Raw genomic sequence first — 60,948 nt, 5'->3', positions numbered from 1 at the left:
AGCCAATCAGCAATACCAACTGAGTCACGTGACTAAATTGCCCACTACCTGCGCGAGCTGCTGCATTACGACGGGGCTCTATGCAGAAACCATGACACTCCCCTGACTAAAAAAAGTTGTTTAAAAACGAAAACGGCTGGATGTCATGAGCCAAATCAACATGGCTGTGAGTGTGAGTCTTTCACATATCTAGCTTTGGCATGGATTGATTGTTTAGATCGCTAGCATGGCTAACCAATGTAAATATATTGTATAGTGCTGTCAGGCGATTAAAAAAATGTATCTAATTAATTACAGGATTTGTAATTAATTAATCTAATTAATCGCATTTTAATCGCATAACCATTTTATGCCTGATATTTTATATTCTATAATCATATTTCATATTGCATGTGTCCGGATGGCAGAATTCAGTACTGCATCTACAAAACCTTCTGTTTAATCATCTTCCATCTATTAATTTGCTTAGATTTTTCAGGTCTGGTCAATTTGAGCATGGTGTTATTCACAGTCAAAGATAAAAAAAAAAATTAATTGATATTCTCATTTGGTTCATTACAATTTACTCAAGCCTAGTAACAGACAGTATTTCTGACACTGAGAATACATTCCCTGAGATCCATAGATGTCCCTAGAATCAGATACCAAGAACATGCAAATGGACCATATTAAAAAAAAAGTCTGTAAATGTGTATTCTACGTTCTTATGGAATGAATAAGATAAAAAAAAAATTAAATATATATATTTTTAATTTTTTTTTGTAATTAATTTTGAGTTAATTTTCATAACGTGATAATTTGCTGTGTAATTAATTAATCTAATTAACGCGATAAACTGACAGCCCTAATATTGTAGTCTGCCCCGTTGTTCTGACCAGGATTACGTTCCTGTTGCCCACTTGATGCACGCGCACAGAGTCTGACGTATACAGCGAACAGGTCTTTCCCCTTCATATATTGAATAAATACTATATTATTGTTCCCCCTATATTATTTTCTCTTAAAATAAATAAATTTGGTGTAAGGAATTAAAATGTCCTTACACAGAAAAGACATAGAAGTATAGTCCATTTACTTTTCTGATAACTACATAACTACGTAAATGTCTAGACTAGACTAGCTTATTTCTTGCTTACTTGTGATGCTCTGAATACACCCAATTCAAAGTTATAGCCACAGTTTCTAATTTGGTCACGGACGCGTGGATTCTGTGATAAAGGCACTTGGGGCTGTGACGTACAGGTGTGGTGGAGACGGCTCTGCGTAGGAGTGTGATCTTTGATACCTTTGTCTATTTGTAACAGCAGTGGGAGATTCACCGCGGGGCAGCATGGTTCTGGGCTGTTCCGTTCTCTTCTGGTTTCCTACTAAGAGTTACATTCATCGGTTTTGAGGAGGCAAAATGGTGCGAAAGCCACGTCTCCTCATTCACTCAGTTGATCCAACACAGGAACCAGCTCCTTTAGGAATGGTTCACAAACTGATACAATAGATCTTAAATAGATCTTCAGCTAGGTCTTAGGATCGTAGATCTAATCTTAGTCTTAGAATGTTAAATTGAATCATCATGGTCTTAGGATCTTAGATTTAATCATCATGCTTAAATAGATCTTCATCTAGGTCTTAGATTTGATTTTCAGCTTCAGAAAACTAAATACTAAACTGGCCCAAATGGTAAAACACCATTCATAAATAATAATAATTTCCTAAATAAATTCCCCTGGAACTTCAGTTTCAGATCCTCACACTAAGTATCCTAAAGCCAATTGTTGTTGATTGATCCCTTTTGTAATACAGTTTAGTATCACAAATGACTAAGTGTTTGAGATGTACACAAGCCCAAGTCTGCAGCCTTTTCACATCAACGTTATGGTTTCTAAGGATTCTACATCTCTAAGCTCCTACCTACGCCCTTTCTCCTAAGATCAAATATGATTAAAATACCGGGGGCGGTGGATCGTGTTTGAATACCAGTTTTCCAGCTCCGCTAGGCCTCGTGAAGCTGGTTCATTATAGGACTACAGGGAGGTGACACGAACACTCCTCTAGATCATACAGGGAGGTGACACGAACACTCCTCCTGATCATACAGGGAGGTGACACGAACACTCCTCTAGATCATACAGGGAGGTGACACGAACACTCCTCTAGATCATACAGGGAGGTGACACGAACACTCCTCTAGATCATACAGGGAGGTGACACGAACACTCCTCCAGATCATACAGGGAGGTGACACGAACACTCCTCCTGATCATACAGGGAGGTGACACGAACACTCCTCTAGATCATACAGGGAGGTGACACGAACACTCCTCTAGATCATACAGGGAGGTGACACGAACACTCTAGATCATACGGGGAGGTGACACGAACACTCTAGATCATACGGGGAGGTGACATGAACACTCTAGATCATACAGGGAGGTGACACGAACACTCCTCTAGATCATACAGGGAGGTGACACGAACACTCTAGATCATACGGGGAGGTGACACGAACACTCCTCTAGATCATACAGGGAGGTGACACGAACACTCCTCTAGATCAGTGGTTCCCAAAGTCGGGGTCGCGACCCAAAGGTGGGCCGCGAGCAGCCACGGGTGGGCCGCGAGATGATTTAAAAAAAATAAAAAAAAATAAAAAAAAATATTTTTTTTATTTTTTATTTTTTATTTTTTTATTATAATTCTTTTGTCAGGCCACTGACTGAACTTAGAAGCAGGCCAGGACAGTGTTTCTAGTTGTATTCTAAAATACTATTCTATTGTATTCTAAAATGTGACTATATGGTTTTATATTAACTTAATAAATAAACAAAAACGAAAAATCTACTTATTTCAACGAACATTTCAAACTAAATAACAGATTATGCACATAAAACGCTGAAAAAACCGAAGCAACAATAGTATTTTAATGAGGCTACTATTATTATCATTATTATTTTGCAACAAGTTAGCCCTCTCATAAATAGCACATATAAATGAATAACTAACTTGAACTAACTTAAGGATTGAAGTGATATTTGGCTTAAAAAATCGGTCGCCTGGCAAAAAAAAAAGAAAAAAAAAAGCCTGACGATGTGCATTGGGCCGCGGCTCTCTGACGCCTTATTTTCTGGGCCCTGGCCTGAAAAGTTTGGGAACCCCTGCTCTAGATCATACAGGGAGGTGACACGAACACTCCTCCTGATCATACAGGGAGGTGACACGAACACTCTAGATCATACGGGGAGGTGACACGAACACTCCTCTAGATCATACACGGAGGTGAACATGAAGACTTCCATAAAAACCCATATCCAAGTTCCATTTTACAAATTATTTAAGAGAGAATTATGGTTCCTACTTGGTGATAATTACACTTCTGGTTCTCATTCAGACAAGTCCGTCCTGTCCATAGAATGACATGCGACTGGTCCCGTCAGATCTGTGAGTGAGTGAATGAGGAGATTTCCTGTCGTGTGATCAGGGCCACAAACCAGCCAATGGGAGATGGGGGGGCATCACACATGTTTTGTTACAATACTAAAGTAAAGTATTTAATACTCCAAAAAAACTACTTGTTTGTATATTTATTGCACCTTTCACTTTTTACTTAATTAGAAATAAAATAAAAATGCTTTTACTCCACTATATTTAATGTGGAGTAAAAGCATTTTTATTAACTTTTTTTAAAGACGAACATCGGACACCTCGTTACTCGCTACAAAATAACATCCGATTATAATAGTTTCATCATGATATTGGATTATCCTGACCGTATAAACCAAAGCCCCTAGTCATGAAAACAGTCAATCCCCCCTACACATGTTGTAGAAGATCATTAATTAATAAATTTTGCGTGTGAAAAACCGGCGCTCTCGTCAAGACAAGTTGAGGCAGATCTCCCACAAGACCAAACAGATGGCATTAGCAGTAAATGTCATGAGACTTTAAAATGTGATATAAAAATTGCTTTCATTACCAAGAGACAATGTCATTACCACAAGGAATCCAATAATCTTTAGGAAGGAGTCCTCAGTTTATATGGTCCTAATGCTCGTCATACCGTCCTAGTTTAGAACGTTGAGGCCGTGTCCCATCCTCGTCATACCGTCCTAGTTTAAGGGTTTAGGGTGAAACCAGAAAACTAACCAAGGGGATCGACTAGCTATTATTTGACACCTGAACAAAACAAGCAATGATCAATTATAACTTAAAAGTAGTTTCTTGCGTTGAGTGCCACAGCTGAACCATCTCTGAAATGTTGCTTTGAATCAGAGGGCGATCACACATGACTGACTTACATTAAAACAAGAGATACGCTGCCTTCATGTAAAAACTGATCCACTCCAGTCAGGAGCGTTTTCAGTTTTCTTTGCTTCCTGGAACTAAACGTTGACATGGTCCTGAATGTGTTGAAAAGGATCCATGACCCCCCATGACCCCAGGGCCCAAGAGAAACCCATTCCCCATGCGTCAGAGGCTCTATAGTGATCCAGGCTTTGGGTGGTGAGAGCGTCACTGTCATGTGCTCTCCGTTCATTAGAAGATCCTACATGAACCACGTGCGTTTATTCTCAAAGTGCATCGTTGTTGCCGTAATTGGCATAAGAAAAAAAGAAAAAGCTGCCACCAACTGCAACACGTCACCCTGTGTGGGATTATTCCTCCGGTCCATCACTGCAGCAGGTCAGTAGAATTATTGATGTTATGCAAAAAAAAAATTAATTCTTGAATGATTTTAAAATGCGGTGTCCGTGTGCTTCAAGCGCTACCGTCGCTGTCTTAGCTCTGTGGATGAATGCATCTCGAGTCCGTGTTCTCATGCTGCCCATCATTTTAGGTGTTTCATGACTGCCATGTTCTTTAGGGACACTTCCCGGTGTGATGCGTTTATTGTGTCGTCCTTAAAGACCAAGGTTTTAGTTTTAAAGTGCATCTGAGGCAGAGGGGGGGTTTGTCCATTTTTATCCAGAGTCCATCGGCTCATTTCATTGTTATCAGAACATCCAGAGATCACAGCCGGTATCCATCCATAGTTGTTGTGTTGTGAAGCCTGTGCTAGCCAACAGGACCATTAGTGGCTACATGACACAGCACACATTCTTAACAGTTAAGCAGGTAGCCAGTAAGCCGTTTCATAGACAGCTTGCCAAAGAGCATTCAGCTAAATGAGCTGCTTAGCTAGTTCTATGCTGTAGCATTTGCTGTAGAGTAGATCCAGGGAGAGGACACCAGCACTGCTTGCTGGCTGAGCAGTTAGCCAGGTAGCCAGCAAGCCCAATTCCCAGCTATCTTACCAGCTGATGCCAAATTGTGGTGTTCATCCGTGTCTGTGGGTTCATTAAAAGGTTGTGCTAGCTAGTTAGCCAATAGCCACCAGCAGGCTACATGACACATCATTTGTTGGTGAAAGTTGGCCAGCTAGACAGTCAGTGCCAATTTTGGTGTGTGTTTGCCAGTTAGCCCGGTAACCACTTAGCCGTTAGCTGCTAACAGGCTACATGACGCAGCACTTGTTCTTGAAGATGTGAGTGTGTTTGTCGCGGAGCCGCTGTTTGGGTCGGTACTTCTCCAGGTAGGTCAGCTGTTTACTGTTGATTGCCCCGCGACGCTTCCTGACGAGAGAGAGATAGAAAATGGGGGATTAAAGATTAGATAAAGACAGAAGGCACATCATTAGAATTGTCAAGACAAGAAACAAGGAGAAAATAGAGACAGATGGAAGAGGAGAAGAGAGAGGGACGAGCGAACAGGAAAATAACAGCAAAGTGAAGGAGAGCAGAGTAGCACCTCCTAGTGAGCACTGAACATTCAGTTTCATTTATTTGGAGACACTAAATTATGGCATCATAATGACATCACAGGTGTGAGTCATGGATAACAATGACATCACAGGTGTGAGTCATGGATAACAAGCTATACTTACTGTCTGATGAACTGAACGGCATCTTCATACTTCATCCCACTCTCTATCAAAGCCAAGGCCACCAGGACAGGAGCCCTGGAGGGACAAATAGAACCATCAGTACCCTGCCTGGTCCAGAGACACAGTGTCATACAAGATTCCTGTTGCTGTAAAGTGAGGACCAGCCTGCAGTAATGTTTTCATCCACTCAGTCAGACATGTTTCTCCAGTTGGACTTCAGGTAATTTCAGTTTGCCGTCTCCTTGTTCCCTTTCTAGGAATTCCTCAAATGAATGTTCATGCTCCTCTCTTTGTTTACATATTTGTAAAATCTAAAATGTTCTAGTGCTGCAGTGCTGATGCATGTTTTGCTTTCCATACTTTCTGTAAGGGGTTGTGGTCTGATTGACTGATAAGCGTCTTAATCTTTTCTGACATACCATATTTCTCCATTCCGACTTAATTTGTCATGTTAGTTATCTCCCTCTTCTACCATAAAGGCCTACATTGCATTTACTGATTAGTTCAGCTCAGCTGAAAGGTGCAACAGCAACAGCAGCCCTGGTGCTAATGGCCGCCCTGATCTAACCTGACCCCACAGTGTAAACAGACAGACAACATCCACTTTTAGCGGAAGTAGCTCCGCTTGCATAGTGTAGACATTTCTTCTGTATCAAAAGTCTATGAACGCTATGCAATGTAGGTGACATGTTGTTGGTACACTTTGGAAATGTACAAAACACCAACCATTGTTTTTATCCGATAACGCTAAGGTAGCTGTATTCCAACACAACAAACGTCCTGGCTCACACACACATCTTGTGAATCCAGCTGCATCGCAAGGTAAACATACACGGAGACTTCTGTTCGAGTGAGATTACTTTTAGTGGACGCACTGTACCTTACTTGGTAACCAAATAGAAATAAGAATAAATCACACAGGTACAGTGGCTCATAATGAACAATTCTAAAGAACTAATTTAGCCAAAGTATCTACACACAGTAATAATAATAATATTAATAATAAATATAAAAATTTTTTAAATTTTAAAAGCTCCAGATGCCAATAATACCGAACAAATTCCGAACCATGCTTTCAGATGTTCGTGGTCAGCCCTAATGAGGACCTAAATAAATCACTCCTGAGTGAGTGAGTGAGTGAGTGAGTGTGTTCAAGGTTCACATACACTCACTCAAGCAGAACAATAGCAGCCATCAGAGTCCATAGTTAGGCATGTGATATCTCTCTCTCTTTCTCTCCCTCTCTCTTTCACTCCCTCTCCCTCTCTTTCTCTCCCTCTCTCTATTTCTCTCCCTCTCCCTCTCTCTGTCACACACTCAGCGTTTAGGTGATGGTTGTTGCCTAATAGGGTCATGACTAGAAGACCAGCCAAGCATTGGGCTGTAAAGCCTGCGATTTGGGTTCTTAGAGAGAAAGAGCGACAAAGATAGAAAGAAAGAGACAGAGAGAGAGAGAGAAACCAAGGGAAAGAAAAAAGAAGAGAGCGAGAGAGAGGAAGGAGAGAAGAGAGAGGGAAAGAGAGGGGAAACTTCAGGACTTCTCGGAAAGATCAGTCCCCACTTATTCTGAGAACGCCTCAAAACAAATCACTTGCTAGCTACGCTTCACACACACACACCGCCCCTCATAGTTAGATTAGCAGTGAGTTGAGCTGTAAAAACGAAGAGACCGTTCCCATCTGGTCCTGCCTCTCTCTGTGTGTGTGTGTGTGTGTGTGTGCGTGTGTGCGTGTGTGTGTGTGTGTGTGTGTGAAAACATTGGCAGTCTTTCAGCAGCTGTGAAGACTCTCAGGGGAGACGGCCACCGTGCGTCAGCAAGCCCCCTCTCTACGTCACGCACACACACATAACCCCGCCTCAACACACACAGAGCCACACGCACACACACACACATAACCCCGCCTCAACACACAGAGCCACGCACACACACACACAACCCCGCCTCAACACACAGAGCCACATGCACACACACACATAACCCCACCTCAACACACAAGAGCCACACGCACGCACATAACCCCCCCTCATGCACATAGTCACATATACACATGCATGCACTCAAATATCCCCCCCTCAATGCACAGTCACATGCACACACGCACATAACCCCCCCCTCAATGCACATAGTCACATGCACGCACACACATATCCCCCCCTCAATGCACATAGTCACATGCACGCACACACATAACCCCCCCTCAATGCACATAGTCACATATACACATGCACGCACATATCCCCCCTCAATGCACAGTCACATATACTGTACACATGCACGCACACACATAACCCCCCCTCAATGCACAGTCACATATACACATGCACGCACACATAACCCCCCCTCAATGCACATAGTCACATGCACGCACACACATAACCCCCCCTCAATGCACATAGTCACATGCACGCACACACATAACCCCCCCTCAATGCACATAGAGCCACATACACACACACAATCCAAAACACAAAAATGCTGCCATGCTTCAAAACACACGCAGCCACAGTATACTGTACATGAACATAAACACACACACACAACTGAATAAACTGCACCATGACACATGAAAACACAAACACACCTCTAGACACAGACAAACACACACATATGAAACATGCATGTCTATACACATACACTGAATACAACCACCTCTCCATTTAGGCCTAATACACACAACCACTACACTTAAAAGAAAACACACACACCAGGCTCCTTAAGTGTTCTGGACTTATATTCTGGTGATCTAGTGGTGAACTAGATTCCAACAAGGCTAGCTGACTGACTGACTACACAAGCTAACCTACACAAGACCAGGATCAAATCTGGTACAGCGTCTTTCATGGTCTGGACTGGAACCCGATGCTGGGTCACAGAAGGTTTAGTTCAACAAATGATTCTGGAGTGTGTAGTCAAAAGTGATTGACTATGTTATCATCAAAGCTGTCACAAGTTCCTGCAACGTAAGTAAGGCTTCATATAGATGAGAGGTTTAGTCATCAAAGGTAAGAGGATCTCTTAACCCTTAACCACAGTACTAGTAAAGTAAAGTGGGTTTCCGTTATCCGGTTTCCTTCTCCTTCCTTTCTAAAATCACTTGAACTTGCTGTATCCAACCAACTCACTGATCATCTATTACAGAATGACCTCAGTCAGGCTTCAGGACGGAGACGGCCCTCATAGCAGTCACAGAGCCTCTCCTCTGTCCTGATTCTCCTGGACCTGTCGGCAGCCTTCGACACAGTCAACCATCAGATCCTCCTTGCATCCCTCGCAGGAATGGGAGTTGTAGGCTCTGCGCTGGCATGGCTGTAATCCTACCTCTGCGACCGTTCCTATCAAGTATCATGGAGAGGGACCCTGTCACCCCCCACCCCCCCGTCCCTTAAGACGGGTGTCCCCCAGGACCCCTCCTCTTCTCTCTCTACACCAAATCTCTGGGTAATATTATCACGTCTCATGCCTTCTTGTATAACTGCTATGCCTATGACACTCAACTCAACTCTTCCTCTCCTCCCTCAGATATCCAAGTCTCTGAGCGGATTTCTGCCTGCCTGTCTGACATCTCCGCCTGGATGACGACCAACCATCTCAAACTGAACCTAAGCAAAACAGAGTTGCTTCACCTGCCGGCCAAATCCTCAACTACTGCAATGCAGTGCTAGCTGGTCTACCGACCACTGCCACCAAGCCACTTCAACTCGTTCAGAACATTTGTTCAGAGTCAGAGGTCTCTTAACTACACACCCTCAAGACCCCTCCACTCTATATCTTCTGGCCGCCTCAGACCCACTCCTATCCGAGCTCCGGAAGGGTCATCAAAGAGAACCCGCCTATTCTTGGTCCTTGCACCACAATGGTGGAACGAACTTCCCACCACAGTTAGGACAGCAGAAACCTGACCAATCTTTTACTGTTGACTAAAAACACACTTCTTCAATCATTATCTGAAATGAAGAGAAAAAAACCCAAAGAAACAAACCTTCATGTTACTATAATGCACCTTTCCACTAAATAATCATCCGTGCCTATACTACTACCTACTATACTAAATGATGTCTTTACTACTATGCACTCAACATTGTAGCACCCAAGTTTCAACACTGGTTGATGAACATTGTTACTCAGCTGAAAGAGTTGTACCCTTCCTGCTGACTTGTTGTACAGAACTTATAAGTCGCTTTGGATAAAAAGCGTCGGCTAAATGACCAAATGTAAATGTACCAATTTTTTTACCCGGAAAATCTGTTTAAATCAAACATTTAAATCTCTCCGGACATAATGTCCTGTGAAAATAGTTCTCTTGATTTTATTTGGTTATCAAGTAGCCTAACGTATGTCTACTTAAAGTGCTTGTTTTTGCCAATGAAACAGAAATCTAGCTCAAACAAAATCTTGCTCTGAAATCCTGTGAGTGTGTGCGTTTACCTTGCAATGCAGCTGGATTCGTGAGATGTGTATGTACTGTATGTGTGAGCTCGGAAAACAAACAAGGATTCTATGGATTAAAGTAACGTTACCACAAAACAGCTACCATGGCATTATCTTTTTTTAAACTTTTATTTATAGCATTTTCAGCTTTTTCTGGCCATGCAGGACCGATAGAGGGAGAACAGGAGGAGAGGTAGGGAAGACATGCTGCAAATGGTCGCCGGGACTGGGAAACGAACCCGGGACGACCGCTTCGCGACTCAGCGCACTATGTGGTGTGCTACTGGAGCGCCAGCTACCATGGCGTTATCTAAAAGATAAAAACAGTGGTTTGCATTTCCAAATTGTGCCAACAACATGTTGCTTACTTCGTGTAACGTTGACCATTGATATGGACGGACACGCTGAACTTGTGGCTAGCTTGTGCTACATGGACCCAAACACTGGAGACAACCTGGCTTTGGAGAGAGCTGCTGCAGTGTAGACAGAGTGGAGGTAATGTAACATTAATTATTACAAATGGCAACTGTGACTTTTTTGATTGACAATAAGTATTAAGAACCGGGTATAATGTTACTGCAATAACCTCAATAAACACAGATATTTAACTCGAATTGGTCTCATTTGTCCAGGACATTGAAATCTTCCCAGACATGTGGATCGGATCCGATATTGGGAAATATAGGAATGCGGCATTTGCGTGCTGTAGCAGCCGTATCTCCGGCAACCGGTTTCTCTCTTGTGAGGTGATCCCAAGCAAGTGTCACGTAGGGGGGATAGTCCAGCCCGCGCTCATCTCTCTGAACCCTCAGTCCGGGTGAGGAACCCTTGACGTCACGATTTGGGAAGGAGAGCAGTCTAATATTTCTCTCACATCGGCATCATTGGATACTTTACCTGGATGCTTCCTTTCCACGATGATAACACGAGAGTGAGGCACTAAACGAAATGTCTCTTTCCGTTTAGGTGCCGACGCTGGCATGCCGCCAACAGGAATCCCACAGATGCCGGCTCTTAGCGCGGCACGCTGGAGGGATACCGCTGTGATGGCAGCAGAGGATGAAACCGGATGCCACCAGTGTCTCAGCACCTTGGAACCTCATGGAGAGACTGGTGATCTTCCTCCACACTACTGGAGAGACTGATGATCTTCCTCCACACTACTGGAGAGACTGGTGATCTTCCTCCACACTACTGGAGAGACTGGTGATCTTCCTCCACACTACTGGAGAGACTGGTGATCACCCAACCCACCCAACCACACCCCACCCAACCAACCTCCTCCAATGTACAGTTTCTACGCCAAATGTATATACACTCCTTTTCTGGACACTTTTGTATCACAAACAGTACTGTATTTGCAAATCTGATATGTCATAAATGTATAGATGTAGCGGTACTGTCTATCTGTATGTCATGTATGTCATTATGTTATGATGAATTGAAAATGGGGGACCCTGATGTAAACAAGACGAAAGTCTTTCTCTGGTCTGCATCCCCTTAACAATTGTATGTATTGAGCTGTACTGTACTGTACCCATTCTGCAATCTGTTAATAAACTTTTCAATCAATCAATCAATTCTTCCACACTACTGGAGAGACTGGTGATCTTCCTCCACACTACTGGAGAGACTGGTGATCTTCTTCCACACTACTGGAGAGACTGGTGATCTTCCTATAACAAACTATCATTACACCTGGGTAAAACAGAGTCCGATCAAATAACAAACTCAGCAAGACAAACGGCTTCTCTGGTACAGTGGGTGACAATATTGTCACAAGGAAAGATGAAATTACATACCTGGGGTTCATCCTAGAGGCAAATCTTTCCTGTGACAAAATGGCATCCAATGTAATCAAAAAAGTCAACCAACAAACAAGATGCTTGTACCGGATCGCCTCTCTGGTAAATAAGAATACCCTGAAGCAGGAGCACTCATTCAAGGGTACTACGATTATGCTTGCACCTCATGGTACCAAAGCACCTCAAAGGCCCTAAAAACCAAATTACAAACATCTCGAAACAAACTGGTCAGACTACTGCTTGACCTTACTCCTAAAACCAACCTCACCCCTGCCCATTTCGACAACCTAGGATGGCTTAGAGTAGACGACAGAGTAAAGCACCTTGCAATGGGCCTGGTCTACAAGATACACTACACCACTAGGTACCCATGTACATGTCGAGGCAGGGTTCGAAATTAACGGGGGCTTGGGGCAAAAAATATTATATATATATATATATATGATCTACAGTACGAGCATTTCCCTCGTTTTATTTGCCCCTAATAAATATGTGTGTGCGAACCGTAAAAATAATTTACTTGCAGTGTGCGAGACGAGTGAAGATTACAAACAGCTCCGCTGGACTGAAATTCCGTTTTTGGGTGGAACGTTTGTTGCAAGGAGGGAGGGAGGCGGGGACCGCTGCGTGTTACACACAACACGGAGAAATGTCCAAGCGTCTGGCTGCTTCGGTGCGTCGTTAACGTCGGAAGAAATTCCGCACTAAGCCCTAAATTCAGAGCAGAGCAGTATCCTAATGACTTTTATGCTTCAGTCGATAAGGTGTTTTGCAAATTCTGTCAACATGCCCCGTGAACTGGACCCGCAAAAACACGTGCGAATATCACTTCAAAAACCATGTCAGGATGGAACAAGGACCGTGCTTCCCAAAACACACCAACTCTCTAACGATGATCTCTGGTGATCACAATAGATACAGCTAGAGGGCGAGGCTAATCACTGACACGACTGTGATTTAAATAGCTATGTAACGTTACAGTACATAGGACTATAGATGGAAATTATAGCTTCTTGCTAAATCTGGTGCACCCATCTACAGTATTTGCAAATTATTGTCAGTAGGCCTACACTGTCCTTTATAAATGAAATAAACTAAAAGGTGCATAAATTATGCATTACTATATTCCATCACAATAGAATATATATAGCTAGGCTACTGACATTGTGATCACTTGAAATGTGTATTTTTATTTTGTCACAATATTATTTGAAAAATAGTGTAAAATTGAACTGTATTTCTTGCCAGTCAAAATCTATCTCCAGGTCTGGTATATCCCTCCTCCAGACTGAGTCTAGATGGAGGGTTTCATATGAGGATGTTAGTAATTGATGATAAAAATCTGAAACAAAACCTCTCTATGTCTCTCTTTCATAGAAGAATTTGTGGTATCTGTGGTGTACAATTGGTATCCTTAATGGAACACCGTGAGCCTTCAAACATGCCAATAACTGTGCGTAAAAATAATATGTGGACTTGGTGAGATACATTTTTTTGCGTATTTCATCATAACTACAAAAACCCTGTTTGTTGAAAACATCTCCTAATGAGTGTATGCCTTGCTTTTCCCATCTAGGGAATTTTTTTATTTTTTATTTTATTTAACACACATATAAACAAACATGACAACACACGATAAGATACACAAGCATTAATATACAGTGTATATCCAACGAAATTACCATTTATACCAATGTCTTATACAGGATATACCCCTAATACCTGTTATCTAAAAACCTACACACATATGCTCCAGCTCGAACCCCCCCCTCCCGGACCCCTCTTTGGATAGTACCTCCATTATCCCTCGCTCCTAACCAGACACTACCATTATAAGCTAGCTTTTATTCTCTCCACCACTTCTAACCACATTGACATTTTGGATTCATTGAGACCCAGAATTCTTGCTGTAGATATTTCTTGATAAATCACATCGAGATATGTAAGAAACCAAACTTTCCGGCACATTTTTTCCGGTTGAAACCAGCGTGATGCGATCAGCTTTTTAGCTACTGTGATACCCGATAAAACCAATCTCTTTAGCTGTGGATTTACTGCAAACTCAAAAACATCATTCAATAGTAATACAGAGGGGTGTACAGGTATATTCCAAGATACGAGTTTTGATAATTGTTGGGTCACATCTTTCCAGAATGTCTTAACTGGTGGGCAGTCCCAATACATGTGCATAAATGTCCCTTCGTCCCCGTTTGTACATTGGGAGCATTTGGAGTCTTGTTTAAGACCCATTCTGTTCAGTCTTATAGGAGTCAAGTATGTCCTGTGAATATAGTTAAGATTGATTTGTTGATGGTCCGGGTTCCTTGATGTAAGTCGGACATTTGCCCAGGCTCCTTGCCAATCAAAGTCACTTTCCAGGTCTGGTATATCCCTCCTCCAGACAGAGTCTAGTTGGAGGGTTTCATACGAGGACGTTAGTAATTGATGATAAAAATCTGAAACAAAACCTCTCGATGTCTCTCTTTCATAGAAGAATTTGTGGTATCTGTGGTGTTCAATTGGTATGTCTAATGGAACACCGTGAGACTTCAAACATAGCCGTAACTGTATGTAAAAAAGCCATGTGGACATGGTGAGATTAAATTTTTTTTGCATATTTCTCCATAACTACAAAAACCCTGTTTGTTAAAAACATCCCCTAATGAGTGTATGCCTTGCTCTTCCCATATAGGGAATCGTATAGGTCGTTTTTCAATTAAGAGTGCATTGTTATTGAATAAGGGAGTATGATTGTGCCATTTTTGTGGGTTAGGATATTTTTTTTGTGTTTCACGCCATATCCGGATCGCATGGGTAATTATGGGGCCAAATTTCCGTTCACAGTGCTTGATTGGTAGTTTAGTGTATGCTATGTCCTTCAGTCTATGTGGGGCTACTATGTTTTCTTCAAATTTTCTCCAGGATACTAATGCTTGGGGGTCAAACCATGTTGTCAATGGTCTTAATGTGTACGCCTTAAAATAGTGGAAAAAATCTGGAAATGCCATGCCACCGTCTGCTTTATTTCTCTGTGCGGTGGATCTTTTTATACGTGGTGGTTTGTTATTCCAAATAAATTTGTATGTGGAGGAGTGTAATCTTTTCCAGTAACCCTCTGGAGGGGGTAACGGTAGCATTGAACTGAAGAAGTTGATTCTAGGTAGTACATCCATCTTAACTATTGATATCCGTGCCTGTACTGAGTTTTTAAGTTTTGCCCACCTATCAAGGTCGTCTTTGATTTTGTTTTGGATTTTTGTGTAATTGTGCTTCACCGTTTTGTCTTATGGTGGGGAATATTTCCACTCCCAAGCATCTAAAATGTTTTACCATAGGTATCTCTCCTGGGAGGGTTATATCTTTTTTTGCAGGGGTGTTAAGTGGAAGGAAAGCCGACTTCGGCCAATTTATCTTAAATCCCGATAAATCACCAAAGTTCTCAATCAACTTGAGCAGATGAGGCAATGTGGTGTTGGGGTTTTGCATGAACAATATTACGTCGTCCGCATATAAACTAATTTTATGTTGTGTGCCCTTGATTACGATTGGTTCTATGGATTGGGATTGTCTTATATATTGTGCTAAAGGCTCTAATGATAGATCGAATAGTCCGGGACTAAGAGGGCAACCCTGTCTGGCTGAGCGTGATACCGGAAAGATTTTGGAGATGATTGTACCTGTTGTAATCATGGCCGATGGGTCTTTGTATAGTACTTTAATCATATCAATGAATCCTTTTCCTAACCCCATCCTTTCTAATACTGCCCATAGATACGACCATTCCAGCCTGTCAAAGGCTTTCATAGCATCCAGGGACAGCATCGCCTTAGGTATGGTGTCGTCCTTGTCGGCATCTAGTACGTGCAGTATTCGTCTTATGTTATCAGTGATCAGGCGGCCTCTTATGAAGCCAGTTTGGTCCGGATGAACTAAAGACGTCATATGCTTTTTTAATCTGATGGCTAATACCTTAGAGTACAGTTTGATATCGGTTCCGAGGAGGCTTAAGGGTCTGTAACTACCGCACTCGGTGGGGTCTTTGTCTTTTTTGAGAAGGACTGTTATGAGTGCAATATTGTCGTTTTTATGGAAGTTCCCCTCCTTGACTGAGTATAAGATCATATTTAGTAATAAGAGTCCAATTATGTCCCAACAAGAAAGGTACATTTCTGGTGGGATACAGTCTCTTCCAGGAGCCTTACCACTTTGAATTTCGGATATGGCCTTCTTGAGTTCCTCTAGTGTGATCGGTGTTTCTAACTGTTTAGCGTCATCCTCTGAAAGTTTAGGGAGAATAATTTGATTAAGATATGTGTCCATTTTGTTTTGATCGAAGGTCGTTTCTGATTTATATAAGTCGGAGTAGAATTCTTTGAATGTATCGTTTATTTTTTCAGGGTCTGTTTCAAGTACTTGTTGTGCTCTAATGGTAGTTATATCTGCAAACTTTGCATTAATTCTTAATCGCATGGCTAATAGGTGACTAGGTTTAGAACCTTGGGAGTACTGCTGTTGTCTTGTGCTGCGTATTTGTATTTCCGATTGTTGTCTGTATATGGCATTGATCTCTATTTTAAGTACGTTAACTTGATTTTCTAGTCGAGTTGAGTTGTTGTATTTTAGAGAATTAAATAACGTTGAGTAAAGCGTTTCCAGTTCAGACAGTTTTGTGCATTGATTCTTGCGCATTTTGGAGGAAAAGCTATCAGTGAAATCCTTGATCATTCCCTTTACCGACATCCATATTATTCTGGGGTCTTGCACCAAGTTTGCATTCTCCCGTAGGAATACTGTAAGAGCTTCTTTGAGTTGTGTAATGAATTCCTTGTTATTAAGCAGCATCGATTTAAATCGCCATCTTGGGGCTCGGGATGATAGTATACCAAATGTTCCTTTTAGGAGTAAATAACAGTGATCTGATAGTGCATTGGGTATCATTTCCATGGGTACCCTCCATCTAGACTCAGTCTGGAGGAGGGATATACCAGACCTGGAGATAGATTTTGACTGGCAAGAAGCCTGGGCAAATGTTCGACTTGCATCAAGGAACCCGGACCATCAACAAATCAATCTTAACTATATTACAGGACATACTTAACTCCTATAAGACTGAACAAAATGGGTCTTAAACAAGACCCCAAATGCTCCTTATGTACAAATGGGGACGAGGGAACATTTATGCACATGTACTGGGACTGCCCACCAGTTAAGATATTCTGGAAAGAAGTGACCCAACAATTATCAAATCTCTTAACTCTGAATATACCTGTACACCCCTCTGTATTACTGCTGAATGATGTCTTTGAGTGTGCAGTACATCCACAGCTAAAGAGATTGGTTTTATCTGGTATCACAGTGGCTAAAAAGCTGATGGCATCACAATGGTTTCAACCGGAAAAAATTTGCCGGAAGGTCTGGATTCTTACATATCTCGATGTGATTTATCAAGAAATATCTACAGCAAGAATTTTGGGTCTCAATGAATCCAAAATGACAATGTGGTTAGACGTGGTGGAGAGAATAAAAGCTAGCATATAAAGGTAGTGTCTGGTAGGAACAAGTTATAATGGATGGATTATCCGGTGGGGGGTCCGGGAGGGGGGGGTACGAGCTAGAGCATGTGTGTAGGGTACTAGATAACAGGTATTAGGGGTATATCCTGTATAAGACATTTAACTAAATGGTGATTTCATTGGATATGCACTGTTAATTAATGCTTGTTGTATATCTTATCGTGTGTTGTCATGTTTGTTTATATGTTTGTTTAAAAAATAATAAAAAAATAAAATACAAAAGAAATTGAACTGTATTTCTGAGTTGCAGCACTTAAAAACATTAAATGGACTGTTATATCTTATTAAATTGTGAAAATTTATTCATTCCCACTTACTAGACACTATTTCTGATGGTAAAATTGGCGTAAAAGGCTAAATACAGAATTCTGAAATATTAAAATGGAAAAAACGGAATTTGGGAAAAGAAATTATGGAATTTGGAAAATAATAAAATGGATTTAATATGGCTCTAGTGTGTGTGTGTCTCGCTCTCTCTCCCTCTCTACATCTCTCTCCTGAACCTATTTAATTAAAAAGGAAGACATTGATGGACAGTAGCTATAGTATAAATTATAGCTCAGTTGTAGCAACAGAATAATTGTATTAACTATTAATTAACCATTATTCAATAGCGTTTCAATTATAATGAATTAAATAATTGTATAAAGAATTTTCAATGTTCTGTCATCTAGTAATAATATATTCCATTGCCTTAATTCCTATCTGTATCAAAGTCAAAATGTTGGTATCATAACAACACTACAACATACAAAAGCAGCTTGACAACAGATATCCTTTGCGTCTAGTAGGCATGGGCCAATTTGTGATTTTGGTGGTATGTGCTATTTGCACAGATGTTTAGCCCTTGAATGAATGAATGAATGAAAACTTAATTAACAGATAGCAGAATGGGTACAATACAGTACGGCTCAATACACACAATTGTTAAGGGGATGCAGACCAGAGAAAGACTTTCGTCTTGTTTACATCAGGGTCCCCCATTTTCAATTCATAGTGTGCACACGCACAGTATAATATGCATGTGATAAATAGTTTGTTAATAAATTCTGTGTTACTTGAACAATTTTCACTGTGCTCCTAAATTTCTTTGTGTGCTCCTAAATTTTATTTTATTTATTAACATTTTATTTAGGAGCACATGTGCTCCTTGGGAAAAAGGTTAGCGTAGAGCCCTATATATGGAGACATTAACATTACGTTATCAAACATAGGGACGAAGACTGTAAAAAACAATGTTTTATAATCTTTGTTAATTTATCATAAAAATTCTGTGCCCCCGAAATACAAAAAAAGCCCCCGAAAATCAATTAAGGGGGGCAAAAAAAGCCATGACATTTTTTTTTTTATTTCTAACCCTGTGTCGAGGTACTTCCCAAAGGTCAGTGAATTCCACGACCACAACACCAGAGGGAGTTCCACAAATCATGTGCAACCCAGATTCGGTTCAAACAAGGGACTAAACACGTTTCGCAATTATGCCACATCAATGTGGAACGCCCTACCCACAGCGGTAAAAAAATTCTGAATCCCTACCCACCTTCAAAACCACTCTCAAAGAGCACGTATGGGTGGCTGCAATTCGAAACTGGCCCCCGTAAATGTCCGAACCCACCCCCTCCTAATGTACAGTTTCCTCCCCCTCGTATGTATATATTTTCTGTTAGGATCTGTTTAACAGTACTGTATATTTGCATATCTTGTATGTCACAAATGTAACAGTACTGTATATATGTATGTCATGTATGTCATAAATGTCATGATATATATCTGTATGTTGTGTATGTCATAAATGTCATTATGAATTGAAAATGGGGGACCCTGATGTAATCTGCATCCCCTTAACAAGTGTGTGTATTGAGTTGTACTGTACCCATTCTGCAATCTGTTAATAAAGTTTTCAATCAATCAATCAATTCCTCCACACTACTGGAGAGACTGGTGATCTTCCTCCACAGTCCACACTACTTTAAAATGGATTTTCTCTGTTTTTCTCTGCTCCGAGACTTGAGGTTTAACTAGATTCAAATAAGCATATATTCTTCATATATTTTCATATTGAAAAATAGAGACTTGTGCCTCATAATGCTGGGCCCGGTCACATATGCTGCAGGTGAGGGCGTGGTCCTGGTCAGTGATAGGTGCATTAAGTCAAATGCATTCCGCATGCACCCATGTGCGCAAGGAGCAGTCCAATGGGCCAAGCAAGACATGTGCAGCCAGCATACCTCAGCATTGTAAAATGTTTGCCAAAGAATAAATAGTTGTTAAAATGTTGGCTGTACCTTATTTCATGACACCCTAGGATTTATTATTCAGCTAACTCTAGCTAACCACAGCTAACCCTAGCTAACTTCAGTTTACCTCAGCTAATCCTATAGATAACCTTTGCTAACCCTTGCTAACCATAGCTAACCGTATAGCTAATTTTAGCTAACCCTGGCTAACCTCAGCAGTGTAACAATGCTTTGCAACCTGGCACACTAACGAGCTAGCTTACACTTGACATTCCTCCGGCTGTGTTTAGCTTAGCTCCACTCTTGGTTTCTGTGAGGAATGCCATCAGGCCGTGTTGAGGATCCTTGGCAGTGCAGTTTCTGTACCAGACTGTGATTGAGCTGGTAAGGACACTCTCAACCATATACTTCTATAGAAGTTGCTGAGAATTTTAGTTGGCATGCCAAATTCCTCAGCTTTCTTAGGAAGTACAGTCGCTGCTGGGATTTATTAATGATCTGTTGGGTGTCGTGAGCCCAGGTGAGGTCCTCGCTGATGTGGGTTCCCGAGGAATTTGTAGGTTTTCACCCTGTCCACCTCTGTCTCACCTATGTACAGAGGTGTGTACTGTACACTCCTCCTCCGTGGGTCAATAATCATCTCCTTGGTCTTGTCTGCGTTCAAGGAGAGATTATTGTCCTGACACCAGGCCACCAGTTCCGCCACCTCTCTTCTGTACACCGCCTCAGCTCCCCCAGTGATCAGTCCAATGACTGTAGTATCATCTGCAAACTTGATGATACTGGTGTTGCTCTGGGAGGCCACACAGTCGTGTGTGAAGAGGATGTACAGCAGGGGACTCATGGTGGTGGTCATGAAGCAGGTGGGCACAACAGCTTGTGCTAGTGACAAGTTGTATATGTCAGCAAGTACGTCAGCCAGCTCTGATGAACAGACCCTGAGGGCACGGCCGGAGATGTTGTCTCGGCCGGCTGCCTTCCGTGGGTTTGTTCTCCTCAGAACCGTACGTACCTCTGCCGTTGTCACAGTGAGTGGTGGGTCCTGCGTGCGCTCCGTGGTCAGAATCCCTCTCTGTTGGTTGGTGTTGGGGACCTCGAAGCGGGCGTAGAACTCATTCAGCTCATCTGGCAGTGAGGGTTGGCTGTTTGTGACCCCCTTGCTTCCCAGCTTGTAGTCTGTGATATTTCCGACCAGAGAAGTCGTGAGGACAATTTCAAACATGGGAATTAGAAGCATCCCAGATTAACCTGAAGGCAGATAACTACCCTGATCCTCAGCGTTCGGAATGGAAGGTTTGCTTCATTCATGGTTAAAAGGAAAACCGACTGATCCAAGGTCAGGGAATAATCACTCATTCATAATAATCTTCGTAAGCCACACCGCACAGCCAGGCTTTTCCCTCTAATTTACAGTACAATAATCACAGTGTGGATGTAATGAATCTAAGTGGCAGAATGTATTAAAAGGCTAAGGTGAAGAGGTACGTTTTTAACTTACTTTTGAAAATATTTAGTGTCCCTAATGTCCATAGGTAAATTGTTCCATAGCTTTGGTGCATAATTAGCAACGGCTGCATCCCCAATTTTCTTTTGGCTGTTGCTGGGAACCTTCAATAAACCAGCAGTAGATGATCATAATGTTCTTAGGGGCACATAGTTGACAAGAGTACTAGGTCTAGGTAGTCCACACTAAGAAGTGCATACTAACCGTCCCAGGCCAGCCACACAGTGCACAGCCACACAGCAGCCTGGCTCTTCTAGGAAGCGCTTCCTCAGCAGCCTCAGCCAATCGTCAACCACCTTGGTAGGGGGCGGGGCTCCGTCATCAAACGCCCAATCCTGAGCAGGGGGAGAAGAGAGGGTTTTGATGATAAGTGTATTATGCCAAAAGCAGACAACAGTCGAGTATCTCAATAATTCTAGTGTTCTGTTGTCATTGTTGTTTAGTTGTCATGGCAACAGTTAGTTGAAGTAGCCTTTATACGGTAGTCTAATGCGCTTATACTGTGTGATGTACCGTAGAGACTGGAGCCAATCATAGTGGAGCTGTCCTCTGGACCAGTTAGACTAACCCCGGAGCCACTCATAGTGGAGCTGTCCTCTGGACCAGTTAGACTAACCCCGGAGCCACTCATAGTGAAGCAGTCCTCTGGACCAGTTAGACTAACCCCGGAGCCACTCATAGTGAAGCAGTCCTCTGGACCAGTTAGACTAACCCCTGAGCCACTCATAGTGAAGCAGTCCTCTGGACCAGTTAGACTAACCCCGGAGCTGTCCTCTGGACCAGTTAGACTAACCCCGGAGCCACTCATAGTGGAGCTGTCCTCTGGACCAGTTAGACTAACCCCGGAGCCACTCATAGTGGAGCTGTCCTCTGGACCAGTTAGACTAACCCCGGAGCCACTCATAGTGGAGCTGTCCTCTGGACCAGTTAGACTAACCCCGGAGCCACTCATAGTGGAGCTGTCCTCTGGACCAGTTAGACTAACCCCGGAGCCACTCATAGTGAAGCAGTCCTCTGGACCAGTTAGACTAACCCCGGAGCCACTCATAGTGAAGCAGTCCTCTGGACCAGTTAGACTAACCCCGGAGCTGTCCTCTGGACCAGTTAGACTAACCCCGGAGCCACTCATAGTGGAGCTGTCCTCTGGACCAGTTAGACTAACCCCGGAGCCACTCATAGTGGAGCTGTCCTCTGGACCAGTTAGACTAACCCCGGAGCCACTCATAGTGGAGCTGTCCTCTGGACCAGTTAGACTAACCCCGGAGCCACTCATAGTGGAGCTGTCCTCTGGACCAGTTAGACTAACCCCGGAGCCACTCATAGTGAAGCAGTCCTCTGGACCAGTTAGACTAACCCCGGAGCCACTCATAGTGGAGCAGTCCTCTGGACCAGTTAGACTAACCCCGGAGCCACTCATAGTGGAGCTGTCCTCTGGACCAGTTAGACTAACCCCGGAGCCACTCATAGTGGAGCTGTCCTCTGGACCAGTTCAACTAACCCCGGAGCCACTCATAGTGAAGCAGTCCTCTGGACCAGTTAGACTAACCCCGGAGCCACTCATAGTGGAGCAGTCCTCTGGACCAGTTAGACTAACCCCGGAGCCACTCATAGTGGAGCTGTCCTCTGGACCAGTTAGACTAACCCCGGAGCCACTCATAGTGGAGCTGTCCTCTGGACCAGTTAAAACAGAGCCAGGGTTCAGCTCCAGCTCCAGCAGTGAGGAAGTGGAAGGCCCGAGTCCTCCAAACGTTACCCTATTAAAAAAAACCGACCTGGATAGTTGATGATAATACCTATTTAACGTCATTAGCTGAAATATTCTAAAATCATCAGGTCTGCTATAAGCCTGTGTGTGTTTGCTATAGGCTACTCTTTTTTTGACATGGAATAGCTATTTAGCTTTAACAATCCTGATTCCTCAGCCTGTTTTATTCAAAAGAAAGATATTGATTTACATATGTATATGTAAATAATATAGAGAGAGAGATAGAGATAGATAGATAAAGACAGTGTGTAAGCCAGGGTTAGAAATTAACATTTTTTTTCAAGGGCTTTTTTTGCCCCCCTTAATTGCTTTTCGGGGGCTTTTTTTGTATTTCGGGGGCACAATATTTTTATAATGAAAATTAACATAAAGATTATAAAACATTGTTGACACTTTTTTTTACAGTCTTCATCCCTATGTTTGATAACGTAATGTTAATGTCTCCATATATAGGGCTCTACGCTAACCTTTTTCCCAAGGAGCACATGTGCTCCTAAATAAAATGTTAATAAATAAAATCTAAATACAAATTTAGGAGCACACAGAAATTTAGGAGCACAGTGACAATTGTTCAAGTAACACACACACACACGATGTGTGACATCATGGCTTGGTTTCATGTTTTGAGGTACGTACCTTCAATTATCTGTAAATAATACATACATACTCTATCTAAATAGATTAAATATTATTGTCCCTGAGGGCAAGTTGTGTTGTTTTCTTGATACATCTACAAATAGCAGACGAATAACCGGTTGCCTCTGGATCAATGAATGTCTAATATTGAATAATATTATTAGATATTTTATTTTTAACATCCCTAATTCCAACAGTCAAGAGGCTTGTTTCAAATTGATGAAAAACCCCACACACGCAACGTTTCTGAGTATAGGCTCTGGCCAGATCGATCAATGAAATACGTTGCGCGCTCAGCGCTGTGGAATGAAGGAAATGCGCATCGGGATCGGATTTGGATGTTATTCTTTGTAGTTGTGTTACAAATGGAACGGTCTTTCCCCGCCGAACACAAGTTACTTAACGTTACACGGGTCGCGCTATGCAGATTCTTAGCTTGCTAACGTTAAGATAGCAGTGTAATGCTTGATGAGAGCAGAGCGCTCTCTCTGTGTTCGCACCTCTCAAGTGCCTGGAAGCATCTCCCTGTAACACGCAGCGGGCCCCGCCTCCCTCCTCCTTGGAACAAACATTCCACCCAAAAACTGAATTTCAGTCCAGTTTCAATCTGAACTATTAACAGCGGAGCTGTTTTGTAATCTTCACAATCACTCGTCTGTCTCGCACTGCAAGTAAATGATTTTTCCGGTGTGCACACACACATATTATTAGGGGCAAATACGCACTGTAGAGCATATATATAATTATATATATAATTAGTAAACTGTCGGGGGCTTTTTTTGCCCCGCTTAACTGATTATCAAGGGCATTTGGTCAATTTTCGAGGGCATTTTGCCCCAAGCCCCCGTTAATTTCGAACCCTGGTGTAAGCATACTGTTCGTTACCATGGTGATGAGGGGTGACGTGGGTAATCACAACCACGTCTGTTTTTCTGTAGGCAGACTGCTCACTGCCTGAACTGTGTGTGTGTCTCTGTGTGTCTGTGTTTGTATGTGACTGTGTGTGTGTGTGTGTGAGAGAGAGTCCCTGTGTATGTGTGTCTGTGTGTCGGTCTGTGTTTGTATGTCTCTGTCTGTCTGCGTGTGTCTCACCACGACGGTGATGCCGTCAGTCTCCAACGGTGTTTTGTCGTAGGTCACCTCACATACCCTGACCACCGTCGTCACACCGTACTTCTTCAGGTCCTGCACACACACACACACACACACAAAATGATCACAGGTGACTTCATACTGTGGTCTTTTCAACACTTATTACCAGCCCAGTTCTAAGACCTGGTCACCTTATATTACCAGCCCAGTTCTAAGGGGTGCTGTCAGAGGGGCTTCAGGTTGAGCAGTTCATGATGGGTTATTATACAACGGCATGCAAATTTCTCGATTCTGATTGGCTGAAACAGTCCATTTACACGTATGTATAGGGACCATTCCACGCTCCTAGTCCCAGGACCCGCCCACAACCGAATCACATCACTCCGCGTCTCCGCCGTGCGGATTCTTCTGAGAAAACAAGATGGCGGACAATAATCTTTAACAAATGGATATGTTGATAGCGTCATAACGACTAAATATAAAGCGATTCTGTCACGGTGAATGTCTTAGTCCTTTAAACAATGTTGGATGATGTAATTGATGGGTCATGAGTCATTTTAGAACAAAAGAAAAATCGCGGATTGATTGATTGATTATTTGCAATTTTATTTTAAATGTCTTCCTTCCCCCTGACTGCAGCGCTCACTCTCACACACTGTCCGACGCTGGCGTACCCACCCACCCCCACACAAACACACACACATACACACACACATACACACACTCCTGTCTGCAACAGCGGGGGAGAGACTGAGAGAGAAGCAGCTGAGTGCTGCGCTGTTTTAAGTGAGCATGGTCTATTGAATTGATTGATTGATTGGTTGATTGCTAATTTTATTACTGTACGCCTGGTTTCCAACTGGTTAAGTTTAGGCCCTCTAACGTAGGTTTAAAAAAATAAATAAAATAATAAGGCGAAGAAAACTTTTTTTTCCCTATAGGGCAAAAAAAACGTTTTAATTTGTTTTACCTACTTTCTATAGAAGCATCTAAGAATGAAGTTCTATAGAAAGTAGGTCTGCATACCCTTAACAATTGTGTGTATTGAGCCGTACTGTATTGTACCCATTCTGCATCTGGTAATAAAATGTGCAATCAATCATTCCAATAACACACAGTTGGATGTGTTAGTTTGTTGGATCCGTTGGATGCACTTCCGAGCTACTTCCACATGAGGCAACTTCTCTCAATCATTCCTATCACACACAGTTGGATGTGTTAGTTGGTTGGATGCACTTCCGAGCTGCTTCCACATGAGGCAACTTCTCTCAATCATTCCAATAACACACAGTTGGATGTGTTAGTTGGTTGGATGCACTTCCGAGCTGCTTCCACATGGAGGCAAATTGTCTTTTTTGTTGTTGTGAGAAGTGAACTACTTTTTCTGGCGGATGTTTTTTTCAATAAATCTTCGATTAATGTGTGTTTATTGTATAGCAATAAGGTTGGATGAATGTGGCAGTTGTATAAAAGCATTACACCACTTGCAGTCGTGATTTGTGAACAATAAACCATGCCTAGGGGGGTCTAACGACCACCCCCTAGGCATGGTTTATTGTTCACAAACCACTCCTGCGCCTGATGTAATGCTTAAATATGTCTCAATTAATGGTGCCATGCATGTAATCAGTAAAATCACAAACAGGCAACCAGTGTAGAGGCTAAAATATAGGTGATATGATCCTGTCTCCTTGATGTGGTGAAAACTCTATTAGACCTGTGGCCCACATTCATTTACCTTCAACTCTGATCAATCAATCAATTATCTTTAATGACCACCCAGCCAGGCTGGTGGAATTTGATTTCAGTGCAGCATGTTGTTACAGCATTGTTCCAACATAGAACATATAACATCACTTACAATACGTACATACTACATGCAGTTAAATACATAAATACATAATTACAAGACCACAATATCAAAGTTCAGAGTTTATGTCCATAGCTAGCAACAGAGGTAGGGGGGGTTGCGAGAGGGGGGGGGGGTGCTACAGGGAGTTCAGTGTCCGTATGGCAGTGGGGAAGAGCTGTTTTTAAAGCGGGATGTTTTGGTGGTCAGGGATCTGTAGCGCCTCCCGGAGGGCAGCAGCAGCTGGAAGATGTGGTGTGCTGGGTGAGTGGGGTCAGAGATAATTTTTCTAGCTCTTCTTATTGTGCTTTGGCGGTGGAGTGATTCGAGAGATGGGAGGGGGGTGCGGATTATTTTGGAGGATTTATTGATTATTCTTTGGAGTTTGTTTTTGGAGTGAGTGTCCAGACTGCTGTACCAAACTGTTATGGAGAAGGTGAGGATGCTTTGAATGATGGCCTGATACAAGAAGACAGAGCTAGTAAAGCAGTTCTATACTTTATACTGTATATGTGTTATTTATTAAGTTTGAGAAGTCTCTAGTAACTTTATGTTTATAGATGTATTATGTATTACGTTTGAGAATTCTCTAGTATCTTTATGTTTATAGATGTATTACCGTATGTATTAAGTTTGAGATGTCTCTAGTATCTTTGTTTATAGATGCATTATTTATTATGTTATTAAGTCTAGTATCTTTATGTTTATAGATACATGTATTATTTATTAAGTTTGAGAAGTCTCTACTATCTTTACCACCCAGTTTAGCAACCGGAAATAAAACCACAAAAGCCAATCTCACTTCCACATCCTGAAACTTTCTCCTGTCCTATTCTATTGTGTTATATTATATTGTCCTGTTCTATTTAGTTCTGTTCTATCCTATTGTGCTCTATTCTGTTCTGTATTCTAGGTTGTGTTGTTCTGGTTCTGTTCTGTATTTTAGGTTGTTTTGTTCTGTTCTATATTCTAGGTTGTTTTGTTCTGTTCTATATTCTAGGTTGTTTTGTTCTGTTCTATATTCTAGGTTGTTTTGATCTGTTCTGTATTCTAGGTTGTTTTGTTCTGTTCTAGGGATGCTCGATATTGGCTTTTTTACCGATACCGATATACCGATATTGTCAAACTCTTAATTTCCGATACCGATATCAACCGATATCAACCGATACCGATATATGCAGCGTTTCCCCCCCCAAAAAACAGAATAATTTCAGGTAATTAACATTACATATCTCTTGTTGTGGAATTAACACAACATTATGCATACTTTTGACAATAAATAAAATCTGAATTTGTTCTTACTTGCTTGCCTGGGTAAATAAAGGTTATAGAAATGTAATTTTATTTTATTTTTTATTTTATTTTTTAAACCGATACCGATATTTTCCGATATCACATTTTAATGCCGATATCGGCCGATAATATTGGTAGGCCGATAATATCGGACATCCCTATTCTGTGCTATTCTAGGGAGTTTGTCTATTCTATGTTGTTCTGTTCCATTCTATATTCTAGGTTGTTTCGTTCCATATTCTAGGCTGTTTTGTTCGGTTCTATATTCTAGGTTGCTTTGTTCTGTTCTGTATCCTACTGTAGGTTGTTTTGTTCTGTCCCATCCTATATTCTAGGTTGTTTTGTTCTGTCCCATCCTATATTCTAGGTTGTGTTGTTCTATATTCTAGGTCAGGGGTCAGCAACCTTTTTGACATGGAGTGCCTGTTTGAAATATAGTTGTAACTAGTGTGCCTCAACAATATTCCATGCATCGTAATTTTTTTTCTTCTCATAATCAGGTATTTTTAATGATAATTTTTACATTATTACATCATTATTGTTATTGTTATTATTAACAATATTATTATGATGGTTGTATCAACCCTAAATCTGAGTTGGGGGGGGGGGGGGAATGCAATGCAGACAAACAGCTGCATACAGTGCGACCATTTCACTCACATTTGCCCATTCATTTTTGGACACATCACACACCATCGGTGTGTGTACTGTACGTGTGCTGTCATAGCTCCACCTACAGGCCTAATGGAGAACACCAGGATGTGAATGGAGGGTGAATGTGAGGTATATCGTGTAAATAAGTTTTGATTGATTGCAAGACTACACTGTAAAAAAGAATATAATAATAAGTTACCAGAACTTAAAAATATTTTGTTCAGTTACTGTGCATTAATGTTTTCAGTTTTCAATCCATAATAAGTTAACAGAAAAATAAGTACACAAACACATTATTTCAACCTAATAAAACTATGTTTATTGTCATTGTTTTAAGAACACAAGTTGACTTGGTAATACTCACATTTTGAGTAAAAAAAATGGCTTTTAACATGTGCAATGTTCAATGAAATAGAAAAATAAATAATAAAATTTGTTGATTAATCCCACTGGTCACAATGGTGACCATAATAATGTTTTTGTTATAAGGCTCTGCAAATGTTACTGAATGATGTAGCAATGTATTTCCAGCTAAATTGAAATAATAAACAAATAAAGGGTCTCAATTAAATATGTGGTAGTAAAAAGAACCTGTGGGAGGATTTCAATAAGATAAATGCGACAACAGTGCAAAATATTTCACTATAATATTTCAAAGCAAAAAAAAAAAAAAAAAAAAAAATTATAATTTTCATTTTGTTTTTGTTTTTTTTGTTTTTTAATGCTGCCCCCTGTGCCTATGCAAATGCCCCCACGTGCCTATGCAGGCACGCGTGCCTAGGGTTGCCTACCCCTGTTCTAGGTTGTTCTGTTCTATAATCTAGGTTATTTTGTTCCTTTCTACTGTATATTCTATGTTGTTCTATTCTGTATTCTAGGTTGTTTTGTTATATATTCTAGGTTGTTCCGTTCTATAATCTAGGTTATTTTGTTCCTTTCTATATGCTATGTTGTTTTGTTCTGTTCTGTATTCTAGGTTGTTTTGTTCTGTTCTCTATTCTAGGTTGTTCCCTTCTGTAATCTAGGTTGTTTTGTTTTGTATTGTAGGTTGTTTGGTTCTGTTCTGTATTCTAGGTTGTTTTGTTCCGTTCTATATTCTAGGTCGTTCTGTTCTGTATTCTAGGTTGTTTGGTTCTGTTCTGTATTCTAGGTTGTTTTGTTATGTTCTGTATTCTAGGTTGTTATGTTCTGTTCTATATTCTAGGTTGTTTTGTTCTATATTCTAGGTTGTTTTGTTATGTTCTGTATTCTAGGTCGTTCTGTTCTTGTGAAGCCACACAGTTCTGACGTTTGAAGAGAACAGCCATTGTTCAACCAGACACAGACACACTCAACTTGTGCTCACTCTCACTCTCACAAACACGCACACAGAGACAGAGAGACACTTGACTCCTTTGCTCCGTCTTTCACACATAGAGCCAGCCACACACAAACACAGAAATACACACACAGTCCTACATGTGACTGGTCGCCATGACAACAGAGGCTGGGGATGATTATGTCAACAAACTGGGGCTAGAATATATCAAACAGCTTGGAGTTATGGACTCTGTGTGTGTGTGTGTGTGTGTGTGTGTGTGTGTGTGTGTGTGTGTGTGTGTGTGTGTATTTTTGCATATGTACAATATGTATGCATGTACAGTTAGCTCCATAAATATTTGGACAGCTTTCATTTGAGGGTATTTACATCCAAACCAGGTGAACAGGAATTAGAACAGTTTCTCTACATGTGCTCCCCCATTTTTAAGGGACCACTAACCCTCCATAAATAAAATGGTCACTTTAAATACTTGGTTGCAAATCCTTTCCAGTCGACGACAGCCTGAAGTGTTTTGGGTGGGTGGTACTGTCCCTAGAGATGCTCTGTCAGGCTTCTATAGGAGCCGGTCCTTTTCCCTTCCAGTTTTGACTTCAGCAAATTAATGCATGCTCAATTTGATTAAGGTCAGGTGATTGACTTGGCCATTGCATAACATTACACTTCTTTGCCTTAAAGAAAACGCATTGTCCAATGAGTTCTGAAGCATTTGGCTGAATATGAGCAGATAATATTGCCTGAAACACTTCAGAATTCATCCTGCAGCTTTTGTCAGCAGTCACATCATCAATAAATACAAGGGAACCAGTTCCATTGGCAGCCATACATGCCCAATGCCATAACACTACCACCACCATGCTTCACTGATGAGGTGGTATGCTTTGGATCATGAACAGCTCCTTTCATTCTCCATACTCTTCTCTTCCCATCATTCTGGTAAGTTGATCTTTGTCTCATGTCATGTCCATAGGATGTTGTTCCAGAACTGTACAGGCTTTTTTTAGATGTTTTTTTTTTTTTTTTGCTAACTCTAATCTGGTCTTCCTGGTTTTAAGTCTCACCAATGGTTTACATCTTGTGGTGAACCTTCTGTATTCACTCTGGTGAAGTCTTCTCTTGATCGTCGACTTTGACACAGATACAACTACCTCCCGGAGAGTGTTCTTGATCTGGCCCAACTGTTGTGAAGGGTTTTTTCTTCATTATTCTGTCATCCACCACAGTTGTTTTCTGTAGTCTTTCAGATATTTTGGTGTTGTGAGCTCAACTATGCTTTCTTTCTTTTTAAGAATGTACCGTTGATTTGGCCACACCTAATGCAGGAACCTGTTTTCTCTGATTTGTAAATACCCTCAAATTAAAGCTGAATTAAAGTCTGCACTTTCAAAGCACATCTTGATCGTTTCATTTAAAATCCATTGTGGTGGTGTACAGAGCTAAAATGATGTAAATTGTCCAAATATGTATGGACCTGGCTGTATGTATGTTTGTGTTTATGTATGTACTAGGGTTTCTGTTATTGTTTTTTTTGGAAAATCTGTTTAAGCCGCTCTCTCTAGTCATAATGCTGAACAGGTAGCCTGCTTGATCCCCACCTCCAGTGTGTTCAAAGAGCTCTCTCTCTCCCTCCCACTCTCTCTCTCTCTCCCTCTTTCCCTCTCTCTGTTCACAGCGGTGCTGTGGCTCACTGCAGTCGCTGTCCATGGTGCTGAACTGGACAGCGAAAAGGCAGTATTTCTATTCTATTTCAGTATTTTGTCTATCGTTTTCCAAAACATTGATCATTGGCATTTCCCAAATCTATGCGAGTGATCTGCATCCAATACTCTCCAGCATGATAGATTTACTCTGGACTTTGGGCGTGATTAAAAAAAATTAAAATTAAAAGATTTTTCCCAAGAGAATTCCCTCCATATCCGTGAATTGATGGATGTTTGATTATTCCACAAGTCATCATCTGAAGTTTCTATGTTAAACTCTGATTCCCATTTTTCTGTTAATATTTTGTTGAATACTTATTTGTCATCAATTGAGTACCTCAGACAAAGAACCATGTACGGTAACTCCATTTGACGTTTTTCAGAGGAACAATGGGCCTCATTCACGAAGCGATATAAGAACAGATTTCCTCTTATTTTGTTCTTTACTAGCATTTTTCTTATTTTGTGCTTACCTGGGATTCAGCAATGTTTTCTTATTTTTGCTTTTCTTTTAGGCATGAAAAAAAAAGCCTACCATTGGTCAAATGCCCCCAAATACGACTTTAAAAACCGAGAACTTATTGCGTGCGTTCTGCTTCTGAAATGGATTCTTATATATTGCTGTTGAACAGTTAGATCATCCATTCAACAGGAAGCGATTTGTGACTGATCTCAAAATGAGATTAGATTCAAATGTATTGTTATTATACAGCACAAGTACAATACACCATCCAACCAGAGTGGATAAATAAATGCTCCAGAAATAAATATGGGTGGCGAAAGGCTTATGTCAAGCAGCCCCAGTGCACGAGCACACACACATGTACTGTATATGTGCAAAATTAATCATTCCAGCAAAGTAGGCTTCTATTATTCTAATGACTTGTTTTATTGGGTATCATAGTAGTCCTATGATAATGTAGAACATGACGGTATTAGCATGACATCATGTATTAATGCCAATACTGAATGACTGCGCAATTGGCTTTTGACAAGTGTAAACTATGGATTAGTCGGTCGCAGTCAACGTCGGACCCTTTAGCTCAACTGGTTAGATCCTATGGTCAATGGTCACAGGTTCAAATCTCTCGGTTACAAGTAAGTCTACGTTTTTTTTTTTTTATTCATTTATTTATTTCTGGAGCATTTATCTATCCACTCTGGTTGGATGGTGTGTATTGTACGGTTAACCGTCTGTAGTGTGATAGTAAAGGGTTAACCTTCTGTAGTGTGGCAGTGAAAGGGTCAACCCTTTGTCGTGTGGCAGTGAAAGGGTTAACCGTCTGTAGTGTGATAGTAAAGGGTTAACCTTCTGTAGTGTGGCAGTGAAAGGGTCAACCCTTTGTCGTGTGGCAGTGAAAGGGTTAACCGTCTGTAGTGTGATAGTAAAGGGTTAACCTTCTGTAGTGTGGCAGTGAAAGGGTCAACCCTTTGTCGTGTGGCAGTGAAAGGGTCAACCCTTTGTCGTGTGGCAGTGAAAGGGTTAAAAGAAATCTGTTATTTTATTTATTTATTTTTTTACCGATACCCGATCCAGCTATTTTTGTCATATCGGGGCCGATATCTGATATCAATATCGGATCGGTGCATCCCTAGTCTGTATGCAAATTAATTGAATGGGAATGCGCATTTCAGTTTAAGAATGAGTGGGATTCATCATTCAATACACCTGGGTAAGAACAGATTTGGACGTTAAGAACGGGTTGATGAATGCGGCGGTGGCTTTTCTTATTTTTCTCTTAACACATTGACTGCCGTTCACATAGATCTACGTTTCTGTCGCCCGACGGTTGAGTGCCGGAAAACGTAGATCTACGTTTCTGTCATGGTATTTCTTTTATTATCTATTGCCATTCATAATTCAGCGGGGCACCTTGTGCATACTGTTCTGAGTGTGTCTGAGCTGGCAGACGGTATTATACCGCCCTCTAACGCCTTCGGCCAGTAATGCACCCCGTTAGAAACAGATTGGTTTCTTTTCTCTACCGAGCTGCGGCATGGGCGCGGGTCCTAAACACTCCGGCAAAACACACGCTTGTAGGGATGCTTTGGACTACTGACCCCGCCCGCCCGTTGAAGAGCAATGTCCAACAACGTCGGAGGCACGATCGCTGTGGATAACTGGAATGGCGATGAGATTATTGGATTTTCTTTTTTTTTCATTACTTCAGAGACCAGGTAAGGACACCATATATGAAAGCTTGCGTTGATCTGATATTTATTTCTACTGCGATAGAAGCTATCTGTGTTATAGCTGTTTGGCTGTTTTCCGTTGGGTTGCAGGAGGGGAGGGGGGGGGGGGGGGGGGGGCGCCGGTCTAAATCACATTGCATGCGTGCACGACAAAGGATAATAGTGATGATCTAGCGTTGATTTCAGGAAGATCCGATAATCAGGCGAAAAATGACAACGTGTTTATTGAATTACACAAAAACGCTGTTTGTGTCTTTTCCTTGGAATTGCTCAGAAGCGGCCGGACTATGTTCATATTCAAAACGGTATAAAACGGAAATGTACGGATGAAAAAAGAATCTGTTTTTGCACGTTGACCAGAAGCAGCTCAGTGAGACTCGACGGCGTTATTAGAACCATAGCTATACTATAAAATATTGGTTTAGGTCTACAAAGTACAACTACGTTTACATGGGGTTAATGGACGGCACGGAATCGGTCACTTCCCGGAAGGGGCGTGGCACTCAATGTGTTAACAGACGTTAAGACAAAATATAAGAAAAATATATAAGAGTATTGGTGAATAGGGTGGCTACGTGGCGTAGTGAGCAAGGCGCTCGCCACGAATGCGGAGACGCTGGGCTCGCCTGTTCGAGCCCAGCGCTCCACATTGCTTTCAGTTTAGCTGGTCGTTCATACTAATACACATTGGCCGTATTAGGGGGTGGGAAACTGATGGGTGGGGATCGGGCGTTGTGGACAGCGACTCCTACAGGTCGGTTGGTGGGCTTGCGCAGTAGAATCAGGAAGTGTCGGGGGCAGCGTGAGCCTCCCACGCGTTACTCCTCGCCACTGAGAGATCGAGCTGCGCAGGTGAAAAGATGCGACTGCTGTTACCTCAAGTACCGGAGGGGACTTGTGCTATGTATGACTTAGTCCACATTGCAGCCGGCTTGTGGGAGGCAAGAAACAGCGTTTGTGACAGGGGAGGGTTGAATTGGATGATACGAAATTGGGATGGGAGAAAATATAGAAAATGGGAGAAAATATAGAAAATGGGAGAAAAAGTGAATAAAAAAAAAAAAAAGTATTGGTGAATGAGGCCCATTGTTTTCCAACTTTGTCTAAATTTGGAAACCTCCCACAAGAGGGTTGCGTCAAAAGGCTTAGCTAGCTGTGTTATTCTCCAAATTAGCAATTCCCTTTTGTGAGATGGTTATTTCTTGTCATCAGAATGTGTGAGTGAGTGTGTGTGTTTTCTCACCTCGATGAAGCTGTTGAGTGTAGAGTTGGTGGGATTATGGGTAATCAGGAAGCGCATGTTCTTGTAACTGAGCTCCACAGGGGCCGGCCTGTTCACCCGCGCCATGGTTACCGCCAGTGTTGTCATGGTTACCACCTATATCACGAACAATTCTAAAAAAGGTCCCACCCCCTTCCCCTGCAGGCAGGGTCACTGATTGGCTGTTCAGGAGGTATGAGAGGATCCAGTCCCATGAACGTCAGTGTTTGTTTTCTGTCTGTCTGGTTGGGAATTATGGTTCTCCTTGTCTGGGCTCGGCGACATAAAAATAAAACAGACCAAAGAAAAGTAAAGTATGCTAAAAAGAGACCCAGTGGGAGGAGAGGGCGTCTGATAGGAGAAAGCTTTAGGTGGGTGTTAATCCCTTCCTCTGTCTGTCTCTCTCTGAGGTAGAGATCAAGGCCTGTGGTGGTGGTGGTGGTAGTTGGTGGTGGTGGAAGTCCAGGTAGCAGATGGAGGCCCTCTCAGCAATGGTACCCAGGGATCAGTGCCTCTCTCCGGGCAGAGCGCGGAACACCCTCCCCTGGTCTGGTTCTCTACGCCGCTGGATGTTGTGCCTGACAGTAGTCCCCTGCTCTCTGAACAAACGCCATCAAATACACACACCTAGAGAGAGTTGGAGAGAGAGAGATCAGCCGGTATGAGGGGGTGAGGTAAGGTTGCTGGGCGATATGGAAGGAATGAATATCAGAATCATGTTGAGGGCTGATCCCTCTTAGTCCATCAGTCTGTCGGTTTCATTTTAGTCAACCAAGAATTTGTTAGGCCATGTCCACACCTATATGGATATATTTTTTAAAACATAGTATTTTCTCTGTTTTGGCATCCTGTCTGTAACTGAGGGGTACAATTCCCTGACTGTATTGATAAGTATGGTATCATTAAACCACTACCGCTTTATGTACTTTAACTACTGGCCATACAGTACACAATATATGAATATGATGAACACTTCCCACAATGAAATCGGTTCCAGTCAAAGGTATTAATCAAGTATTTAATGGAGCAAAAGGTACATATGATACTTATATTACATTTGATTGCACTTGTAAGGCAAATTAGTATTCGTAGGCAAATCAACACTGAATGTCCATTCTCTGGTTACGCAGGAGGCAAGTATACAACCTGGCTCTTAGGGAATTATATCTATGGTACACTTAATGATATAGCGGGATATACTGGAAGGGGTCCTCCCGGTTGTAAGCCGGCAGGGGGGGTAGGAGAGCTGTCGGTAGTAGAACGTCTGGTCAACGATATCTAGGGAGACTTCGAGTACAGAAGACAGTGCGATAGACTCTTGATCCGCAGACGAATACAGCTTGGTTCTCTTGTAGGCTGTAGCTCCACAGTGAAGAAAGCTAGGCGGCCTCAGGCTCTCTGAGCGCCGACTCGACCTTGACTCCTCTCGGGGGTAAATCCAACACTCACAGGCGTCGGCGATTATCCGCTCCACAAATCACAGTACCAAAGCAAATATATATTCCAGCCGCACAGGGCTATGCAGACGTCGGGTAGGTAATCCAGTGTACATGTCCATTCGGTCCTCGCCTAGATCTCCTCGGATGAAAGCGCCATGTGGTCGGCCCAGCCTGGATAAGAATCTAGCTAACACGAGGAAGCGTTGGAGATGCTGGTCACTTTAGAACTCTAACCGCACGATGCACCATACACCATAGACTATTATTAACTTAATAGAAATACGTCGCACTCGACGGTACAGTGCCAAACTCTGACAATTCAGTTATTAATTCGCACGCGGTCTCAATGCTATTCTGGGGCCAAACAGGCCATACTTCACCGCACGTCGTATCGTGGGTGAGGCTTCACGTTGGTTACTAAGTTTCTGACTAAGTGCCTCTGTATTCACTTACGCCATATTTATATGCACGGTGAACAAATAGTGCCACTCTCATTTCTGTCGCCGTATCCCTGGGCAGGGCCGGGCTAGTACAGACATGTCTTGTCGGTAACTTTGAACTTGGCTCCGGGGGCTGGTCCCCTGGCGCCTGGTCCTTTGTCCAATAGGAGAATGAGATATTATGGGCTATAGTAGGCTAAAGGGATATTCCGTGTATATGTACAAGGAATATACAAGGGATATCAAACGATATACAAATACTATTCAATATATATCAACAAATAAATATATATACTCGGTTTAATCTGATCCTTCGTAACACTGTCCATATGAACAGGAAACAGAAGTCACTGAAAACTGAGCTTTTCAAAAAAAATTATGTCTTAAATGTGTGGACGGCTGAAACAGCGCTTTTGAAAAACTAACATCATGACCATTGGCCCCTAGAGGTCTAAGCACTCGCCTACCACTGCAGAGACCCTGGGTTCAAATACCGGTGTCAGAGGTACCTCAGGTTTGCCGTTTTAGTAGACTATAAATTCCTCAAGTTGTCTAGTTTCTATTGAATGATACCACTCTTTGTTCTAGCTCTAGACTAATGATATACCACTCTCTTTGTTCTAGCTCTAGACTAATGACCCCCACTTTGTTCCAGCTCTAGACTAATGATATACCACTCTCTTTGTTCTAGCTCTAGACTAATGATATACTACTGTTTGTTCTAGCTCTATACTAATGATATACCACTCTTTGTTCTAGCTCTAGACTAATGATATACCACGCTTTGTTCTAGCGCTAGACTAATGATGCCTCTCTCTTTGTTCTAGGCTCTAGACTAATGATATACCACGCTTTGTTCTAGCTCTAGACCAGGGGTTCCCAAACTTTTCAGGCCGGGACCCAGAAAATAAGGCGTCAGAGAGCCGCAGCCCAATGCACATCGTCAGGCTTTTTTTTCTCTTTTTTTTTGCCAGGCGACCGATTTATTAAGCCAAATATCACTTCAATCCTATTAAGTTAGTTCAAGTTAGTTATTCATTTATATGTGCTATTTATGAGAGGGCTAACTTGTTGCAAAATAATAATGATAATAATAATAATAATAATAATGATAATAATAATAATAATAATAATAATAATAATAATAATATTAATAATAATAATAATAATAATAATAATAATAATAATAATAATAATAATAATAATAATAATAATAATAATAATAATAATAATAATAATAATAATAATAATAATAATAATAGCCTCATTAAAATACTATTGTTGCTTCGGTTGTTTTCAGTGTTTTATGTGCATAATCTGTTATTTAGTTTGAAATGTTCGTTGAAATAAGTAGATTTTTCGCTTTTGTTTATTTATTAAGTTAATATAAAACCATATAGTCACATTTTAGAATACAATAGAATAGAATTTTAGAATACAACTAGAAACACTGTCCTGGCCTGCTTCTAAGTTCAGTGGCCTGATTTTTATTTATTTTTTAATCATCTCGCGGCCCTCCCGTGGCTGCTCGCGGCCCACCTTTGGGTCGCGACCCCGACTTTGGGAACCACTGCTCTAGACTAATGATATACCACTCTTTGTTCTAGCTCTATACTAATGATATACCACTCTTTGTTCTAGCTCTAGACTAATGATATACCACTCTTTGTTCTAGCTCTAGACTAATAATGTCTTTGTTCTAGCTCTAGACTAATGATATACCACTCTTTGTTCTAGCTCTAGACTAATGATACCTCTGTTATAGTTCTAGACTAATGATGCCTCCCTTTGTTCTAGCTCTAGACTAATGATACCTCTCTGTGTTCTAGTTCTAGACTAATGATGCCTCTCTTTGTTCTAGCTCTAGACTAATGATACCTCTCTGTGTTCTAGTTCTAGACTAATGATACCTCTCTCTTCGTTCTAGCTCTAGACTTGAGGACTAGAGCAATATTTTGCCTGCCGATATTATATTGATAGAGTGATACCAAGTATCGATATTTTCAAATGATTATTTATTTTTTAAATGTTGCTCGACAATCTGCATCACTGCTTCCTTGTTATTTAATGTGTTTAACGGAGCGGAAGACATGGAAGCAGCGATGAGACCGATATCACTGACTCGCTGAGGTCGTAGCAGCTCAACAAAGGTAAAGTTATCATTGGAAACTAGACACCTTGAGAACCTGTAGGCACCAACATTTAGTGTGCAAGCTCCTTATCCCAAATTATTTAAAATCTTGCATAGTCCCTTTAATATAGTGTGGTATAAAAACAAAAAACTGTAATTTTAAAATGATTTTAAATATATTAAAATCCTCCTCGCTAGTAGTGGATTATGATAAAATAATAAATTATTCAGTGTTTAGAAACTTTATCAGTCTCATATACATTATAAATGAAGGTTGTTGAATGAAGGCTAATCATATCAGCAGTTATTCAGACATGTGTTACAATCCCCTTTTAACTACAGACCCTAATGTTAGCTTTATTACAATTCCTGGTTAAATATAGACCCTAATGTTAGCTTCATTACAATCATGTTAACACTTTGATTGCCTAAGGCTAAATTCATGATATACCATAGGTTGCCAGCTCTATTTGTCTATGGAGAAGTTCCCCTTCTTTGCAGGGCTATAACTTTTTAAATTCTATTGCTAAATTGCCATTATTAGGGCCCATTCAATGTCCTATATGTATTGTTCAGGGTGTATGAACGTTAAACTTTTTCATTCACATATTCATACTAAAATATGATCTAAAGTATAAGTATGTTTTCATCTCTTTCTGCAGCTTTCTCCAGAACATGATTTATAGCCCCAAATGCATTATATTGATGATCAGTTATGATCAAATACAGTTTGATAGCAATCGGCGCGATATAAAAAATCCAACTGGACGGACTTCTGGAAGTTACTACACGTCATCTGATGTTGACCGGATGGGCGAGGGGGCGTTTATAATTCCGTGGGCAGCGTTATACCATTCATCTAATGTGGGTCAAATGTTCATCATAGCAGTTAGTGTCGAACACGGAAATATTACACGCTAAAACTCACCCCAGTCTCCGCGGGCCGTTGGGCGATCAGCGTGGGGTAGACAGTTTTCCATTATGGGATGTAGAAATATCCGGTCCATTTCCAGCTTGTATAATAGTATACGTCCAAATCATGTTGTTTATCGAGTTATTGGCAACGGATCGCTATGTATTGTGACGAGCTAGAGTGCCGGAACCTATACAGAGTGCCCGGAAGTAATATGGGTGAACAGCACATCGTCCAAGTAACTTCCTGTTTGGCGATTGCGCCGATCGGCCACCAGATTGGTGGGTCTCAGGCCAAAGACGAGTTACGGCGTCTTCGGCAACTTGAGCATGGCGGGGAAGGATGCCTAAACACGTCTTCCGGCAGTTAAAGTGTTAACTATAGACCCTAATGTTAGCTTCATTACAATTCTATTAACTACAGACCCTAATCCATCCTAGTCCATCCCTCCCTCCCTCCCGCCCACCTGGCGCAACAACACTTTGTCTAACTACTCTGTTGTTGATGCAGCCCGACTATCGCATATGGCGTCTCAGGCATTCTGTAGATGACATGTGTCAATGTCTGTTTGAATTTATGCTGTGCCATTGTTACTGTAAAAAATGTAATGATTGTGATGTTGTTATTATTATTAATGAGACAATGAGCTGTATGTGTGTGTCGCTGGAATTTCCCCAAGGGGATTAATAAAGGAATATCTTATCTTAATGTTACCGTAGCTTCATTACAATCCACTGTTAACTATAGACCCTAATGTTAGCAACTTGGCGGCACGGTGGTGTAGTGGTTAACACTGTCGCCTCACAGCAAGAAGGTCCAGGGTTCGATTCCCGCTTGGGGACCAGGTTTCCATGATGCCAGTTACCCATGGTGGACGTATCTCTGGCCTTTCTGTGTGGAGTTTGCATGTTCTCCCCGTGCTCGCAAGGGTTCCCCCACCCAATAAGAGAAACCCAATAGAAAAACATGCAAAACAGATCGCTAACGTTATCTAGTGACGAAGACGGGCAGGAGCACTTGGATGGTCCCCAGGCGTCTGCTCCCGGCTGGGGGGGAAGGATGATGGGATGGGTTAAGCGCAGAGAAGTATCGCATCGGCGATCCTACAAAGACAATGCATGCGTGTGTGTTCCGGTGTGTGTGTGCCGCTTACATTGAGTGTCGTTGCATGCCAATAAAGACCTCTGCGACAGATCCTGCATTATATTATTATTACAGACCCTAATGTTACCGTAGCTTCACTACACTCCTGTTAACTACAGCAGCGGTTCTCAACAGGGGTGCCTCAGAGAGCTGCCAGGGGTGCCTTGAGATTAAAAAACAATAATAAATAATAATAATAATAATAATAATAAAAAATAAAATGTAATTCTTTTTGGATTACAGAAAATTATCACTAAAGTGCTATCTGTTGCCGCTGCACTGTTCTCCATGAAAATACCATATTTGGATAAGTTTGACCATTTCTCAAAATCTGAAAATCATTATTTAATAAAACACAGAAAAGAACCACCAAGTTACTCTGGATAAAAAAAACCTTCACAGACAACATTGAGACAAAGCTTCCTGACACATCTCCATCCAAACTCTTGGAAGAACTCATTGAAATCTCATCTGATACCACCTGGAGAGCTCGTTTCAGAGTGTGGTGCTGAGTACCAAGTATCTCATGATGCAGCAGTTAAGGTGTTGATACCATTCAGCACCACATATCTGTGTGAAGCTGGCTTTTCATCCATGACGGCTCTGAAAACAAAATATAGGGCCAAGTTGAGCCTTGAGGATGACATGCGTGTTGCCTTGTCAAAGATCTCCCCACGTATTGACCGTATTATTAGCCAGCAGCAGCAGACCTCGCATTGAGCTAGAAATGTCCACTGAGTGAATGAGTGCTTATTTTCTGTATTTATTTATATATTTTTGAGAAATGGTAACTTGGTGATCCTTTTCTGTGAAATGGTCACACTTATCCAAATATGCTATTTTTATGGAGAACAGTGCAGCTGCAACAGATAGCACTTTAGTGATAATTTTCTGTAATTTTATTTAAAGAAATATGCTATTTGATTTACTACTACAAGCAGTGTAATGTCAACCGTACTAAGCCATTTAGACCTGAAACACCTGTTAATAATGCATTATATAGCCTGCATATACACACAAATGTGTTTCCCGGTTTCTTAAATAAACATTATTTTGAAAGCAAGCCCTTTTGTCATCATTGTAGCAAAAAAGATAGGACCGGAAAAGTCTTTATCGTATGTAGCGGTGCCCTGGAATATTTTATTGAACACAGGGGTGCCTTGGCAGCAAAAAGGTTGAGAACCCCTGAACTACAGGACCTAATGTTAGCTTCATTACACTCCTGTTAACTACAGGACCTAATGTTAGCTTCACTACACTCCTGTTAACTACACTATATAGACCACAATGTTAGCTTCATTACAATCATGTTAACTATAGGATCTAATGGATATGCAAGTGCTCCTGGAACTAAATGGGTAGAGCAAGGCTCTAACACTGCCAGCAGGGGAGGAAATTAGGCCACTTTACCCGCCAAATGCAGGTATTTTTTACGTTTGGCTGGTAAAAAAAATCAGATACTCGCCAGTTGGCTGATAAGCCAAAAAGTTAGTTTCCTCCCCTGCTGGCGAGTATACAAAAAAATAAAACATTCTGCAATCACTGCACTGGCAAACGGTGCGCGTCTTCTGAGTGTTCGCTTTAGTTGACAGTGCCACGAGAGCACTGCACAAGACCACCCGCGGACATATAATGTTTAATAAACGTTTGCGCAGTACTGGCCAACCCGCGGACATATAATAATAAAAGTCCCGCGGTACTAGGCTAGCCATCAGGAGCACTCGCAAACAGATAACGTTAAACACAGCAGAAGATGGAAAACAGACAGACTGACCAACGGGGAACTGCATCCAACCGTAGTACAACCCTTGAGTATAAGTTACTAAGGACACATTTAAATCACAGAGGTGTAATGTTAGTCTACTGGAACTGTAAACAGTGGTTAGCTTCTAGTTAGCGTTTTAGCTATAGCTGCTTGCTAGCTAACGTTAGCCCTGTGTGCTCAAAGCAGCCAGCTAGGTGTATCTGTTATGACTATAATGTTTCCAAAAAAGCACCGGACTACGACGTAAGGTTAGACATTTTATTTCATGCTCAAAAGCCCCTGGCTTGCACATCGCAGTCACGAAAGGGGCTAGCTCAACCAGTGCACTGTGCACAACAGCACACCAACCCAACTGACGTTACCACAACACTTGACGGTACTTCACAGCACTGTCGTAAGACCACCGTGCTGTCTTAAAGGCACAGTGTGCCTACCCAGATGCATACACAACATTGACGCGGCTTGACATACAAAGAAGTAATTATCACAATTAGCGATTTTTTTTGTCTGGTAAAAAATCTGTTTGGCTGGTAAAAAAAATCAGATACTCGCCAGTTGGCTGGTAAGCCAAAAAGTTTGTTTCCTCCCCTGACTGCCAGGGTTAGGGTTTCCATTCCCTGTGTAGCTTAACAGGTAGAGCAAGGCACCAAACCTAACACCGGCAGTCTGGGTTTGTTACTGTCAATTCAATCAAATCCTTCAAACTTCGTCATTAAAAGCGTTTGATATGTGAAGGTGGTCATATCCAGCTTATAACTATAGGCTCCTCTAGCATCTATGTACATTCTGACCTCACTGGATCAAAACAGAGGATTGATGAATACATGAGCTCTCGTCAGGCAATCAATTCCGTCCTCTGTTTATTTACACTGTCATCTGACTGAAGAGACAGGCTGACTCCAGATCTGCTCCTCTGAAGCCACTAGTACTAACTTGTGTGTGTGTGTGTGTGTGTGTGTGTGTGTGTGTGTGTGTGTGTGTGTGTGTGTGTGTGTGTGAGAGACAATAACAGCTCATAGACAGACAAAATTAGTGTCAAAATATGTGTGGGTGGGCGCACGTGTGTATGTGTGTGTGTGTGTGTATGTTTGACAGCCACGTGTGTGAGTCATCAAGGCAGACCCAAACACAAGATGGTCTACTGTTATCTGACTGACTTGACTGACTGACTAGTATCTGTTGACTGGGTATACGTAGGTAGCCCATTTGACTGGCTGATAGATCAACTAAGTTGACTAAAAACACTATGCTGGATGGCTGACTGCTTGACTGAGACTCACATGGATAAATTATGGCCAAAATGTCAAATTTGTACTGTAATAATAACTGGATTGACTGCTTTGATGGCTGTCATTCACATAATAATAATAAATAATAATAATAATAATAATAATAATAATAATAATAATAATAATAATAATAATAATCCTAAAGCAATGCACATGATCAGTCTTCCTAGGCGTGCGTGTGTACGTGTGACTGTGTTCTGTCAGAGTGCCTCCCTCCCTCTGTCTGTAAATAGTCATTCTAAAAGGGTTTTCCAAGTAACAAAATAGCTCAGACCTCAGATGTTATGAAATAGGCCCTTACCATGGCAAGCACCCAGCCCCCTCTCTCTCTCCCTCCCTCTAACATAATACACATATCTGCAGTTTAATGATCAAATGGTTTGGTATTTCAACAAGTTTATTTTTTATTTGTATATAGCCTACAACGATGAGGGAATCCACAATTAACACTGAACTTATTTAGGCCCATTGTAGCTACTAGGCTGTATGTTAGAAAATCTGTCTCCTCTCTCCCCGTTCGAGACGACGGGCGGCCCAGTGAAGACAGTCTAGCCCGGCTTGGCTACGTGCTGCCCCGCACAAAGAAAAAACAACCACCGCTCGCTGCCTTGTAGAACTGACAAGGGGAAACCCCCTCAGACACGACCAGAACACTGCTCAGAACACACACACACATAGACACGTTCACTAAAGTTGTATAAGTAGAAAGGAAAAGTCGCGTAGAAAAGCGACAGGAGAAGCAACGACAGCCCCCAGCATGCAGGCTGACCGGAGCACGCTGCCCGAATCAAGTGCTCTTTCCTCCGCATCTCCTCCTCTCCGACCGCCGCTGACTCACCAGGCCGAGCACCGCTCCACGAAACCAGCTTGGACGCTGCAGCAGCCGAAACGTTCATATTAAAAACATCCCCGGTCGACAGTCCCAACAACAACCCTTTTCGAACCCGGTTTAGTCCACTTGAGACCGGTTAGCAGCAGCGTGTAGCCCGCCTGTCGTGGAAGAGTCTACTATAGAAGTAGACTGGATAGACGGGAGTCCCGCCCTGCTGCTACACTGTGCCACTTGTTGCCAGAAATCTCTGTTAAAGGCGCAGTCAGCAAATTCTCCTCCCATCACTTGATGAAAAGTATGCCCTTGCCTGAGCAGACTGAGGTGTTTTGACCTACAATCACAGTGGTTACACAGGGCTAGACGTGGGTTTGGTCTATAATTACAGTAATGGCAGGGCTGTCTGTCCCCGTTAGTGGGATTCAGCCACCTTGGACTCAGCACAACGCACACACCTGTGTTCATGGATATTCTAATATCAAATGCAAGAACAGAGCAGCTGTGGGCTCCATACAGTCTAATAATGTGGTGAAAATGGACTGTATAGCCTTGTCTGTTTGTGTATACAAATAATCAGTAATGTATTAGTTCTGCTTCTGCCCAGAGGTGCAGTGCTCATGCCACGCTGTGACACGGTAACACGCAGCGCCGTTCCACCACTTTTCTGAGCAGAAGCACATGCACACAAAAATGCGTTCACAACTTTCACTCGACTCGTCGTGCCGTGCGCCAAGTACCGTCCGGTACTCACCTATCACCTAGTCTTTGCATAACAATAGCATAGCAATAGCATAACAAAGAACGAGAAATGCAAAACCAAAATACAAGCCCTGTACCAATTGGTGATTGATTGATTGATTGATTGAAAACTTTATTAACAGATTGCAGAATGGGTACAGTACAGCTCAATACATACAATTGTTAATGGGATGCAGACCAGAGAAAGACTTTCGTCTTGTTTACATCAGGGTCCTCCATTTTCAATTAATCATAACATATATGACATACACAACATACAGATAGACAGTACTGCTACATCTATACATTTATGATATACGAGATTTGCAAATACAGCACTGTTTGTATACAAAAAGAGTCCAGAAAAGAGAGTATATACATTTGACGTAGAAACTGTACATTGGAGGTGGTTGGGTGGGGGGGGGGTAGGAGGGGGGGGGGGGACACACACACACTGTTTGCACCAGCACTGGTTTGCTTGAGCTGTGGAACCTTGCACTACAGTATGTGACAAATGGTCCCGACTGGAAGGATGAGACATTTCTTAAGTTGTGCTTCAGTAGGAAACTGTCCTTCTGTAAACTGTAAGTTACATTGTTAATTTAGTTTGTATTTACTTTTCTAGTTTAAGTTAATTCAATTAAAGAAATTGTAACTACAATATTGTATCTACAATTACATTTAAAACATTGTTTGTTTTTCAACCATATCTGTTGACAATATAATTTCTTTATATATTGAAGGCTACATCCTGCTACCTTTTTCAACTTCTCTATTTCAAGGCAATATTTACAAAAACTAAACTAAAACTAGTAATTCCCTATACAAACATGTTCCCTACAATTTATGCATAATAATAATCTGTTCTGTGCGCACGCGAGGGAACATACGCATGCGCGCTGTACGTCATTTAAACAGAGTACAGCCACTTCTGAAATTACGACAGCACCCCTGGTTCTGCCCAGCAGAAATAGAGCAAGTTCTGACGAGGAACATGATGGTGGTCTTAGTCTTAGTCAAGGTCCTGGCGGGATGGTGCCAGGAAAACAGCCTCTCCCTGAACGTCAGCAAAACAAAGGAGATGATTGTGGACTTCAGGAGGTCGGGGGTCAAGGACTACAGCCCCCTCAGCATCGACGGAGCACCGGTTGAGAGAGTGAACAGCTTTAAGTACCTCGGAGCCTACATATCCGAGGACTTGACATGGACCACACACATTGACAGTGTTGTGAAGAAGGCACGACAACGCCTCTACTTCCTCAGGCGCCTAAGGAAGTTCCAAGTCAGTCAGAAGATCCTTAAGAACTTCTACTCATGTACAATAGAGAGCATCCTGACTGGCAACATCACCTCCTGGTTTGGGAATAGCACTGCACAAGACCGAAGCAGACTACAAAGAGTGACACGTTCAGCCGAACGCACAATTGGAGGGGGGCTCCCCACCCTCCAGAACATTTACAACAAGCGGTGCAGGGGCAAGGCTAAGAGAATCATTAAGGACTCCAGTCACCCGAACAACTGCCTCTTTGAACTGCTGCGGTCAGGCAAGCGATACCGGAGTCTCAAGGCGAGCACAGAAAGACTCAGAAGAAGCTTCTATCCCCAGGCCATCAGGCTGCTCAACGAACAATGAACACTACACAACAACCATCAAACGCACATAGCACACACATCCACACGCACACACTCACTTTAAACAAACACACTGTAGCACCCACTCCCCACACTTTATAGCACACACTCACTTTAAACAAACACACTGTAGCACCCACTCCCCACACTTTATATTTATTGATAAAGGATTGCACTACAACTCGTACACCTTACTGTAAATTGTACCTAAATTGTACCTCATCCCATTTCTGCTTTGCACTATATAGTATTGTATATTAGTACACTGCATAGTATTGTATATTATATGGTAACTCAGTTACGTCTATTCTGCATCGAACATTGTACATATGTCTATACTGAACACTGTGACCTCATTTTCTACTTCTAATTTACATGCTATACTATTGTTGTGAAGGATCAGATTAAACCGAATATGTATATTTATTTATATATATATATTTAATTGTATTTGTATATCGTTTGATATCCCCTGTATATTCCTTGTACAATATGCATTGAATATCCCTTTAGTCTACTAAACAGCCCATAATAGTTTCATTCTACCATTGGACGAGAACCTGGCGCCAGGTTGCCATACCCCTAGGTCCAAGTTCAATCGTGCCGCCTAACATGTCGTGGCAAGCCCCGGTTCCGCGCAGGAATATGTCGGGCGAAATACGAATGGTACTATTTGTTCATAGCGCATATATATATGGCGCAAGTAAAGTAGAACTTTCTTTTTAGTCCAGTTCTTTACCCTCCAACAGAGTGACAGACGCAAAGCCTCCCCACGACGCACGTGCGGTGTAAGATAAGATAAGATAAGATAAGATAAGATATTCCTTTATTGATCCCCTTGGGGAAATTCAGGCATCATAGCAGCATGGGGGGGAGGGGGGGAGGGGTACAGGTAGTAAAACAACACAGTATACAGGTAGTAAAAGACAACACAGGCAGTGTAAACAATTTGATCAATATGGTCAATATAATTTACTATCTGACTAGCTGAGGAATATTCACATTATTCACAGTGTCACATGAGGTGCAGTATGCAAGAGGTAGTGTTATGATAATTTACTATCTACTGAGTATACATTAATCAAAGTACCAGGGTAGTCTACTTTGTCCCCCTTGGGTTCCTATAAGTCCCAGGTCAATGTCTGGTAGCAGTCGCTGTCGCTGCCCCCTGTTGTGGGGCCTGGAGGCTGCTAGTCGCTGCCCACTGTTGTGGAGCCTGATGGCCGCTGGTATGAAGGACTGTCCGAGGCGGTTAGTTGAGTGTCGGGGGGGGATGAGTCTGTGGCTGAACGAGCTTCTCATCTTGACTAGCTCGTCGTAGAGGGGGTGGTAGGGGTTCTCCATGATGGCATCCAGCTTCCTTATCATCCCCCTCTCTACCATCACCTCAAGTCTAGGTAGCTCGACTCCCACCACAGAGCTAGCCTTCCTCACCAGCTTGTTGAGCTTGTTGGTGTCCCTTGAGTTGATGTAGCCTCCCCAGCATGCCACAGCATAGAAGAGGATGCTGGCCACAACAGACTGGTAAAAAGACTGCAGCAGTTTGTTGCACACATTGAAGGACCTGAGTCTCCTCAGGAAGAACAGCCTGCTCTGTCCCTTCCTGTAGAGGGCCTCTGTGTTGTCCGACCAGTCCAGTTTATTGTTCAGGTGTACCCCAAGGAACTTGTATGAGTCCACCATCTCCACATCCACCCCTCGGATGGAGATGGGAATCGGGGGGGGCCTCTTCTTGCCCCTCCGGAAGTCCACCACCAGCTCCTTGGTCTTACTGGTGTTGAGTTGGAGGTGGTTGCTGTCGCTCCACCCCACGAAGCTCTCCACCAGGGCTCTGTACTCCTCCTCATCATCGTCGGTGATGTAGCTTACGATGGAGGAGTCGTCTGAGAACTTCTGCAGGTGGCACCCGCTGGAGTTGCGGCAGAAGTCTGAGGTGTAGAGGGTGAAGAGGAAGGGTGACAGCACAGTTCCCTGGGGGGCGCCGGTGTTGCTCACCAGTACGTCAGACTGACTGTCCTTTAGTCTGACGTACTGTGGCCTCTCAGTGAGGTAGTCCTTGATCCAGGCCACCAAGCCGTGCTCCAGCTGCATCGCAGAGAGCTTCTCCGCTAGCAGTGACGGCTGGATGGTGTTGAAGGCGCTGGAAAAATCAAAGAACATGATCCTCACTGAGCTGCGCGGCTTTTCCAGGTGCGTGTACGCTCTGTGGAGCATGTAGATGATGGCATCCTCCACCCCGATGTTTGCCTGGTATGCAAACTGCAGGGGGTCGAGGGAGTCACGCACCAGGGGCTTGAGGTGTTGCAGGACCAGTCTCTCAAACGTCTTCATGACGTGTGACGTCAGAGCGACTGGCCTGTAGTCGTTGGGGGTGCTGGGACGTCCCTTCTTGGGCACCGGGACAATGCAGGAGGTCTTCCAGAGCTGGGGCACCCTCTCCAGCCTCAGGGAGAGGTTGAAAAGATGCTGGAGCGGTGCTGCCAGCTGCTCTGCACATACCTTGAGCACCCTGGGATTGGTGTTGTCCGGTCCTCTGGCCTTGTTCACATAAAGTAAGGCCTACTTGGCCCCAGAATAGGCATTGAGATATCGTGTAGATTAATAGTTGAATAGTCATAGTTTGGCACTATACCGTCGAGTTGGACGTATTCTATTAAGCTAATAATAGTCTATTTATGTATGGTGCATCGTTCGGTTAGAGTTCTAAAGTTATCAGTACCCCCATCGTTCCTGACGTTATCTGGACGCTTAACCAGGCTGAGCAGACCCCCAGTGGTGCTTGCATCCGAGGAGCTCCGGGCCAAGAGCGACTGGACCTGTATATTGGATTACTCTACCCGGACGACGGCGAGCCTTCCACGGCTTGGATTATGCTTTGTGTGCTTTGATTATTCCATGGATAAAGGCCAACACTGCGGAGTGTTGGAACTACCCCCGGAGAGGACTCCAGGTGAGACGGCGCTCGACACCAGTGAGGTCGCCTCACGTCTCTCCGTTGTGGACCGGCAGCTACCGTCCACAGAGGGTCCAGCTGTATTCGTCTGCGGCCCGAGGTTCTGTGGGCACCGTGTCCAAGACTTTGGATTCTCCCAAGACACCGTCGGCCAGATGGGATACCGCCAGCGGCTTCTCTAACCCCCCCCTCCTACTGTCTTACAACCAGCGGGACCCCCCCCCCCCCTTAGTGTATCCAGCTATAATCATTTGAGTACCATCGCTATCGTTTCCTAGATATTCCAGGTTGTATACTTACTCCCTGCGTAACCAGAGATTGGACATTCAATGTTGATTTACCTACGAATACTCATTTGCCATAAAAGTGCATATTTCATATTTCAAATCATAAATGTAATTAAGTGATCGTTGTATACACCTTTTGCTGTATTAAACCTTCGATTTGGTACATTTGTGTGGATTCGTTTCATCAGGAGGGAAAGTGTTCATCATACTTATATCTTGTACTGGGTGGCCAGAAGTTAAAGTACATGAGGTAGTGGTATTAAATATCATATCTAACAATACAGTCAGGGAATTGTACCCCTCAGTTACAATTGGTCCTTCGAGCCGGAGGGTAACTAGTGTAATATTAATATAGTGTTATTAATATCGAAATGGCCTATGATGAACACTCCACGAAACGATCCTCCTAACCTAGAACGCCCGCGGCGCAGACACCTCAGTACTTAGAGGCTTACACTGTCAGTCAACTACCTAGCCTTCGACAAACGGTAAACGCGGTAAAAGTAGAAAGTAAAATTATGTCTGACCTTAACGACCAGGTTTCCCCGACCACAGAGGCCCTAGTAGGTCCTAATGTAACTGACCAAGCTCACGGTGGGGACCAGGAGGGAATTGACATGCCTTTACCCCCCGCCACTACCCAAGAAGTAGTCCCCGACCAGCCCCGGGAGGAAGACAACCCTACAGAGAGAGAACTCTGCACGGAAGAAGAGGAGGAGAGCGCCGAGGAACTAGAGCTCCAGGACTCCCCAACGAGTACCCCCAGGAGCGGCTCACGCAGGAGCGGCTCACCTCCACTACCGCCTTCCCCCAACGAAGCGGAGAGGATACTACAACAGGCGTTCCTCGTCAGCCTGACAGCCTCTACCGAACGCGATCGTCTCCAAGCACAGACGCTTAGCGAGCGCGAACAACTCCAAGCGCAACAACGGAGCGAAGAAGAGCGCATACGCCTGGAGATGAGACGCCTTCAGATGGAAGAGAATATGGCAAGAGACCGAGCAGACACCCAGCGTGCCGCTGCCGGTGCCCAAAGAGACGCAGAGCGCGAACTCGCTCTCATCCAGCGCGAAGCCGAGCGCGACAGGATACAAGCCGAGCGCGACAAGCTACAAGCGCAGCTAATGGAGCAGCTGATCAAAAGGACAACTCCCTCTCCCTCCGCCAGGGGTTCAAGGAACTCGTCGAGACAACAGTCAAGGGCAGCGTCACCACAACGAGCAAGCGACCCTGAACTTGACCAACAGACCGAGTCTAGACCCCCCGCAGACCCCCTTCCCAAACCGGTCCAAGCGAGACCCAGCTACAAGGAAGGAGCGGCATACACTGCGGAGAAGCTAAATAAACGATTACAGGATCTGGAGGATCTGATAGAGGAAGAAGAGGGAGAGGAGGAGAACCAAGCCCGACGACAGCACAGTACTCCACCGGACCAGGAGGTCCCATACAGTCCAGGCTATACCCCCGCGGCGCTGCGCTACAGACCCCCGACTCTATTCACGGGTGAGCACGACGCACGACCAGCCCCGAGGAACAGCACCTGGACCAGCGGGCCATGGTACCCTGTCAGTACCAGCCCACAGCGAGGCGCAAGAGGGGACTCGCCCAGGAGGTCTCTCCCCCAACGCTCGCCAATGTATCAGCCATCCACGGCGTCATACAATACCACACCGTCATTCCCAGACTTCGCCTATGAGAGTCGAGCACAGTACACGGAGCTCCGGATGTGCTTAGAGACAATGATGGTGGATGTCGCTGATGAACGCCACAAGTATGCAATATTACTGAAGCACCTGAAAGTACCGCGAGCGCACAATATAGCGCTAGCCTATGCTACCTCTTCGACTCCATACACAGCGGCCCTTGCAGCGCTGGATCAGAGATATGGACGTATATGGGATTACGTAATCCAGGAGATAAGGCATATTGACCGCCTACCCCCAGCCACAGACAATCGCTCACTAGACGACCTGTCAATCAAAGTGCAGTCCCTGGTAGGGATGCTGGGAGCGCAACGGGAGAAGGGCATGCATGAGCTATACGCCAACTCTAACGTCGAGAGGATTTTGGAGAAGCTGCCACCCGCAAGACAGGAGCGCTTTAGGCGGCAGAGGGATTACCGGGATCCCAACGGCCCCGAGCCATCCCTCCTTGATCTAGCCGACTTCCTGGCGAGAGAAGTCAGCAGCTTACGACTGGACACCTTCGGGCGGAGCACGCCAAGCTCCAGAGAGGGACCCAGGAGAATAAATGATGGAAGAAGATCGGTGACTGTCATGCACCAATCCGAGTCAGTACCGAGCAGTAAGAGTCACAGCACCCCCTCGAGAAAAGAGAAGTGGAAGATAGCGTGTCCCTACTGTGAGAAAGAACACTGGCTGTCACAATGTGACCTATTCACAAAGATGAATGCAGAAGAAGTGAGTCAATGGATAAAGTCCAACCGGCGCTGTTATCGATGTGCGCGGCCCCACATGGCAGCCGAATACCGCCTAAAGAAAAGGTGCAGCCGGTGCGATGGAGCCCATCTAGATATACTACACGAAAGTAACGGAAGACGGCCTATACCTGCACCATGGAGCGGCACCAAGGCAAGTGTCATGTACATTGACCCCGCCAGCAGCAGCGGAGCCCAAGTGCTCTTAAAGGTAGTCCGTGTGACATTGAGCTACCAAGATAAAGTCATGGACACTTACGCCGTCCTTGATGACGGGTCAGAGAAGACCCTTCTGCTCGCCTCCGCTGCGACCCAGTTGGGACTGCGGGGGAGCAAGATTCGACGATTCGGACAATAAGAAGAGATTTAAAGACGATAAAGGGCGAGAATGTCTCCTTCACCATCGCAGCCAACGGGCAGCCAGAGCGACGGTACAAGATCACAAATGCTTTCACCAGCCAAGAAATAGGATTATCGCAGTACACCTACCCTGTCACCAAGTTGATGGATAAATATGTGCACCTGCGCCAATTACCTATCCCGCTCATAGACGGCGCTACCCCGACCCTGTTGATAGGCTCCGACCATGCAGAACTCATAGTCCCGATTGACCGGGTCCATACAGGCCCCCGAGGCTGTCCTGCAGCAGTCGAGACCCGCCTAGGGTGGACCCTACAAGGCCCCCTCGCTAAATCTCTCAACCGAACAGCAGCCACTAGCTGCTTCCACTCCAGAACGACAGAAGAAGACACCACTCTCCTGCAGCATGTCGAGAGGCTATGGACCCTAGAGACAATGCCCTTTAAGAACGAAAAGAAAGATATTCGCTCTAAAGAAGACATTTACGCCATCAACCTACTCGAGCAGGGGACAAAGAGAGTCACAGTCGGCGGAGTGATGAGATACGCAACTCCACTCCTGAGGCGAGAGGGAATGCCCACCTTTCACGCAAAGAAAGACGCCACGGAGCGCTATCTACTGAACACAGAGCGGCGCCTAGCCAAAGACCCCGCTCAAGAGAGTGTGTACCGAGCTGAGATTGAGAAGCTAATCACAGCGGGACACGTAACAAAGATTGACATTAAAGAGGCCGATCAGACGACCGAATCATGGTACGTGCCGCATCACAAGGTCCATCACAACGGCAAGGATCGCATTGTGTTTAACTGCAGCTACCAGATCGGATCCCAAAATCTGAATAAAGAGCTCTTGCCCGGCCCCACACTCGGCCCCTCCCTACTAGGCGGCTACTGCGCTTCCGCCAGGACAAGGTGGCTATAAGCGGGGATATCAAAGGGATGTTCTTGCAGGTGAGACTAGTAGAGGAGGACAAGCCCCTGCTACGGTTCCTATGGCGAGAGAAGATCGGAGATGAGAACCCAGCCATCTACCAGTGGGAAGTACTCCCCTTCGGAACCACATGCAGCCCGTGCTGTGCTACATTTGCACTACAGAAACACGTCACAGAGGACCCAGCAGCAGATGAAGAGGTCCAACACAGTGTGAAGAACAGTTTCTACGTGGACAACTGTTTACAAAGCGTCTCGACTCAAGAAGAAGCCGAGGCTCTCCTAATCAAGTTACGCGCCTCCCTGATCAAAGGCGGCTTTGATCTCAGGCAGTGGGCCAGCAGTGACCCGCACGTATTGCGCAGCCTCTCCTCCGCGGACAAGGCTGCCAGCAGCGAGACCTGGATGGCGACAATCCCAGGAGAAGCCCAAGAAATGACACTAGGACTAGTCTGGCGCTTCAAAACAGACTCGCTCCACTATAGACACAAACCCTTGGCTCCAGAGCAGGGAAGATCGGCGGCGATACCGACCACCAGACGGAGTGTGTACAGAACACTCGCCAGACAATATGACCCATTGGGATGTATTCTACCTTACACCACCAGGGCAAAGATGATTGTACGAGCACTATGGGACAAGGACCAGGGCTGGGACGACCCAATACCCGCACACCTTGCCTCAACATGGAGAAAGTGGGAGACGGAACTCCGCTCACTCCCAGGTGTGAATATATACGCTGCAGCTACTTCCCATCCACAGTGAGGCCAGAGACATGCGAGATTGAGCTACACGTCTTCAGCGACGCCTCCGAAGTAGCCTACGGATCGGTGGCCTACTTGCGCGCCCAAGAGATGGGAGGAAAGATACACACTGCTTTCATCCTGGCCCGCTCAAGAATAGCCCCACGTAAGCAACAATCTATCCCACGTCTAGAGCTCTGCGCAGCCCTCGCAGGAGCGCATCTAGCCACGTTAATCCAACGTGAACTCACCATTCCGGTGCATAGAACAATCTTGTGGTCAGATTCTACGACAGTACTCACATGGATCAAGTCTGATTCATGCAGATACAAAGTCTTCGTGGGAGTCAGAGTCATCGAGATTCAAGAGCTAACAGAAGAAGCAAGCTGGCGGTATGTGGACACCAAACACAACCCAGCTGACGTCATCACCCGGGGAATGTCTCTAGATGACCTAACCCGTCGCAACATCTACAGTGACGGACCAGCATTCCTCAAGCTCCCGGAAGGAGATTGGCCTACGCCCACCCCGAGGGAAGCAAGTAACGAGGAGGCTAAGAACAAGAAACCTATGTTCTGTGGACTGAGCACTGTCGCCTCCACAGACCCCAACATAGATGACTGCATTACCCTAGAGAGTGCGCAACAAAGAACATTCCTGCGGCACCACCCAGAGATTCAGTCCACCACTGACATGTCAGCAGCTGACTACGAAGAAGCAGAACTTCTTCTACTACAACGAGCCCAGAGAGACTCGTTCCCCGATGAGCTAGACTGTCTACAGGGAGGAAACCCCGTCCCATCAGACAGCAGACTGATTCACCTGGCACCAGAGAGTGACGCCCATAATCTCATCAGAGTGGGTGGTCGCCTGCGGAGAGCCCCCGATCTACCAGATGACATTAAGTACCCGATCGTCTTGAACAGCCGACACAAGGTCACAGAGCTGATCATAAAGAAATACGACGAGGATGTACACCACGCAGGAGCAGAGAGAGTCTTCGCGGAGATCAGACGTCGTTATTGGATATTGCAAGGGAGAGAAGCAGTACGGCGCTTCCAGCGAACCTGTCTAGACTGCCGTAAGTGGCGCGCGCAGCCCAGCATACCACGGATGGCTGACTTACCCCCCTGTCGCCTCCGAATCGGCGACAAGCCATTCCACTCCACAGGCATGGACTGCTTTGGCCCGTTGTATATAAAGAGAGGAAGAGGCACCGAGAAGCGGTGGGGTATTGTATTCAAATGCATGACCACCAGAGCGATACATATCGAGCTCCTTCCGACCATGAGCACAGACTCATTCCTTATGGCCTTCCGGAGATTCGCATCACGGAAAGGAAAACCGTCTACATTGTTGTCTGATCACGGGACCAACTTCAAAGGCGGAGAAAGAGAGCTGAGAGAGAGCTTCCAAGCTATGGGCCCAGAACTTAAGACCCACCTCGCTCCAGCCCAGATTGACTTCCAGTTTAATCCCCCGAACGCACCCCACTTCGGTGGAACCTGGGAACGAGAAGTACGTTCTATAAAGACAGCCCTGTACGCCGTACTTGGAGCCCAGACTGTGGCGGAGGAAGTCCTAATGACAGTCCTCACGGAGATCGAGGGATTATTGAACTCAAAGCCCCTCGGTTACGTCTCCAGTGATGTAGCAGATGTCGACCCAGTCACCCCCAACACACTCCTAATGGGGCGGCTGGACCCCGCGCTACCCCAGACAATGTACAGGCCTGAAGAAGCGAACGGCCGAAGAATGTGGAGGTACAGCCAAGTACTAGCTGACAAGTTTTGGAGCAGCTTCCTACTTCACTACCTACCGTCTCTACAGACCCGCCAGAAGTGGGTAAAAGAGAGAGACAATCTGACAGAAGGAACAGTCGTCATGATTATTGACCAGTCACTACCCAGAGCTATGTGGCCGGCTGGCCGCGTAAGCAAAGTGATCACCGGTGCCGATGGCAAGGTCCGAGCAGCTGAAGTACTCGTCCAAGGGCGCACATACACACGTCCCGTGGCGAGGCTCATAGAACTGCCCCGACTCCCAGATACTATCGATGATGACCATGACCCCATGACTTTGTGAGTTGACTGACCCTTACAGCGGACCTTGAGTGGTAGACAGTGCGGTTAATCTGTCTCTGCTTAGCTAATTAGGTGGGACTAATTAGGGGGCGGCTGTTGTGAAGGATCAGATTAAACCGAATATGTATATTTATTTATATATATATATTTAATTGTATTTGTATATCGTTTGATATCCCCTGTATATTCCTTGTACAATATGCATTGAATATCCCTTTAGTCTACTAAACAGCCCATAATAGTTTCATTCTACCATTGGACGAGAACCTGGCGCCAGGTTGCCATACCCCTAGGTCCAAGTTCAATCGTGCCGCCTAACATGTCGTGGCAAGCCCCGGTTCCGCGCAGGAATATGTCGGGCGAAATACGAATGGTACTATTTGTTCATAGCGCATATATATATGGCGCAAGTAAAGTAGAACTTTCTTTTTAGTCCAGTTCTTTACCCTCCAACAGAGTGACAGACGCAAAGCCTCCCCACGTCGCACGTGCGGTGTAGTAAGGCCTACTTGGCCCCAGAATAGGCATTGAGATATCGTGTAGATTAATAGTTGAATAGTCATAGTTTGGCACTATACCGTCGAGTTGGACGTATTCTATTAAGCTAATAATAGTCTATTTATGTATGGTGCATCGTTCGGTTAGAGTTCTAAAGTTATCAGTACCCCCATCGTTCCTGACGTTATCTGGACGCTTAACCAGGCTGAGCAGACCCCCAGTGGTGCTTGCATCCGAGGAGCTCCGGGCCAAGAGCGACTGGACCTGTATATTGGATTACTCTACCCGGACGACGGCGAGCCTTCCACGGCTTGGATTATGCTTTGTGTGCTTTGATTATTCCATGGATAAAGGCCAACACTGCGGAGTGTTGGAACTACCCCCGGAGAGGACTCCAGGTGAGACGGCGCTCGACACCAGTGAGGTCGCCTCACGTCTCTCCGTTGTGGACCGGCAGCTACCGTCCACAGAGGGTCCAGCTGTATTCGTCTGCGGCCCGAGGTTCTGTGGGCACCGTGTCCAAGACTTTGGATTCTCCCAAGACACCGTCGGCCAGATGGGATACCGCCAGCGGCTTCTCTAACCCCCCCCTCCTACTGTCTTACAACCAGCGGGACCCCCCCCCCCCTTAGTGTATCCAGCTATAATCATTTGAGTACCATCGCTATCGTTTCCTAGATATTCCAGGTTGTATACTTACTCCCTGCGTAACCAGAGATTGGACATTCAATGTTGATTTACCTACGAATACTCATTTGCCATAAAAGTGCATATTTCATATTTCAAATCATAAATGTAATTAAGTGATCGTTGTATACACCTTTTGCTGTATTAAACCTTCGATTTGGTACATTTGTGTGGATTCGTTTCATCAGGTGGGAAAGTGTTCATCATACTTATATCTTGTACTGGGTGGCCAGAAGTTAAAGTACATGAGGTAGTGGTATTAAATATCATATCTAACAATACAGTCAGGGAATTGTACCCCTCAGTTACAACTATGTTATTTGATACTTATCTTGTCTAGCACAGTCTCTGGAGCGTAACAGTAAGAAGCATTTTGTATAAAAGTATTCTGTACTTCTGTATGACAACTATTAAAGAAACTTGAAACTTGAAACTTCCGATGCACTCTCGGGAACACCACCAAAAACAACAGCTCCCTGCATCAATAAACAACCAGATGTTTTTGACCTGCCAAGTGGTGTTCCCAGGGCCAGGGGCACTTCAGAAAACTAAGATCAAGCTTTAAGCAACGTCCAGATAGTGACCAGATAGATAGATATCAATATCTTCCAAAATTGCTTTTGTTTGAAATCTGTTTAGATTTATAATCTGGTTTTGACTCATGCCATGGTTTTGAATCTAAATATGTTTTGATTGTATCACCTTGTAAACTACGTTTTAGTTTAATAATATTATTATTATTATTTGATTGATAATTTTGTAACGAAACTGATACATAAGATGAAACTTCCACACATTCCACATACCTCTGGGCAATTATGAAGTCCTGTGCACACACACAAAAAAGACTAACGTTTCCTTTTTGCTCTGAGGTGAACCTTTATTTTCATAGACGTCACACACCCCTATCACCTTAATTGGCTGGATTTGATGTGGAGATTATTCTAGGATGTGATGAGGAGATTATTCTAGGCTTGATGTTGCTTTATGGTATTTGGTGGTGTACCGACTGTGAAATTAAACTGAATTTAAATGGAACCGAAATTGAAAGAGTATATGAAACAAAATTCTTATGTGATTATATACAAACTCTGTTGGAAGCCACATATACAATATATCAAAGGTAAATTAGCCAAATCTGTTGGCATTCTGTACAAAACAAGGGAGCTGTTAAACCAGAAATGTTTGCATATATTGTATTTTTCACTTGTGGTGCCATACATGTCATATTGTGTTGAGGTCTGGGGGAATGTTTATAAAACAAATATAGATCCTATTATTAAACTACAGAAAAGAGCTATTAGAATAATAAATAAAGCTAGTTATCTTGAATCGACAAATCCATTATTCATAAAGTCCTGCACATTAAAATGTGTAGATATGGTTTACATAAAAATCTTGGAGATCATTTTTCGTGCTAAGAGTATAAGAACTATACCAGCTTGTATTCAATGTCTCTTTCAACCAAGAGAAGGAAAGTATAATTTAAGAGGGTTGTGTATTCTTAAAACATATAAAAAGGTAAGAACTAATGTAAAAGCTAGATGTGTTTCAATTTTGGGAGTTAAATTGTGGAATAGTCTTAGTGACGGGTTGAAGTTGTGAGGTTTCGCCTGTTCCCTGGACCTTTAATTCCCTGTTCTCCTCACCTCACCAGCCCCCACCCTCGCGATGTTTTACTCTCCTCTGCTCTTCACTAGCCCCCACCCTTGGACTACCTTTCACAGCTGTGATAAGTTATGATTAGCGCCCCAGAGGGCTTTAAATACCTGGACCTCCCCTCCAGTCCTGGTCGGGTCGTTCTGTATGCTGGTTCTTTGTTCTGGACTCTTTATCCTTTTCTGTGTTCAGTGTTCATGGAGTCCTGGACGTTACCATCACCTGCCGCGTCTCCGGCGTGAGACGAGGTGCCAGCCATCACCACCTGTCGCCGTTTGCCTGGAGTGGGACACCGTCTACGCTCTCTAATCCTCTACGGGAGGTTTTCCAGTGTCCCACTCCAGACGTCAAGCCGGCGCGCTCCTACTCCAGACGCTCAAGCCGGCGCGTATCGCTTCCTATCCCACGGGAGGATGCGTCTCTTCAAGCCGGCGCGCTCCCACTCCAGACGCTCAAGCCGGCGCACATCGCTTCCTATCCCACGGGAGGATGCGTCTCTTCAAACCGGCGCGCTCCTACTCCAGACGCTCAAGCCAGCGCGCATCGCTTCCTATCCCACGGGAGGATGCGTCTCTTCAAGCCGGCGCGCTCCTACTCCAGACGCTCAAGCCGGCGCGCATCGCTTCCTATCCCACGGGAGGATGCGTCTCTTCACTTCCGAGGAGGATCTCCTTGCCAGGCCTCCGCCGTCTGAACCCTGCCATCCCTGTAAGCAGCTCTGGCCCTCGCCCTGTCCAAGGCCTTAACCCTGTTTCTCTGTCCCTGTCTC

General features: G+C 43.7%; 1 protein-coding gene across 1 annotated transcript; it reads right to left on the bottom strand.

The window, feature by feature from the left end:
- Positions 1 to 3,570: 3,570 nt before the first annotated feature.
- Positions 3,571 to 45,315, bottom strand: LOC311227713 (protein tyrosine phosphatase type IVA 3). The gene is made up of 6 exons (XM_084313477.1): positions 45,182 to 45,315; positions 35,206 to 35,850; positions 24,956 to 25,048; positions 21,667 to 21,797; positions 5,915 to 5,989; positions 3,571 to 5,603 (listed from the first exon to the last, which is right to left on the bottom strand). Exons 2-6 carry the CDS (start codon positions 35,329 to 35,331, stop codon positions 5,486 to 5,488), a joined length of 543 nt encoding a protein of 180 aa, XP_084169603.1. The 5' UTR covers positions 35,332 to 35,850; positions 45,182 to 45,315; the 3' UTR covers positions 3,571 to 5,485.
- Positions 45,316 to 60,948: the final 15,633 nt, after the last annotated feature.

The sequence above is a fragment of the Notolepis coatsorum genome (genome assembly GCF_963971535.1).
Source record: "Notolepis coatsorum genome assembly, chromosome: 4".
NCBI lineage: Eukaryota > Metazoa > Chordata > Actinopteri > Aulopiformes > Paralepididae > Notolepis > Notolepis coatsorum.
Note: the sequence above shows the minus strand (reverse complement) of the source record. Positions and strands in the feature narration are given on the sequence as shown.

Coding starts and splice junctions, on each gene's coding strand:
- LOC311227713 (XM_084313477.1), bottom strand. CDS start 35,331: ATGACAACACTGGCGGTAACCATGGCGCGGGTGAACAGGCCGGCCCCT. Junction 25,049..35,205: donor CACTCAACAGCTTCATCGAG/GTGAGAAAACAC, acceptor GTGTGTGTGCAG/GACCTGAAGAAGTACGGTGT. Junction 5,990..21,666: donor TGTGTGGCTGGCCTGGGACG/GTTAGTATGCAC, acceptor TTGTCCCTCCAG/GGCTCCTGTCCTGGTGGCCT.